Raw genomic sequence first — 72,089 nt, 5'->3', positions numbered from 1 at the left:
ACAGAACTTTAAAAAATGAAAGTTAAAGCAGTATTACAACTTTATGAGTTCACTATTGTCAATCAAGAGATTTATACTCATTTTCCTCTGATGTACTCAGGTGACCAAAGAGCACAATTTTTAAAAATTGAACAGATGGTGTTATGAGAAAAAACACACATAATGTACACATACACATACACACACACACACACACACACGTGTGTGTGTGTGTATATTTAATCTATGTATATTTAATTTAAATACTTTTAGAGAGATAGGGTGGATATCTATAAATATACATATACATGTATATTTAACCTATGTATATTTAATTCAAATACTTTTATTTTAAAATATTTATATATATGATTCTCCAATAGAAGTAGCAAATTTATTCTTGCTGTGATAAATGGTTTATGCTCTATTTGTTATTTTCATATTTATCTTGTTCAAGTAGATTGAACTAATTCTAACATTGTTACTAGCAACCCAGAAAAATGAGTCCAAAGTGTCATCCCATCTTTAATCATCAGATTTATTTTGTTACTTGTTAGTATTTTGTTGTTTTGTTAGTTATTAATAGTTAGATCATAATGAAACGAATATTTTATAAACATGCCATGGCATATATCCATGTTTTTTCCATGGAGATTGCTTTGGCATTTGATTCATTTTTCCATGGAGATTGTTTTGGCGTTTAATTTAAACTACCATCTTAATATGTGTTTCATTATTATAATTAAATATCTAGGGAAGGTAACTTTAGAAAAAAAATAAAGGTATTCAGCTCACAATTCTGGAGATTCAAGGGTATGGTGCTCTCATAGCCTTGACTCTGTTGAGAACCCCAGGATGTTCTGACTCACTCTTAACATGATGTAACTAATGGTCCCAAGAGAATCACCTTAATTCCTTGTAAGGGCAGGATCTTCAGAGACCTTATGACTTCCAACTAGGCCTCACGTCTTACAATTCTTAGTAGCACAATAAAGAACAAGCCTCTGATACATAAACCTTTGAGGGACAAACCACATACAAATCATATTAGCTATTCTAGTTTGGATCTTGAATGTCCTCAAAAGTCCATGTGTTCAATATTTGGTCCCCTAGCCCAAGGTGGAGGAACCTTTAGTAGTTGGGGCCTAATAAAACGAAATCAGGATGTTGAGGCTGTGGCTTTGACAGGATATTGGACATTAGCCATTTGTTGTCTCTGTCTGCTTTCCTTGTAGCTATGAGATGAACAGATTTACCACATGCTTCCACCATTAGGTACTGTGTTATACAATCCCAAAGAAATATTGGCTAATGACCATGGACTGAACTCTCTGAAACCAGGAGCCAAAATAAATATTTTTTCTCTTTTTAATTTGTTTTCCTCTGGTATTTATTATAGTAACAGAAGGTTAATTAACACAACAGCTTTTTTGGCACAAACTAAATGTTGTCAAACTATTCCAAATACCTTGGTCCATGTGCATTAACAAATATGAAACACAAAAATAATAATATAAATATATATCAATGCTTTCATGATATTTTATTTTTGCTGCCTACAATCATCTACAGGAAAAATACCTTAGTGGTTACCACATTTTGACTCACCTAAAAATCTGTAGAGTAAGCATTTGGAGATCTCCGGAGTCCATACAGTGATTGACAGTAATAATAATAATTTGAAAACTAAAAGATATCACCTTGCAAATGAAAATAATAATTCTTAAGTAAATGTAAATTTAGAAAAACACTGATCTGTTTAATATGAGAGTTTTTAGGTCACATATGAATATAATATTTTCTTATAAATCAAAAGTATAACTAGGACATAGGAGGCTTGTATTAAATATAAAGCAAAAAAATCAAAATTACACATCTCTTTTCCCATGTCCCTAACTCTCAGTTTCTAATGTGTGAGATTCCCAATATCAAATATAAAATATATCAAAGGCCATTGAAAAGGGTGAAAGGAGGTCTTACTTTAATTCTGGTAACGGAAGGTATGGCCTTTGGTCTACATCAAAGATCTCTTTTAATCAACATAAAATATCTGACTTTCTGTGAACTCTGAATACTCAGTTTTTTCTAATTGTCCCCCAGATTCAGAGATTCGCACTCTGTTCTCTTGATGTAGAATGTGGAGGGAAGATGACCCCTTAGAGGCTGAACTGGGTCTTCATCATACTATATAGTCTTTCTGTAAATACATTTGTATGTATCTTCTCTGAGCAAAAGCAGCATATTCTAAAATGCTTTACATTCCTCCTTACCTCAGAATACGGAACTACTGTACAGTTATTTTACGATGTTAATTATTTCTCACATAACCATTTAGTTCAGAAAAAGAATTTCCACAACAGTCAGAAGTATATAAGGAGATCGTGAGACTATCCTTTAGTATATTTCCAACCAATATGCTTTCACTTTTTTGATCCATATGTAATAATGATGAATGGGAACAAAATATTTATCTTTTAATAAAAATAGTAAATTTGTTGGTGCTTGAAAAACACGCTGTTCTACAAAAGAATGAACATGGCATAATATTTTACTTTTTTAGAATTATCTATGAATGTTTAATGTGTCTGACACTCATGGCTGGCTAGATTTTTTTCATGTGTAATAAACTGAAGAACATGGAAAAGAAAGGAGTAGTACATTGTTTAGAATTAGGTCCAGTAGATTCAGCAAAGAGTATAAACTCTCACAAAAGATAATTTTTTTCATCACACAAATGAAATATTGAGGTCACTCACTGATATAGAGTCAATAAACAAGTACTTCATCAGGAGTTACATATCCGGTTGCATCCTATTGATGAAAAATTACTCACATGATCAATTGCATGTGCAAGAGAACCTGGGAAATGTAGTCTATATTCAGAAAACGCAAACAAATAATTTTGACAGAATGCCTAACATAATTTAAAGAAACAACAAAATGATGAAATCACATGTATTGATATTTCGAGGCTCAGCTTAGAGAGAAGAGTAACAGAAATTTTAAGCAGATGGTAAATTAAATGAGCAAACTAAAAAAAATAAAAAAAACACTTCTGTGATTAAATAAAAATATTTGGATGCCAATATAGGCACCAGAATATAGTAGGCACTTGGAAACATTGTGAAAACACACATGCAGATACAACACACATTCTCCCTGCATTCTTGTGGGTTGTATTTTAGTGGAAGAAGATTTTTTTTATACCAACAGTGGTGGTCTGACTTTGCAAAAACTGAATAATTTCCTAACTTACTCCCAAGAAACCTATCTGAACCTCAGATTCCAAAAGTAGTTTTATAGTGTTAGAGTGGTGTGTACATTCAATTCAGTAACTTCTGGCAAAGCATTCAACTCCACATTTCCATTTCATTAATGCTGTTATTCCTTTTCCATTTTTCACACTTATGCACCTATTTTTGTAATATTTAGGTAGCCAAGATAAATTACCCCCCCAAGCAGATCACCTTAAAAAAAAAAACAGAAATGTTATTTTCTAAATCTCTTCCTTCTTCCCAACAAGCAATGAGCTATTTGTAGCACCTTACCCCACCCCTCAAATCTAATCTTGCACCAGATCTTGTTATTATTGGCATAAATCTACTTATTTAATTAATTTTACTAGTTCATTATAGTTATACATAGTGGTGTGGTTCATTTGGACATACTCAAATGCATATAAAATAATTTGCTCTATTTCAATTGCCACCACTTCCCTTTCTTCTCCTTTCCTCCCTTCACTGACCCTTTTGCTTTATTCTGCTGGTCTTCTTGGTATTTATTTATTGTTTTTAGTTGGTAAATTATAGTTATACAAAAAAATGGAATCCATTATGATATATTCACACATACATATGCATAATTTTGGTAAATGCTATTCCACTCTTCCTCCCCTTTCCCATCCCTCCTTCCTCCTCCTTTATCCTCTTCTACTCCATAGTTTTCACTTCTATTTTTGTGAGATTCCCTCAGGTAAGTTCTTTTTGCTTTGTGGCTTCTGCATGTGAGAGAAAGCATTCCACCCTTGACTTTCTGTATCTGGATGATTTCACTTAATATGACTTTCTCCAGTTCCAACAACTTGTCAGCAAATGGGATAATTGCATTATTTATGGCTGAGTAAAATTTTATTGTGATTATGTACATATACCACATCTATTTATTCATTTGTCTGCTGATGGCCACCTACACAGGGTCCATCACTTGGCTACTGCGAATTGTGTTGCTATAAACATTGCTATGCAAGTGTCCTTATAGTCTGCTGATTTTAGTTTTCTTGGGTAAATACCAAGGAGTGGGATAGCTGGGTCTTATGGTGGTTACCCTCATCATACTTTGAGGAAATCTCCAAACTGCTTTCCAAAGTTGTTTTACTAATTTACAGTCCCATCAACAATGCAAAAAATACCTTTTCTATACATCCTCACCAGCATTTAATGTTATTTCTCTTCTTGATGATTGTCATTTTAATAGGAATGAGATGAAATTAGTGTAATTTTGATTTGCGTTTCCCTAGTTAAAAAGGATGGTGAATATTTTTTCACATATTTATTGGCCATTTGTGTTTCTCCTTTCGAGAAAAGTCAGTTTACTTCATTTAACAATTTATTGATTGGGTTATTTGTTTTCCTGGTGTTTAGTATTTTTGATTCTTTGTGTATTATGGATGTTAATCCCCTGTTGAAATATTTTCCATTCTGTAGGCTCTCTCTTCATTTCTTTGTTGTGCAGCTGTTTAGTTTAACGTCATCCCTCTTATTAATTCTTGGTTTTATTTCTTGAGCGTTAGAAGTCGTCTTAATGAATTTGGTGTCTGTGCCGATATATTGGAGGGGGGACCCTATGTTTTCTCCTAACGTTGCAATACATTTTCTTCTGTGTGTTATATAATTTCAAGGATACTTATCAGGCACCGATATGAAATAATTTTTGTGCCAATATTGATCCTTTGGGAGTCAATTGTTTTCTTATATTTTATACTGTACTAAAAATAAAGTTATAGTTCATAAAAACAACATTATGACAACATGAAGGTTACATAATCTGCTTAGGTTGGTATAACAAAATTCTATAACTTGAGTGTCTTAAACAAGAGAAATTTAGTTCCTTGCAGTTCTGAAAGATAAAGGGTTCAAGATCAGGATCTAGTAGTATTTGAGTTTAGGTGAGTTTTCTCTGTCATGTAGACAACTACCTTCTTACTGTGCATTTACATGTCAGAGAAAAGAAATATAGAAAGAACTCTCTGGTGTCTCTTCCCATGAAGATATGTGTCCTATGACGTAAGGGCTCCATGTCTGACTTTATCTAACACTGTTTATTGCTTTATAGGCCCTATCTCCAAATATAGTCTTACTGAGAATATGGGCTTCAGTGCAAATTTGGGTGGAAATGATGCAATTCAGCCTAGAGCAAAAACTAAATAAAATGGTGCTTCATAACTCAAGTAAGCAACATACTGATTTTGATATGTTTAAAGGGATTAAACTTTCTCTTACATTTCTCCATTCTGATTGTTTGTTATAGGTATGTGAAGTAAAACATGTTTCATAACATAGTCTTCAATTGGAAATTGTTGTGTCAAAATAATTGATTAGGATGATTAGGGAAAGAAGATAAATAACAACAACAATAAAGAATCACTGTTTAATAGCTTTTCAAGAGCTGGTGAGGTCATTTTTGTGTGTATGGTATGTATACTATATGAATATATGTATGAACATGGTATAAAACTAGATTTATGTTAATTAACATGCGGGCATAGCCAATGTATTTTTACATGATTGTTTATATATTATAAAGAGGATATTTGTTTGAATGCAGTATGATTATATTTATATAAAAACAATAAATCAAAATCCATAAGTTTATGAACACGTATGTGTGTATGTATAAACATGCAGAATTTGGTGAACACATGAATGGACACTACATTTCTTAACATTCATCAAGTATGAGTACCCTTTGTAATTTTTTTAAAAAGTGCTGTTGCTTATTATTATTTACATTCTTTCCTCTTTTGTATCCTGTGAAAGAAACAAGTAAAACTGTAATATTTTAACCTAGTATTAGACTGCTTTTTACTTTATGTGTAAAAAATGATAGAAAAAAGTCAGAGGCATAGCTACTTGGGATTTGGAATGTAATGGGATAAAATATGTTTAAATCTTGTCTTTCTAATTTCCAATTTGATAAAATATTTTCTATTCTTGGGTAGTTTCTTCTCATTTTTCAATTTTAGCTTTCTGAACTTGGCAATATTTTCAATGTAATATTAATTTCTATAAACCTTAGATTTTATAAAATAAATCATCCATTCACCATAAATAGTATTATGCTATGCATTTCAAACTCAGTTTCACAATTTCAGTTGCCTGTGACTGCCAAGATCATACCACAATCAGGCTTGTTTTTGAGTTAGTGACGTGGCCTTAGGTTATAATATGCAACATGAAGATGTTGATTCCCAAATACTTAGAGATATGTTAGTCCTCAAGTTTTAAGTTGCTACTTTAATTGGAATAGAAAAAAATTACTTTCTGCCAGTTATGTTAATAATGCCTATGAGAAACTAAATTATCTGACTTCATATTTTAAATGTATTCTAATGATGGTTTATCATGCTTGTAGACTTAGGTTAGGCATCTTCCCAGCTGGCACACACCGTAATAAAGGGCTATTTGACTGACAACTGCTGGAGAATCGATATTTCTGTAATGTGAACTCACATACACACTCAAAAAACCCTTCCAAGATGTTCCTTTTCTGCAATTCAATATCTGTGGGACATCACAGGATCCAGCTTTACCCTTGGTTCCTGCCTTATACTTCAGGCCACATGCAGAAAACTTGGAATGGAACCACCGTTTGACCCAGCTATCCCACTCCTTGGTTTATAACCAAAGGACTTAAAATCAACATACTACAGTAACGCAGCCACATCAATGTTTATAGCAGCTCAATTCACAATAGTCAAACTATGGAACCAATCTAGGTGTCTTTCAACAGATGAATGGATAAAGAACATGTGTTATATAGAGACAATGAAATATTATTCAGCCTTAAAGAAAATGGCATTATGGCATTTGCAGGTAAATGATGGAGCTGGAGAATATAATGCTAAGGAAAACAAGCCAATCCCGGAAAACCAAAGGCCAAATGTTTTCTTTGATAAGCAAATGCTAATTCATAATATGTGGGGGCACTAGGGAAGAATAGAGTTACTTTGGATTAGGTACATGGGAGTGAAGGGAAGGGAGTGGGTCTGCGGGTAGGAAAGATAATAGAATGAATCTGACGTTATTACCCTATGTACATATATGACTACATGACCAGTGTAATTTTATATCATGTACAACTGGAAGAATGAGAAATTATACTCTATTAATGTATGATGTGTCAAAATGCATCCTACTGTCATGTATAACTAATTAGAACAAATTTTTAAAAACCAAGAAAAAAATCCAATTTTAACCAGTAAACATGAGCCAAGTTGACCTAGAGTTGCAATGGCAGTGGGAACTTAAAAGTCATCTGTCAGTCAAAAGTCAAGAGAAGGACCTGGGCAGTATTCTCTGGAAATTGTTTAGCATCCCCCAAAAAACTGGAGTGTAGGAGAGCCACATTATCTCTCTCCTCTCTCAGAGGACCCACTCTCTCCTATGAAAATATCCCCTTTCCCTTTCCCTATCCCTTCAATAAACTCATTGCTATTACTTTGAGTGACATATTTCTGACTTGATTGTAAGAATCAGGATTTGAAGGGGGGTGTACACATTGACTCAGTTTCTTGGAAGTTCCCAGTGTTATAACATAATCACAGAATGCTATGAATTAGATATAGTTTGATAGTGTTCCATAATGTTTAATGTGCTGAAAGCTTGGCTGGTGTTGGAACCTTGAAGAAGTGCAGCCTAGTGAGAGTGGGTTAGGTCATTGGAAGTACTACCCATAGAAGGGACTAGTATAGTTTTCTTGGACTCTGGTTAGTTTTTATGACAATGGATTATAATAAGGCAAAGTTGCCTCAGGTTCTTGCCCTCTTCTACACGCAGCTGTTGCTTTTCCTATTTATATACCGTATTGTGATGCAGCAAAGGGGATGATCACCAGAAACAGGCACATGGGGCTGCCCGCTCTTGCACTTTCAGCCTCCAAACACTTGAACTCAGTAAATATCTTGTTCATATGCTTTACCCAGTCTCACACATTTTGTTATAGCAACAGGAAGCAGACTAATGTGCACACTGTGTACCAATGCCAAATTCCTAGTCTTGATATTATTCTATATGCAAGATTAAACTTTTAGGAGAAACTGGGTAGGGTACATTACTTCACTCTGTACTACCTTTGCAACTTTTTGTGAATCTGTGACTATTTCAAATTAAAAAGCAAAAACATAAAAACACATAAACACCAACTAAAAACATGTTGAACAGGAGGATAAACTGACAGTAAATGAAGCTACTAAGGAGAAGGCATTAAGCTATATCAAAATACCTTGAGGTTTTATTCATATTTGTCTTCCTTGTTTCAAAATATGCATATATTATTAAAGAATTTTATGGTAAATGATAATACCATATGATTTTTGTTACTATGGCTCTGAAGTATAATTTAATGTCTGGTATTGTGATGCCTACTGCTTAATTTTTTTTTATTTTGTATGTTGATCATTCTCATTGTAAGGTGCCTTGGTGTGGTCTGCTGTAATTTTGTATATTTGGGGTCCTGTAGACTTCTTATAGGTGATTTTCCATTTCTTTCTTTAGACTTGGGAAATTTTTTGATATTATGTTATTGAAAATATTGTGTATTCCTTTGGTTTGTATCTCTGCTCCTTCATATTTCCTGATAAATCTTAAATTTGGTCTTTTCATGTTATTACATAGTTCTTATAAGTTCTATTCATGGTCTCTTACCATCTTCTGTGCATACTCAACTTTATTTTCAAGATTATATATTTTGTCTTCATTGCCTGAGGTTCTGTCTTCCAAATGGTCTAGTCTGTTGGTTATGCTTTCCTTTGAATTATCAATTTAGATTATTGGTTCCTTTGTTTTGAAGATTTCTGCTTTTTTTTTTTTTTCAGAACCTCTGCTTCCTTATTGATCTTTCACTTCCTATATTTTCTCTCTGATTTTACTCCTTACACCATCTTTTACTTCACACATCAGTTTAACTCTGTACATTCTAAATTCCTTCTCTGACATTTTTTTCTACTGTGTTGTCAATGGATTCTATTATTAGAGCATCTTGGTTTGTTTGGGGAACTTTGTTCTTTTGTTTATTCATGTTATTTGTGTGTTTTCCCATCTAGCAGTATGGATCTGAGGCAGTACAGTCTCTACCCTATAGACATAGAGTGTCCCTGAAGTTTTTCAGTACTTCACCTTTAAGGGGGAGGCCAATATTAACAACATGTAGTGGAAACAATATACAGGCTGAAACTTAATAGCTCCTACTAAAATGTCTACAGTTTTGTCACAATAAACAGAAATGATGTGTTCAATAATTTTTTACAATTCCAACAGTAAATTTGCTAAAAAGTTTACAATTTTAAATGGTGGATAAAGAGAATACAGAAGTGGTATAGAATGATATTATGAGGGAAGAGGAGAGAAGATAGAAGTAAAAATTTACAGAAAGAGTGAAAGAGGAATTGATAGAGATTGACTTTTAGCAGGAGAAAGGTGAGAAAAAATGCAGGGAAATAGATGAGTGAGAGGACAAATGTATAAGAACTAAAATAATAATAATAGTTAAAAAGAGAAAAAGTCCCAGTGCATTGGGAGGCTGAAGCAGGAGGATCTCAAGCTCAAAGTCAGTGTCAGCAAAAAGGTAAGGCACTAAGCAACTATCCTGTCTCTAAATAAAGTACAAAATATGGCTGGGGATGTGGCTAAGTGGCCAAGTGCCCCTGAGTTCAATCCCTAGAATCAAAAAAAAAAAAAAAAAAAAAAAAAAAGGAAGAAAAAGAAAAGAAAGAAAGAAACAGCAAAAATATAAGCATATACAACAAAACTGTAAAATGTTTTTCATGTATCTCAGTACTCCATAAACTGATGCATGAAAAATACTTGGTTTCAAATATGGTAGAGAAGTTAGGGAGGAAAAAAATATATCAATGGAAAATTGAACAATTGTTTTGATTGGTGTTCAAAAATTTCTCAGTTTCCCTTCTCCACTGGTAGGTTGGGGTGTCTGAAGCTTGATGGTAGCTCCTGTCTGGTGGGAGCCAGACTGGCTGGTGATTGAGGTGATAGAAAGGTGCCCTCACAACCTTTTCCACTCTTCAGATCTGATGTAGGCAGGACTATGCACGTCAGGATTCGCAGGACTAGGGCTTGCCTGGGTCTCCCCAGCCTCTCTCAGGGCAGAATGCCCCCAGTTTCTGATTTTTCATGGGATTGACAAGCCTAGACAGACCCACAAAGAACCAGTCACTATCTGATGGATCTGGGCTTCAGATACACCAGGTTCAGCCATGTTGCAGTCCCAAGATCTGGATACCATTCCAATGAGTGGAGAGACCATCAAGGATGCACTCACACAGAGGAGCAACCCCAAGAAGAAGCAGCAAGATGGCAGCCACTAGCACTCCCAGCAGGAAGTCCCAGGTGCAACCAAACCTGCAGGCTCCCAGCACTGGACCTCTATGCTCTGGCCAGTGTTCCCTGACACGTGGCTGCACCCTGAAATAGCAGTGGCAGCAAAACCACAGGCACCCTGGCCTTCCAGGGCCCAACCAGTGCTCTTATGCAATCAAGCCTGCAGGCACCCTAGGAATGGATGTCCAGGTGGTGGTGGAAGAAGCAGTAGTCTCTAATTGGTTTCTTAACTATATGTTCTTACAGATTTTATGGTTAAGAGGAACTATCCTTATCTCCCAGAGTTTCAGTACCTGGTCACACAAGTCCCTTTTCAAAGTAACTTGGGTTCCTCTTATCAATATTATTTTGGGCCTGCTTTTCTCCTACAGATAACAGGTAATTTGTTAAAGAATGTGACATGTCCTGTCCACTTAGGTCAGGTGGGGCTATAGATAAATTGCTTCTTGGAAAAGATATCATGTGGGGGAAAACAGAGTGGGTGCATTTTATAGAACTATTCTTTTTTTCTTTCTTTCTTTCTTTTGCGGTGCTGGGGATTGAACCCAGGGCCTTGTGCTTGTGAGGCAAGCACTCTACCAACTGAGCTATATCCCCAGCCCCAGACTATTCTCTTAACCTCATGTTCCCACCAACAACATCTCTCTATTCCCTATTAAGTCATATGCCACTTAATGCAATGAAAATTTATATAATCACCATTCAATCAAGATGCAGAACTAAATTATCACTGCCAATATGTCTTTCATTCCATCATAACTGGTGATCTGTATTCCCCTTACTGCCGGGATCTCTAACCCATGGTAATCAGTAATTTGTATTCCATCTCTATTTTTGAAATTTCAAAAATGTTACAGAAAAATGAAATCATTCATAATCCAATATTTTAGATTGATTTTTTTTCCCATTCGGTATAATGCTCTTGAGGTCAATTCAAGTTTTTCCATTTATCAGAAGTTAAGTCCTTTTTATTATTGAGTAGTAGCATATGGTATGGAATTACTATGGTTTATTTAACCATTCACGGATGGAGGCAAACTTGTTGTTTCCAGCTTTCATGTATCTGCTACTATGAAAACTCAGGTACAGGCCTTTGTATGAATATAAGTTTTAATTTTTCTGGGATAATGTCCAGAAGTACAATTACTAGTTACATGGTAAATATAGGTTTAGTTACTTTGTTTGTCTTACAAATAAATGACCAAATTCTTTTCTATAGTAACTGTAACAGTATACATTCCTACCAGCAACATATACAATATCAATTTCTTTGCTTCACCTAATTTTAATGGTGAGTTCTATCATTTTAAAAAATATCATTTCTATTGTGTAGTGGTATCTCATCATAATCTTAATTTACATTTTCTTACTGTCTAGTGGAATTGAACATCTTTCATATGCTTTTTAGCAACTTTTAATTTTTCTTTTTTCAATTTTCAAAAAAATTACTTACGTTTTACTGGTGAGTTTTGAGAGTCCTTTATATATTCTGAAAGTGATTTCTTATGAAATAGGTGGTTTGCAGACTTTCTCCCCCAGTCTACAGAATGTCTTTTTATCACCTCAGTAGAGCCCTTTGCTGCATAAAAAGAAAAAATAAATAAATAACTTGGACATAGTCCATGTTATAACTTGTTTTCTTTTATGGATCAAGTTTTTGTCAAATCTAAGAACACTTATTGTAACTTTTAATCCTGAAGAATTCCTCTTATGTTTTCTTCTAAACATTCTAAATTTTTGTATTTCACTTACAGTTTGTTAATTTTGGTCTGCACCCACTGATGCTTCTGGATTGCAAGTTTATAGGGTTCCAAATCTGAAATATACAAGGCAAAAAAAAACCCAGAGTAGTTACCATTGTGTCATTTCACCAACCAGTAGACAATCAATTTTCCCTCTATCCTTCAAAATATTTTTTTATGTTTGTTTTATATATAATGTTCAGAAGTTTAGTTATGAATAATGGAATAAATAATAAAAAGTGCACCAATTTTGCCTCTCTGAAAATAAACATCACACTTTATAGTTTAATATCTTATGTGCACTAAACTATTTTGCAAAGAAGATTTAGATCTCATGGAACTTATTTTCCACTAGAGAAGGATCAAATGTATTCAGATTATTTTTAAACAGCATAAGTGGGAGAAAAATATGTGTATGTCTGTCAGGAGAACAGAGAAAGTTGACTCAGTAAACAAATGCTAAAAGTTGAGGAACTATTTGTTTTGGAGATAACTATTTGTGTTTGAGTTAAGATACAAGCAACATTTCCCAAACTAGTGAAGCAAATATATATATATATATATATATATATATACCTATATACCTAACTTGATTGAAAATCTTGAAAGATAAATTGTAATTTGCTATAATTTATTTTAGAAAAAGTGCACCAGGATATAATGATAATGATATAGATAAAAACTATATCCTAAAATTCTTGAAATCTAACATAAAGATCATGTGTATGATTTTCTAAAAGCAAAATTGAATCATTAAAATATTTTGTTAAAATTTATGACAGGACAAATTTATTTCAGGTAGAATTATTTAGAAGGCAGGTAGAGAAAAAACTGAAAATGGACAAATATCTTTATAGGTAAGATTAGTTGCTAGAAATATAAATAATAATGGTGTTAAATATGGAACTAGAAATAGGGAATAAGTGTTTAGGGAGAGTGAATGTATGCTATACGTAAATTTAGCAATATTGATTAGTAAGTAGATTCCTTAGTTAAATGCGATTGATATCACCATTTGAGAGTAAGGATACAGAAAGAGAAATCTATTAATGCAAAGATGGTGAGTTCACCTTAGGGAATATTGAATAGGCATTCTTCCTCAGCCAGTGCTATAAAGAACTGAAATATAAAGTGTGCAGTGCAGAGAAGTCAGGACTTTGAAAACCTGCAAAAGAAACTATAGTAAAACACATTTTAAGCAGAACAAAAATGAGAAATCTTAGAATAAAGAAGAGTGAATTAGGACAGAGAAGAACTATGAAAGAATAGCCTTTTTGTATTTATGGGTATAAACATATTCACAAGGTAGTAAGTACCAGTTAGTAATGAAAGGAATTTACAAGTTCAGTAAGAAATATTTAGAAATATTTTTATTCATTTCAGCAAAATAAGTGGTTACTGGTGTGCCTCATAAATGTAGTTTCTCTGGTGGGGGCATGTTTGTGTTGTGAGAATTACTTTGAAAAGTATTAGGGATTAAGTAGACAATAATTTTTGACTTGATGAAAATTGACTGATGGAGAAATTTTTCCAATAATTTAAAGACAACATGATTAAAATCCATATTTTTGTTGTCTTAAATCATAGACAAAAAAAGTAAGTTAGCTTACATGCAGACATAAATAAGCTAATAAATAGCGAACGCCGATTCGTTCTGTAAAAGGCCATAAGAATAAAGGCCTTCAAGAGTGTTTACTGCTAATATGACTTTGAACAGTTCTCTTCATAATGATTGGCACATTAGCTGGGTACAGTGGAACACACCTGCAATCCCAGAGACTCAGGAGGCTGAGGTAGGAGGATCACAAGTTCAAGTCAGTCTTTGAAATTTCCTCAGAGTTTGTCTCACAATATTCTTTTTAAGGACTGTATATGTATCTTGCTGATAAGCGGATGATAATACATAATGGGGGGTGGGTAGGAGACAAGAATGGAGGAAGGAGGGACTGTATAGAGGGAAAAGAGGAGTGGGAGAGGTGGGTGGGGAAGAAACAACAATGAATCAAACACCATTACCCTATGTAAATGTATGATTACACAAACGGTATGCCTCTACTTCAGGTACAAACAGAGGAACAAGTTGTGCCCCATTTGTTTACAATAAAATAAATAAATAAAATTTAAAAAAACAAAATAGCTCAGCAGTAAAGCACCCTTGGGTTTAATCCTGGTACTAAAAAGAAAAAGAAAGAAAGAAAGAATAATTGACACAGAGCAAACACATATCATTCTTTATGGACAGAATGGAAAGATATTTTATCCCATTAAATTATGAAAAAGAAAAAATATTATATGTTTCCAGATAAGCAGGTAAGGATGATGGATGTGGCCAAGAAGTGAAGTGAAGTTTGTATCTACCCTCATTTTTCTTTGATAGAAATCATAGACACCTGTTAAAAGTGAGAGGTTTTGTTGTGGGATAAAGAGCAAGGAAAGGCATTACATTCCATAAAAATAAAAATGATAAAGAAAGAAAGGATTAAGAATCAGAAAAAAACAAACAAACAAACTGACTTGTTTACCCATTTGAGGAAACCAGCTGAAACTGAGAACATATAAATTTGTAAATAAAAGATTCCACAACATAGATTTGTCTTTCTTTTGTTTTTATGTTATAACCTATCTTAACAAAATTCTTTGAATAAATTATAACTCTGTAGAATTTTTTTCCCAGAAAATATCAAAAAGACTCATTTTTTTTTCATTTCCAAATATCCTTCCTTACATACCAGAAAGTTATCAAAAACATTAGAGTGCACATTAACGAGTAAAGTGTTTTAATTATAGCCACTTAATATTTGTTAAGCAAATGTGTCATTGAATAAATGGGTTCTTGACATTCTGAAATGGACATAAATCTTGTCCAGTAACAAAATGCAGGCTTTTTATCATGTTAATGGTTTCAAGTACAGTATAAGCCTCTATTTCATCTATGTCATCCCTTCCTACCATTCATCATTTTCCAGTATTCAATTATTTTATTCAGGACAGCAAGTTGCTACTGTAGTATTAAATTTATCAAAAGAGACAAATCTAGGAAGACATCTCATCCATCAGTCTGTCTCCTGATTAAATTACTTCTGAGATAATCCTATTTATAAACACCTGCAGAAGAGGAGATTCCACAACTTCCCTTGACGATAATTAAAATATTTAACGTTCTTTGCTGTAAGATGTCATCCTCAGATTTTCTTCAAATGCTGTATGTTCAACAGAGCCAGTTTTATATTGCTCTTTGTTTAAAAGATCTGCCCCAAAATTTTTATATAAAAATCTTGAGCTTACTCTTGCATATTCCTGATAACTCAGTCAAGAGCAATCACCTCTAAACCCTGAGTAATACAGTAACAAAATGGATGCATTTCGATATTTTTATTATTGACTTGTAATTGTTATTAGCAGAGTAAATTTTTCAGTAGTTTTGGATTTACTGAGTTCAGGTTTATGGAAAAATTGAACCGATACTATAGGGTTTTCTATATATGCTCCAAAACCATCTTTCTTACTCTTAACACCTCACTTCAAGTATGGTACACTTGCAACTATTAGTGAACCAATTTTGATTCATAGCTGTTGAATGTCTTTTCTTTATGTGGCTCTATTGCTGAGTTATATGATTTTCCTTTTCTCTGAACAATTTATTTTCGGGCAGGTCTACGGGTGATGAATTCCCTAAGATTTTGTTTGCCTATCTCTCTTTCATTTGTGATTGAAGGATAATTTTACAGAATATTGAATTTTAGTCTTGCGGATTTTTTTTCTTGCAGCACTTTAAATGTTCTACCTCAGTGTCTTTGTGCTTACATGGTTTCTGAAGAGAAGTCTGATAAAATTTTTCATCTTATTTATCTAGTGATAAGGCTTTTTATCCTTCTGGCCTCTTACAAGACTTTCTATTTGTCTTGGGTTTTCTGAAGTTTGAATATGATATGTCTTCAAATAATTGTTTTTGGTTTTGATTTGCTTAATGTTCTGTGAGTTTTCTAGATCTATGATTTGGTGTCTGTCATTAATTTTGTAAAATTCTGAGTCATTATTATTTCAGATATTTCTTCTGCATCTTTCCTTCTTCCCTTCTGATATTCTAACTATTCATCATTCATTTTGCAGGTGTAACATTTGTAATTGTTTTACAGTTCTTGGGTATTCTGGTCCATTGTTAAAATTCATGTTCTTTTTCCGGTTTATTCTACTGAAAAACCCACAGGAATTCTTCTGTTCTGTTATGGTATTGTTTCTTCAGAATGCTCAATTATTTTTTGTTCTTTCTTAGAGTTTCTATCTCTTCCTTACATTGTTCATAGGCCTGCATGTTGTCTACTTTTTCCTTCTAGAACCCTTAACTCATTAATAGTAGTTATTTAAATTCTACATTTGATAATTCCAAATCTGTTTCATATCCAAATCTTATCCTTTCAGTTATGTTTTTTGTTGCCTCCATACATGATGCATAATTTCTTTTTTAAGTGGAGTAGCAGATCATGGGGGTAAATAGGTCTTTGGTATGAGAATTTATGTCAGTCTGGGGAGGATCTATGACCTGTTTAATTAAGCTGTAAATGTAGGTGCCAGAGGCTTCCATTTCTTAAACTATCTTGTTGTTTTTCTCCCCCTGTTGTACTTCAGTTTCCTTATAAACTCCTTCTGAGTGTATCTTGTAGCTTTTTCAATTGCAATTCATTGTTCTTTTTACTAGAGCCCAAATAAACGACTAAATCTTATTTTTTTAGTCAACCAGAGGTTCTGTAGCTGAGACTTCACAAATGTTCCTTCAGCTTTTGTTGCTGTTGTTGTTGTTGTTTGATTTTCTTGCCTTAGATAACTCAGGGAGACTAGAAGTTGGTAGTTAAATCATTGCTAATTAGGCTTTGTTAAAGCAGTATGTCTAGGAAAGCAGGCCTTTGTCATAGAGAATGCTCTAGGCATAGTTCAAATTTGGTGCTTTACTGTGTCCCTTCCTGTAATAAGTACATTTTGTTAAATCCCAACCTTGAGAACCTGATAGAATTCCTGGAAACTCATGAAAGCGTAACTGTTTCTAAGACCGAACCACTAGGAGTTTCTTACTCTCAAGCTAATCTTCAGTCAAACTTCAGCAATGCATCAAAATTATCATTTTACTTCTCACAAGTTTCGTGCCCATGGCTTCTGCTGTACATAAACTTATTTCTAGGTGGAAATTTCTCTGTGTGTCTCACTGTCCAGATTTCAGAGAGACAGTTTGTTCTATGACCTCTGTCCTGCTATGATTTTAAAATTAGCTACTGCTTTTCAGTTTATTTAGTTTTTTTCTTGTGAATTGTAGAATGACAATGATCAAGCATTCAATGTGGAGGAGCTAAGAGAGAGAAGATGTCTTTTAATTTTAATTACAAAAAAAAAACATAAGCCAACTAACAAGTCCGTCAAATTAGTCATCTTTAGAAGTCATTTTAACTTAATTACCCTTTCCAATTTTTATCATATTCCTGATCATAGATTAAATCTCAAGAATATAATAATTTAATATTCTCTTCGCTGTATATTTACTTTGATATTGTATTTTTATAGTGAGAGGACATTTCTATATACTGAGCTTATCAAGAAACACTTTTTACTTGATGCTTTTTTTTTTGTTTTTTTACACTTGAAACTAAAATGACTTTATTCCACATAAAATATATTTTCAGTAGAAAATTATTACTCTTAGAAAAGTAATGCAATTTCTTAATTATATCATGAGACTTCCTATATAGAAGACTTACTTCTGAGATTTGACCAGCTGCTGGCTTATTTCCTTGAAAATAACTCTCATTTGATGTGGATGTTCATTTATTTCTACCTGTGCAAATTTTACTCTCTTCTTCTGATGTTAAATGTGTCAAAAACTATAGATTTGGAGTTTATATTTTAAGCAATAATAAAAATAGAATAAGATTTTTTTTTTAAAAAATGGAAATGGCGTTTGGACATTCCTACATAAAGATCATTTTATGTAAGAAGAAAAATTTAACACCTTATATTATTTAAAACAAAATATAACTTCATAATACAATTTATTCTGAAAGAGTCTGTATTACTAGTAATGACAGAAAACAATTATTACAAATACCTAGGAGATTTTGAGATATTTTAATAGTCTTTTCTACCCATTATTTGTAAGATTCCAGCACCTTTAAAAATGCAGTACTGTTCTCCCAGATAACAACAGGACTTAAGTTAAAATGGAAAAATAGAGGAGAACATAGGGTCACTTTTATCTCATTGAATAAGGTAGAAATAGACATATCACATGAGCAAACAGTCATTTATTAAATGCTAACACATAGCAACACTTTGAAAATGTCCCTTACCAAACTCATGTGTTGGAAAACTAATCCCCAACGCAGCTGCATTGGGAATGGAGCCATTGGGGGAGATTAAGCTGTGAGGACTCCACCTTCAAGAATGGATTAATGCCACTGTTAAAAGGACTTTCAGGAGTAGACTCACCCTCTCCAGCTCTTCTGCCATGTGAGGACATATTTTTGTCTCTCTCCTGCCTTTCTGGCTATGGCACATAAAAATTTAGTAAGAAGGCCCACATCAGATTCCAATAATCTGATTTTAGACTTATCAGATGTTTTCATAAATGTGACAGAATAAATTGATGTTCTTAGGAAATAACTCAGTCTCAAGTATTCAGTTATACTAGCATGGAATGGACTAAGACACACACATTTCTGAATGTGGTAACATATATTGATATCATGACACCTTGGAAAAATGATTTCATCATTTATTCAATCCTATATATTTTTAGGGTAAATATAAATTTATGTACACACTCAAGAATTTAGAAATTTTTCACAAGTTTAAAGGAAAGCGCCCATGGTCCAAACTCTTGATTTTTCAAAGGATTCTGATTCCCCCTGTGACTCTGTTCTCATATGCTCCACACTAGGTCCTATACATGATCTCTACTGCTCAGACATTTAAATTAGTCACATCGCTTTGGGGTTCCTTATTCTCCTGAGAAAAAGGTCATCTATGCCTTGAAAATGCAAAATCTTGTTTTCTCTCCACAGTTGGTTTGACTGGGATGTGAAGAAATTGAACAAGAATATCTCTGTTTTGAGTTATGCAGGCCACTTTTCAGTACTTTTAAATAAACCAGTGAGACTAAATCTTCAAAAGAGCTCCCCACTAATTTGGAGTTTCCAGCATCCATGCATTACATGTGGCTAAACAGACAAATACACTGAGGCTCTAACCATAAGTTTATAGAGATGCAAAAATACATCTCACATGATGGCATGCTTGCTGCTTAAGTTACTCTACTGAAATGTGAAACTTAGTTTACCCCACCTAGGCACAAGTACAGATAACTTATGCAACCATACATGGCTTAATATTCTTTCCCCAGATAGTCAGCTCAATTTCCTGCATTTAATATCTCTGGGTTGAACCAATACTGCTGTAGAGCAGGTAGCCAGTATAATTAGGCAGTAAGTATGAACCTTTATATGATTTATTTATAGTTGATATATTTTCTAACAAGATAGGCAGCATATTTTTGGAGCCATATTAGTATTTAATTCCTCTCTACCTTTCTTGAAAAATTGCGTTCCATGCTTCTAGAGCAGAAAAAAAAAATGCTGTTCTTTATCAATGCAGTGTATGGCCACAGAAAAAGAAAGGGATAAAAGCAACAGCATGCTTGGAAAGAAAGGAGTGCTCATCACTGGGAGAAAGGGGAAATGAAATGAAAATCAAATAGATAAAGATGATGGTCCTTCTTCCAAGAAGGAAGTAGTTGGTAACATCAGAAATACCAAACTGAGTGTACCAGTAGAAGCAAGAGAATATTATCATGGTTAAAGAATGAACATGCAATGAAGCAATGGAGACAATGTATTTAGAAGTACACCATACCTGGATATTGAGAGTATAAGCATCCTTGAAATCAGGATGGAATATTCAGATATAGCATACTTCTCTTTCTTTTACTTTTCCTTTCTGATTAGTTTCCCTTAAGCCTTTATGTTCTATAGTTGAATGCAAATTGTTTCAAAAGCTTTTTAACAATAAGCATAACATGACACCTGAAAAAATAAATGGGTTGAAAAATGCCACTTTGTGTGATTTTTAGTCTTTGTGAGATTTCAAGTAGTTTATAAAGGCCTCTTGTCTAATTTTTTGTCTTTGAAATTCATTTGTTTCCCAATTGATATCATAATGATTTTATACTTATGCCTACATAGATTTTCCTTAGGATTTCTAAGTATGTTTTTTTGTCTGATTGAGAACACTTGAAATATGAAATAGACTTCATAACACTTCCTCAAATAGGAAATAAACATACTTTTATCAGCTAGCTGAATGTAAAAGAAAAAAAAAACAATAAATTTTTAATTGAAATATTTAAACTATATGCATAACTAAGCTACCTTTGGGCAGTAATAAATTCCATACTGTGACCAGCACAATATTTACTCAGTTTCTCCAAACAGAGTTGAAGAGGGGATTGGAAAAAAGAGAAACAAATAAAAATAAAGAAAATAAGATCCAGTGTTTCAGCTCGCCTCTGATGGAGGAAAACTGACAATAAGCAGGCTCTGCACATTTATTATATATGTTTTTACATTAAGGGATTCATTCTGAGAAACTTACTTTAAAACAGAACTGAGGTCAAAAGTTTGAACAGTCCAATTACAATCATCAGCTTGCACCCACAATTCTCCACCCATGGGTGACTGGCACCTGAACATTAGGTCACAAACTGCTAAACTCCATGGCAGTCATGGAATTTCCTTTGAACATGACACCATCATACAAATAGGTGGTTTTCTTGGCACCTTTGCACCAAGAGAATCCCAAGGAACATGTCAGACTCTGTCTCTGGACAGTTCAAAGACACATAATTTACTTGTCACTCATGACTTCTCCCATTTTTTATTTTTTCTTTAAGTGCAAGTGATGGGCTATTTGAAGTTCTTGGATTTCTTTCTAGAACATACGGTATCTTGTTGTTAAACACAAAAGAGAATTAGTAGCAAACACAAACACACATTTCCAAAAATGTATCATACATAATGTTTTAACATATTCCAAAGATTAAAGCCATTTAAATCATTAAATATTTGTTCAACAAACCATGTAGGATCCACAAACATGGTGGCTGGAGACTTAAGGCCTCCCTGATGTTTGACTATCTGTTCAGTCTGATGCATCATGTTCTTCGGTTATACTCATGCTGACAGGTTGGCATTCTGGGTCCACAGAGTCTTCTTCATGTTCCTCTTCTTCCTTCTCAGCTTCTAGTTCCTGATGAGGGTCAAGGTCAACACATCCATTTTGAGCTGAAGTTGTTTGAACTTCCATGATGATGATGGATAGCACTTTCAAGTACCCAGAAGGGATGAGCTGCACATTTTAGAAAGATACAAGCATATACTCCATCCCACGTTATCACTGGATAACTATTCCACTATCATATTTCTAAATCTCTCCACCAGAACAGTCCTAACATGCCTACTGCAGTGGGAGTCATGTTTGATCAGAAGTAGTGTGACCTTCAGTGACACAATTTTTAAAATTTAAAACAAAAATAGCACAATTCAAACAATTTTGTGGTGTTCTATCTCCCTCTTTTTGTTTTTTAAATTGTAACTTAAGAGACAAGTGACCCTGCTTTACAATGACCTGGACTCAATCTGTTTTGTTTAACCTTATCCCTTACCAGTCCTGACTGATTGACATAGAAGCAACATTCTTCCCCAAGTAAGGGGCAGAGGTAATATGAGCCCCACAGAAGAAAAAAAAAAAAAAAAACTCATAATTTTGTGTGGGTGGGGCACCATATATCTTATGGTCTATTAAAAGAACTATTTTCCTTTTTTTAGATGCCCAGGATTTGGTTATAATTGTTTTTGCTAGGTGTGCAAGACCAAACTGGTCAAATTGACCTTGTTCATATCTATTAAGAGTCAGCTGAGTTCCCTCAGGGGGTCACTCTTGGGAACTTGTAAGAAGCCTCTTAGCTCCTTTAGTATCTTCTGTCAGGATGGGTCAGCATCTCCTTGATGATGTGGCTTCCCTTGGAAGCATCAGAGATGTCTCCTTCTCCAATGACCCTCCATTTTCACAGCATGTGCACTGGCCGACTTTCTGTTCTCCAGGGTCTCATGAATCCCCCTAACTGGGAGGTCATGTGGTCCAGAGTTCCAAGGCTTTTAGAGAAGTCCCCTTATTCCCTGGGTTCATGCTGACTCAGAGGGCAAGACCTAAATATTGACTATTTTCTTTCTTGTACCTTTTACTTCCTTATCTTTAATCTTCAAGACTTGGTCTTAAACATTCAGCAAGCCAGTTTCACCACTCTTAAAGTAATAGTACTGGGTTTTAACTTTAATGTCTATAACTTTATAGTCATTTACACTTTCTATTCAGTTGGGATCAGTATTAGTACTGAAAGTTAGCCTTACATTCTGTCCATCTATAGATAATGGCCTATTATCTCAAATTACCTCAGGTTTTCATATTGAAAATAGTACTTCTGTTAAGCACTAACAGGCACAGTTAAAGTTTAAAACTAAAATACAAAACGAAATTAATGAGAGTAAAAAAAGCATATTTAGTTTGTAGAATATCTCCAAACCAAATAACATAATTTTGTGATCTCAAATTTTTACCTCGCTATATATTATTTTTTTATTTTAGGATCACAGTAACTTTCATAACAAAAATTTATCTTTGAACATAACTTTAAATGAGCTTAAGTCTAGCCTACTTTGAAATTATCTTAACATGGGAAAAGGGGAGAGGCAGAGTCTTAACTCGGGTGGGATGGGGCTCTTGGCAAATCTTAGGTTAAGTGTTTTATTTCTGAACCTGATTTCTACCTCCTTTTTTTTTTAATTTAGTTTTATTGTAAACAAATGGGATACACGTTTTTTCTGTTTGTACATGGAGTAACAGCATACCATTTGCATAATCATACATTTACATAGGGTAATGATGTTTGATTCATTGTTATTTTTTCCTTCCCCCCACCCCTCCCACCCCTCTTTTCCCTCTATACAGTCCCTCCTTCCTCCATTCTTGCCATCCCACCCCCCATTATGTATCATCAGCCGCTTATTAGTGAGATCATTCATCCTTTGGTTTTTTGAGTTTGGCTTATCTCACTTAGCATGATATTCTCCAATTTCATCCATTTGCCTGCAAATGCCATAATTTTATTATTCTTTATAGCTGAGTAATATTCCATTGTATATTTATACCACAGTTTCTCTACCTCTTTTTTAAATATCATTTTATAAAGTTTATACATATTATTTTCTGAGTCTATATGAATGTTAGCTAACACAATATAACATTATATCTGAAACATGAATCAAATAAATGCTGAGAGCTTTTAACCCGCTTTTGTGGGAAAGTGGCAAGATCCTTTTATTTTTCACAGTATTAATCTTAAACAGGTAAGGCTCTCATTCTATTTTGAAAATACATTTAAATTTCTACCCCAGTGAAGAAAGTAACATGTAATCTTACATATATCTTAAACCAGTTACAGAACTTTAAATGATATAATTAAATCCCCAATTAAATTTGTTATTGTTATAAGTCTAAAATTACTATCAGAGACAATTTTAGTTTGGAGAACACCAGCTTGATAAGAAGCTTTTTAAAAATCTCATTCTTTAAAGGCTTGTATACCTGGAAGAAATGAATACATTTATTATACCAACAAGTTAGTAATAGCACCACAATTGCATTGATGCTTTATTTTAATTAAGTTTAGCTTTTAAAGAAAAATCTAGACTCTGTAATATAGCATAATATTCTAAAATAACAGTTGCTGTTTAACCAGAGTTGTGTAAACCCTAATTCCTTTAAAGCCAGATGTTCTAACATAGATTAAAATTTGGTTTATACCAATACATTAATATTTGACCTTAGGAAAAAGTCTTGAATAGCTTTTATTGGTTATGCTAATTATATACATGACCAATTTACACACACGTTTTTGATATTTATCCTTCACAAACCCTTTTGTAACTTGCTTAGACATTCTACAACTTTACTTTATCACACAAAGACTTTCTCACCCAGAAACACTTCCTTTTCCTTCTACTTTCCATACTAAAACACATTTCCACACCTAGAACCTTGTTATTTCTTTTTCCTAGCTATTGGCCTCTTTTTAAAATTTATATTCTGAAACAATCCTATCAAATTTCTCAATTCAGACAAATTATTCCATTTTAATAAGATGAAATGCTTTATGCTATTTACAGTACTCTAATTGCTCTAATTGAAGCAGAGCTGAAACTTTTGGACCCTTTGCATATAAAATTGCACCTGTTAGAACTTTAATGTTAGTAACATTGTTTTCAGTGAAGACACAGACAAGGCAATCTTCAACATCTTTCCATTTACAGATTTATGAAAACACATGCAATGTTAAATATATTTCATTATGGAATTTAAGAGATTCAGTGCTTGATTTTATGTTTAGCAGTTAGCACGTTAATTTTGTAAATTAATTGGATGTCTCTAACATAACACATTTAGATTAATTCCATTTATGTTAAATCTAATGTGATTACTTTTAAATGTGCAAACCAAGATATTAAACAAGCATAGTTAATAGTAGCAGCCATCTCTCTTGCTGAATAAAAATCCTAGAAGCAATGGATATTACATTCTAGACATTTTCTATAAATTAAGTCTATTAATTATTTGACCAACTAGCAAAACTTGTGAGTTAGTAATTTAAAGACATCTTTATTTTCATACATTTACCCAATTTAAACTGGACTTAGTTTTAAATTATATAAATTAAAAAATACATATTTGGATCATTTTTTAAATTTTAATTTTAATTTATGAGTGTCAGGGTCCTCTCTGCCTGATTCCACATGGAAGAGGAAAGGGTTAATTGCCAGAGGAAGATATTGGTTCTTTTTCTATCTATTACCCAAAAAAACTTATCTATTCAATAAACACACTAGAGCCAAAACTCTTTTTATGAGAGGGAACCTTAGGGGTTTGGCCATAACAGCTCTGGTCTCTTTACAACCACCAAGTTGTTCAACTCTCTTTATTTAGAGTATGCAGGTAAAAGCAGGGAAGGAACAGGACAAGTTTCTTCTGTGATAGACAGGATAGGGTAGAGTTAGGGGAACCATCCTCTTAGGGGAAAATTCCAGGCAACAGCAAACCACTTGTACACAGTGCCACATACTTCCTGTCACTTCCTAGAAGCCAGGCCTCTGGGTCACATGGCTTAACCTAGTCTGATTCTGCTAAATAAGGATGACTTCCCACATATGAGCACTCATTTATTTACATGGCAATTTTGATACCATGTAAAACACATATGCAGACAATACAAGATACCAGTGTGCACACATACACAAAACAGACAAAAAACAAAGATCATATAACTTTTTGCAAGTAGAGCTCCACAGGTAGAAAGCAATGTTAAAAATGTTTATTGTCGCCGCCCATGGCAATTTGTCACCGCCTGCAGCAACACTTTGCATGGGTATAGAGGATAGAGGAACTGAGGTTTGCTTGCTTTAAGAGGAGAGAGAGAGAGAGGCTTTGCTTAAGAGAGAGAGAGAGACTACACTTTCAGAAATCTTATCTTCTTAGTTTTGCTTCTTCTGCTTAAAGGTGCGTCCTGCATCCTATGAACTAAGGGTCCGTCTACCTAAGGTGCTTTACGGATGTGTCCCGCGTACTGCAATCTGTGATCTGCAACCTAAAGATGTGTTCTCAGTTCTCTGCTCTCCGCTCTGCGATCTGCCTTCCACCGCTGCCCCTACTCACTGTTTCTATCTGCTTGCCGCTTCTTCTTCTTCCTTTCTGCTAATGGCTTCTCTGTTTCTTTCTGCTAGCTGCTCCTCTTACTGTCACTCCTTACTCCTTGTCACTTTTCTCTGCCTGCTGCTGCTCCTTTCTCTACTACCTACTGTCCTCTTATATTCCCTCCAAGAGGCGGAGGGCGGAGCCACGCCAGTTGAGATCAGGCGAGGAGCCAGCTGCCCAATCACTGGCAGGCGCAAGCAGGAGCACTTGAGAACACCTGTACACACGTACCTTCAATGTGATCAAAACAGCTTCTGGCTGGCTGCCAGGCGCCATCTTCGGCGAGTTTGCATGGCATAGCCCCCAACAGTTTATTAAAGCTGCTGTTAGGTTTAACCTGTTAGAAATTAAAATAGAGCCAATCAGACTTTTACATTATGAGTTAATTAAAGGACAGGCCTGTACAGTTGGAAATATTATGTATAAAATTGACCAGCCACGAGGACACTGAAATAAATGTTTTCAGGTGGCCACTTGTCCTGATGACTATCAGATACACCCAAATACCACCATATTTATGTCTTTTTTAGAATTTTGTGAGACTTTCTAATGTATTTGAGAGTCCACCCCTGAAAATTGGCCTTCGAACAGATTGTAAAAACCTCCATAGTTAGATAAAACTGATTAGAAAAATCCATTAATTTAGGTATGCAAGATTAAATGTGAATTTACCACAAAATCATAAGGTCAAAAATATAGAATCTTAAAAACCAGGAGTCCTTGAAAGAAGAAAAAAATTTACATGGCCACAATTTCTAAAAGAGCATGCAAAACATCTTTACTGAATCAGAGTGCACTTTTGGCTTAGATTAGATTAAAGAACATGGGAGTCTGTGAAATCCTCAGAAAAGATTTTTAAGAAAAGGAAAACTTGTATATTTAAAATATTTCCATTTTTCTCTCCTGGTGCTGCAGGATTAGAGAGGGACTTGTTAACAAAAGAGATTATATTTTTTTAACAGCCCCCACTCTCTTAATAGGCTTGAATCCATAAAGCTGGGTGAGGAAGGAGGCCCCACTCCATCTGCCACTGCTGCTTCCCTGCACCTCTGCCTCAGCCAGCCGCCCATGCCTGGTGTGACCACAACTTTATGCTCCTTGTCATTCCCCCCGCCTTCCAAAAATGGCACCAGCTACACCTTCTTTGTGGGGCTGCCCCATCATTTCTTAAACATCATAACGTGGAGCAGTCTTTCTTCATGCTCTCTTTCTTTAGAATTAGAATGTTCCATTCTCTACACCAAGCTATATATCAACTCACTCTTCTCCTTCCTTTAAGGGATGCATGTCTCTTTTTGAGGAGTGCCCCACTCACTTTAACAAATTAGAATCCCCAGAAGCATTCAGCGTCCCTGTTCAGCCACCAAAAGTGGTGACTGGCATAAGGTTTACTCAATTTCTCCAAACCTGGCTGATGAGGGGATTGGAAAAAAGATGAACATGAAAATAGAGAAGGTGGGACCTGGTGGTTCAGCCCACCTCTGATGGAGGAAGACTGACAATGAGCAGTCTCTGCATGTTTATTATACAGATATTTACATCAAAGAGATTCATTATGAAAAAGTTCCTTTAAAACAGAATTGAGGTCAAAAGTTTGAACAATCCAATTACAATTATCAGCTTGTAACCACAATCCTCTACCGATGGGTGACCGGCACATGGACCTTAGGTCACAAACGGCTAAATTGGTGACAGCCACGGACTATCCTTTGAACACAGTACCGTCATACAAATGGGTGGTTTTCTTGGCACCTTTGCACCATCAGACTCTGTCTCTGGGCAGTTCAAAGACCCATAATTCATTCGCTGCTCCCAATAATTATTCATTTTTTAAATGATATGATACATACAATCTAAAGTTCTAATAATCACCAATAGAGTCATCTGAATTTATTTCCTCTACATACAGTTTGTTGATGTGTGTGAAACTTCATGTTTCAAAATTATTGCTTTTCAAATTAACTTATTAGCATTATTTTTTCAAGTTGATTGAACTAATATAAGAGAAAAAGGGAAATTTAACAGTTTCTCATGTATATGGAAATGTGCTGTTAAAAGAAATGCAAAATAGAATTAAAATACCCATTTACTGCCCATTGGAAAATGCATTTATCAGAACTAGAAATAAGAAATAAATGAGCAGTAAAAAAAAAAATGTTTTTAGTGTAAGTTTCATTAATTCAATTAAAAAAAATTCTTAGTTCTTCCAATACAGAGGTATTTGGGCAATAAACTCATTTTCACTAAAATTCACGTGATTTTAAGTTATAATGCAATTCTTGGAGCAATAAATTCTAATTTTATTTGGAGGCTAATTTTCTACAAGAGTACAATCATATATTACTAAGAGCATGGTTTGAGGTTTCTGAGTTTTATATATTAACAAAAGGAGTCATTGTGATAATCACATCATTTGTATGAGCATTAATTATGTTGTTATTTTATATTACATGATTAGGTCAATGGCATTTTCAGTTATATCATTGTGTCTTCATTTTTTTTCACCCAGATACTTATTTATAGGCCTGTATTCTTTGTCAATTGAGGTACTTGTTTTGTAAAGGTAGAATAGACTGCCCTTGTTTATTTAATGCCTTAACACTAATTTTATAAATAAAAACAAAAGGGGACACTTTCATTATTAAAACATACATATATATATATATATATGTATATATATATATATATATATATATATTCCAATGTAACTGTATTCAGCATCTTATCCAGCACAGTGCAAGGCACAAGAATCAAAACTTGCGGTTTCAAAATTGGAATGAATATATATTGCTTTAATTTAACACAAAAAGAAACACATCAAATTCAGTATTGCTTAGTTCCTCTTAGGGTTAGTAGATCAAAATAAATTTTTAGCTATCTTACAATTTATGGAACTTAGTTTTGTTTGTTTAGTTGATTTTTCTTTAATTTGTCCCAATGATCTTTATCCATTTAAGTGTGGTTTTACTGTTCTGTTAAATATTCAAATTCATGATTGTTTGGGGAGTTTCCTGGCAGCATTTTTCCCATTAAAATAAACATAATTCTCTCAGTGATTGGACTAAAAGCAAGCAGAAATCAGGTGGTTGTTTTTCTTCTTTTTCTCATTTTCCATGAATCACCGAAGTATCTGTAGTACTTAACTCTCCACTCTTTGATGATTCCATGAAGAGAATGTAGAGTTGTGGAAATCATTAGTGTCCTGAGCTCAAAAACCACACATGTGCACCTACAAACAGATGCATATGTATATCGTCACACAGATGACAAGAGAAGTCTAAGACAAATAGGAGGTACATATTGCCATTGAGCTAAAAAATATAAAAAGAAATTTAAAATAGTAATATGCTAACATGCTAAAGTACTCATTTCTTCATTCTACTTATGTGGAGAAGCCACAAGCAGTATTCTAAAGCAAGAATACTGCTGGGCACAGAATGTAACCAAGAAATAACAGATAGTCCTGGACATCAGGATGGCTTTATAAGTCTAAGGAAAATTCCCAGAGGTAAATGAATATTAACTGATCTTAGAGAATTTTGAAGAAATTTTAATTTTAATTCGTAAGTAATAGAAATCATATCTAAAATTTATATTACTCTTAAGTTGGGAGTGAAAGAAGTATTAACATTGAATTACACACAGATGTTGGACATTTTATTTTGTAGATACTATGAATACTCTTCTGAAAATCTTTTAAAAATAAAATTCTATCAAATCATTTCATCACTTCTTACTCCTCTGATATTATATATGTATATGTATTATATTCATGTATATATATTTTTCCATAAAACAAATTTAAGATTTAATGATCATCCATTTGATTACAAATATTTTTTCTATCTTCCAATATGTAAAAAAACAAGCAACTCTCTAAGTAATTGGGTATAATTTTCCCAATTTATGCAAAGACCCAAACATGTAATACTCTAAGAGTATATGCAGTTACTAAAATTCTGGTTTAAATACAGTGTGCAATCAAGAAATACCTGCTAACAAGCTAAAACAAAACAAAACAAAACAAAACAGAATAAAGAGTTGTATTTCTTGTCCATTATTTCTTTAGAGAGACTGGAATTGATTGAAAGAAAAGAAAAGCTAGGCAAACTGATTATATAATGCAATCCAGATATATAACTTTTAAACCCCTTTTTTTAAAATTGAGATTCTGAGAAAAGGAAACATGAGTTTTATTGTTTATAACATGTAAGTTAGTACAAGGAAAAAGCAAAATAATATTAGTTGTACAGAATCCTTATGCAGCCTGTCAGTATGCATCAAATTATATAGTCTTACCTCATTCTAAAAGATTTCCCAGATAAAGTCATACTTATCAATATTTTAGATATTAATATAGCTTTATGATTTGTTCTTATTTGTGATAAAAATCTGCAATTTTCCTTGACACTAAGGCACACTCAGCTCAATGTCTTGCCCTGCACTTTATGCGTATTTACAGTGTTGAAATCTTTGAGCTACCAATCACATATTATTGTGAAGAACTCATGCTTTTCTAAATTCTGTCAGTTAAAACTACATCAGTCTCAAGAAACTAAATGGAATGCTCTGCTGAAGGAATTATATCTTATGTGTTGTCATGATCTATCCTGACACTGGAGGACAAAATACTATTTTGTAAAGACTGGTTTCATTCATATCCTGTTACATAGATAAGAAAAATATTACAAAATATTATAGCATCAGATTTACTAGGAGCTTTGCAATATGGTGTTTGCTAGACCACTTAAAAAATACTTTCAATTATTCATTTTAGCTGTTGGAAAAAGTTTATTTATATTCAAATGGCAATTTGTTGGTCTAATGCCAAAAACTGATGCTGTAAAACAGGATGGAATCTACTTCAAAAGAGCACAATTGTTTTTATTATAAATATCGAATACTTGGTGAGAGTTATAAACAATGGTTTTTATTGATGCTTATTTAACTCCAAATATACACTCTGAGGAAATGCCAATGAACAGTTATGATCCAATTCTTTTCACAGACCAGGCTATATTAGCAAACTAAACATATTTCTCCCAAATTAAAAAAGTATAGTTCTAAAAAATTCAAAAGTGCTGGGTTCTGCCTCCCTTGCCTCTGCCAAAATCAAATATTTTGGCTGGAGCCATAATAGATTGTACTGTTAAGAACCTAATAAATCATCTAGCAAGGTGATCACTCTCACAGTACTTGGCAATAAAGTCACTCAGATAGATTCTTACCAAAAAAGAAATCCAAGACCAAGACTATTACATTCCATATTAATTTCTATTTTTGTTAAACATTAATCATAATTTAGTTTATGTCTGTTAAATTGGAAATATAATTTATCTTATGTCTGTTTTCTCTAAAACATATTTACATGTAAGAAAATCATTTCTGCAACATTTGTAGGTTAAATATTTTAATAGTTCAGTGATAAATACTACAGAAAATCATTCAGTAATGAAACTGTATTCTTTAAACTGATTAAAATATAATCATTGATTAGATGCTTGTACAGCATTGTAGTATATAAATAGGATTTCAAAATAATTATTAAACCAGTATATTAGTAGTTTTATAGTAATTCTTATCACATCAAGAAAGTTATTGAGAAACTTAATGTTATTTATAAATAACATCAAGTAAATATAACCTCTCAGAATAGAATAATTGTTTCCTTGATAAGCTGATTTTAGTCTATCTGTACATATAACATTTTATTTTTAATGGTAACAGTGGATTCTGGAAGCAGTGTGTGCCCACACCTTTATCCCTAGCAACTCAGGAGGCTGATATGTTTATGACATGCTATGTATAAATATATATAAATACATATATAAATATATATATCACTGAATTCGTATTAGAAATACATAATCATAATAAAGTGTTTAGTACACTCTGATATTATCGATATTTAGTATTTAATAATGTACCATTATTCATTAAAAATCTGTGTAGTGCTGCTGACAGATATTAGACAGTTTGTGTGTGTGTGTGTGTGTGTGTGTGTGTGTGGTCACTCTTAGTGAATAGGGTTTAAATACAAAAGGATTTCCCCTCAGATAGGGAAGATATAACATATATGTTCTAAATTTAAGTATCTTTATGTTTAACTGTATGGAATCTAGGTGGCTTGGAATAGTATATGTATTGCAGCATAGTAGATTTGAAAATGATGTAGGATAATATATAATGAAGTAGGCAATGATTTCATAGTATAGTATAATATAGTACATTAAAGTTTAGTATAGAAGAGTAGAACAGTACATTCTGTCCGGAGCAGGCAGGCCACGCCCCGCCTTGCCACATGTTGAGCTAAGATGGCGCCTGCCGAATACTGGCAGGGCGTGCCTCTCCTGCACACGTAACTGTCAGTCAATACTATGTGTGTATCAGGCTAGATTGCGTGGTGCTTTATGATTGGCTAAGTATGCTTCCTTACTTTCCTCTGATTGGCTTTTGTACTTAATATAAACTGGACTCACTTCCTTAATAAATGAGACTTGATCAGGCTTTTGTCTTATCTCCATTTCTCGTGTCTCTTGTCTCTCCCAATCCCCGCTCCCTCTTCCAGGTTCCCGTTGTAGTCCTGCGGGTGGGGACAGTATAGTATAATATAGTACATTAAAGTTTAGCATAGAAGAGTAGAACAGTACATTGAAAGTAACATTAAATTTTATTTCAGAATATATGTATGAAACAGATTATTACAGTTGTGCAATTATAACAGATTCTGAGCCTCAACTCCCTCATCAGTGGAATGAGAACTCAAAATAGTTCCTACATTCTAAATATTTCATATGTGAAAGGAATAACGTGATGTGTTTTGTAAAACATTTAATGTAATAGACATACAACAAATTTTCTTTTGTTATTTTATCTTTATATAATTGATTATATTCAGGTTACATTTTATGAAAAGATTTCCTCTGCCTGCTATATTCATTTAGATATTCTTTCAACTTTTGTTAGGGTTTTTTTTTTTTTTTTTTTTTTTTTTTAGTTTATAGATGGTTTCAGTTTCTATATATTCAATTCTGCCCAAATTTTCTTCTATGACTTCTGAATTTATGTCAGAGTTATAAATGTTTTCCTCATATAGTTTTATAAAAACACTCTATGGTTCTCTTTAGTTTTAAATTTGAAACCTTCAATTATTTAAACAATTTAAGAGTTAGGAATAATATCAGGCATGATGATGGGTTAATTGTAAAGCAATAAAATGTTATTTTATATTGTCTTGCCATCATAATGAAGCCAACTTTTTCTAAATAAAATATCATTTTCCTGAACTTTCTATTCTGCTTTGTTGATACTTTTACTCCTCCATAATCAGGCCATCAAAAATACCTTCCAATCCTACTTCTAAGACGTAGTTGTAATTCATTTTGTTCTCCTCTTACCACTCTGATACAAAGAAGGCCCTCTCCTCCCTTAAATTGACTGAAATAATAGCTTCCTCAATAGTGTTCTCCATTCCACTCTGGCCACACAGGCTTATTTTTCACAGTGAAAACTGCATGATTAACAAAAAAATAAATAAAAACAACAGATTCTGTTTAATTAACTTCAGTGGTATATGATTATAATTGAAAGATGATTCTAATTCTTCAACAAAAATGATAAGGCCTAAAGTTCTAATCCCCGATTTCCTCTTTATATTTATCTGGCCATATTGTTCTCATGGTTCAAAAAAAAAAAAAAAAAAATTGTGATTGTTCTTCAAACATACCAATGACTTTTATTTTCATATATTTTTATTAACTATGGAACATTCTTTCATTAGCCTTTCAATGGGCTCTTTCCTGGTTACAATTTTAGCTTCATTTCAAATGCCCTTTTGTAACTTATTCCTTCAAATCTAAATTAACTGTACATGAGACCAATTTTTCTTTAAATATCCAAGACTTTGACTTAATTTTCAAAATATTATCATTCTTTACTTATGACTACATACTCTTGTTTTAAGAATATCTCATTTTCCTACATTTCACTTAATCTTTTCAAACCACTATCCTGTTTACTCAGGAATTTCTGAAAATTTCAAATATTACTAAGTAATATCTGAACATTTTTTTCTCTTCTTTCTGGTGGTTCACTTTCCTTAACTGCTATTTGCTCATATTTCCAAAAGCAGGTTTAGACTATAGAGTATTATTAGCAGGAATAGATGGGATCCCACAATATTAACATAGGTCACTTTTTGAATTTTTTTTAGTTCTTCTAGAACATTGCAGTTGAACAAAGAGGTCAATAAAAAAGAATTTGACTTGGATGTAGAGAATAGATAGGAGGATTAGGCATCATATAAATGTTCCTTCATTCACCCTTGGACAAGGTGGGAGATTTACTTTTTAGCTTAGTTTTAGCTATTGTTTTTCAGACAAGCTAAGCCTAAAGGCCTAAGCCAGGGCAAATGTCTCTACTTTTTAAAACTTGAATGGAGTACTGTCTTTCAGTATATTACCCAGCACATTCTTGGAATATAAAGGATGCTACATTTAGCCAGATTTTAGTTATAACTTAAAAATAACACATTTGTCTTCAGTGTTAAAGTATTTTTCTAATTTCTTTTTATCTTTATTATTTTTTATAGAGAATATGTATTCCACCAATAATTATGGGATAATCAGTGGATGATTTTTTTTTTTTTTTGGAGGAAAGAGATATATATGACCTAGTTTACTCTGAAGAAACCATAAATACAGTGTATTTTTAAATTCTTGTTTAATGAATATCAGCAGATCATTTCACAATTAAAAAATTATAAACCAAATCAAGGTTTGTATGAGCCATAAAAAGCTACCAGAGAAAGAAGTATATAGATTGATGGAAAAGAGATTCCAAAAGGACTGGGAGCTGAATAATAAACACATAGATAAAAATATATGGCAACATGACATTTAAAACTGAGACCATGACTGCATTTTTAATCAGAGTTATAAGTTGTGGATGCAAAATTAGTACAAGGACTCAAGTACACAACCGAAAATGTCCCTTATATTTTATATGGTGCGTATGTAGCAGGCTGGACATTATGCACAAAACTTAGGTGATAGGAAAAGTGAGAATAAGGTACCAATGTGACAGAGCCAGAGAGAAAGTAAATGTGAAAATTTCCTTGCCATATCAATCACTATAACTGAAAAAAACAGTAACTTTGTCATGGTTTTGATAGCAAAAGAAATAACACACATGTTATTTACTAGCATTATATAATATGTCTATATTTACTATTTTATATATTACCAGCAATATTATTTTTAAAAGTAATAATGTTAAATTTTACCTGAGTTCTGTTCACCTGCAAAAAAGAGAAAGTTTTAAAAATTCCCTCTTCGTGTTGCAAAGAAGCTTATCTCCCAATAGGACTAAGGACTTAGCTGAGAATCACTGATGCGATCTTTGTTTACCAGTGGAATTTCTTCATACAATTATGAAAGCTGAGAATTTTTCAGGACAGCCAATGTTATAGTTCCAGATGGAGTCTGAAGGCATGAGGACCAGGAGTACTGTCAGAGCATTGATCCCAGTTAAAGGACAGTAGAGAACGAAGGTGCTCACTCAAACAGGCAGAGAAAGTGAATTCTCCTGTCCTCTGCCTTAGACGTTCAGGCCTTTAACAGATTACCTGGTATCCACCCACATCAGGAGGGCAATCTGCCTTACTCAGTACACCGATTCAAATGCTAATATCATCCAGAAGCTATCTTACAGACACACTTGGAAATCATGTGTACAAAATCCACCAAATTGTGCTTTGTCCATGTACAAATATACCACAATGAATCCATATATATATGTATATATAATAAATTAATTTTATATACATAAATGATAATGTACTATTTAAATAAGAATAATAATGACGATAGAAGAGGAGATCAGTAGAGTAGATCAAGTCAATATTCTTAAAATAATGCATTGAAAATATCTGGATGGCTTTAGGTTTCAATGTGCATTTCTGAAGTGCTTTACCTTTTTAATACTAACTTCAAATATATTGGTACCTCACTCAAAATAATATTACCTTGTTTCTGCAAGTTGTGAAACATAAACACATATGAATATTATTTAATGATTCTTACCGATACACAGTGACCCAATGCCTGGGGCACTTGGCATGTATTGGGTATCAAGTGTCCTCTATGAAATTTTGCTTCTCAGGGCTGGGGATATAGCTCAGTTCATAGAGTGCTTGCCTGTCAAGCACAAGGCCCTGGGTTCAATCCCCAGCATCACAAAAAAAAAAAAAAAAGAAAGAAACAAAAATCCCTAGCTGTAGACTTCTTAATTAGTTGTTCACTTAAGGAAAAAGAAAGGTGAGAACAATATTTCATCAAAGTCGAATTTTAATTAGTTCCCACTTTAAACTTTTTCATTCTTTATTGATATTCAAATGACAAAATCTTGCTTTGATTTTTAAAAATACCACAACCCATAGCATTATTTTATGAAACCACAGCATTTAAAATAGTAAGTTAGAGCAAAGGTCATAGTATATTAAATATATTAAAATATAAAAATACATGAAATGGAATATATGGTCATATTAAGTACATAAATAAGAATTTTCAGCACAATTCCACTTCTGTGTGCATTATGTACATTAATATAGATAGATTTATGTGGAAGAGAATATTAACTGATTATTTCTATGAAGAGTGATTTTAAAATTTGCTTATGCACTCTTTGTGCTTTTATATGTATCCCTAATTTTCTTCAATCAATACCTCTTTAATCTGTGAAAATATAGAAGAAATGCTATTATTGTTAATTTTAAAACTAATTTCTATAGTTTTTATAACTATGATTGCTTTATTTTTGTTGATTTATTTAATTTTTATTCCTATATAGTGCTTGGTGATGGAACCAGGACTTCTCATGTACTAGGCTAGTTATCTTTCACAAAATCACATCCCACACTCACTGAGGCAATCAATTCTCTAAATCACTTTTAATCCATTTCATGTAACTTTGATTCAATTATTTTGTGGTGACAAAGAAATCAGCTATGGAATGTTGAAAATTGTCAATCATTTCTTGTGTAGGAGATGGGTGGTAAAATTTTACTTATGGATTACTTGGAGATTTACATGAGGTATGAAATATCATGTGAGTCCTTAAAAGACTTCCAGGAGATTTAAGAAGACTCCTAGATCAAACTGAGTAACTATAACAAGCAATGTTGTGGGATTCTCTACTCAGTCATGTATGTAGTGTATGTATGTGTATGAGTGTTTATAGATGACTAATATTTATACATCATGTATATGTATTTGATATATACATATCTATTATACATACAACAAAATGATGCTTCTTCAGAGGTATAAAAATAACAGAAGCACAGATACTACCTCCAAAAAATATACTAACTTACTGGTTCTGCTTAAAGGAACTATTCAACATTTGTATTGATGTAAATGGGTGGGTCATCAAGACATCTGTGTGCATCAATATCAGGTGAACTTCCATTGAGACAAAACAAACAAAAACTACATGGAATGGATGTAAGGCAAAAATCTCAAATAAATAAATATTAGGACTAGAACAAGACCACCACTGAAGGGTAGGGAACTCTCCTGAGATGAGAACAGAAAAATAAGATATACTCATGATTAAAAAGAATGCAGAGACAAATACTTTCTAGTACATACCATGTGGTGACACTCACAATCCCCCTGACCAGAGGATGAGATGAGTTGCTATAGGACATTAAGAGAGCAGTGGAGACTTCTGAATGGAAGGACACTCACTTGCGAGAGCAGACTCAGCAATGACATGAAGACTGCAGTGGAAGATTGGTAGGGACAGGAGTGGAGCCTCTGTGACAATGGAAAAAGTGTTACATGCCAGCAGCAATGTCAGCATAAACCATGAGGCAGAACTTGTTAACAGCTGGTGAAAACCTAGAGGCAAATGAAGGCAGAGGGACTTCAAGGATAGCATTGAATTTTAATTGCTGTCAAGAAAAAAAAAAAATGTGGATTTTTTTTTTTTTTTTTTAGTTTCTCATAGAAGCAAGTTAATAAATAAATTTGGGTTTTGAAATCTCACCAGTTCCAAATTATTACTACTAATATTAATATTTTCCACATTTTGAGATTCAAATCAAATGTTTACTGGAGTGGTATGAAATGAGATAGGGCAAGAGGAAAGTGGTCACAGGTAAATGTCCTAAGATTCAGACTAGAACAAGAGTAAGTTGAGTTAATTCAGTATCGTGAGTGACAGCATTTGCCAGTAAAGATTTTAGCACACTCTAATTTTCATCAGCACCATGAAATGTGATAGAAAGGAGAGGCTTATTTCTCTCTTTTTGAAAGAAGAAAAGTTAAGCATTGAGTGATAATAGAGTAGGATTCTATTGCACCAAGTAGAGAAGTACAAAGGCTTTGTTTTTCAGAGAACATAAGCAAAGAAGCAAATAGACAAACTATCTCAAATAGAATTATCCCAGTCTAGTCAAGAATTTAAAGCTATGAGATGTAGGGAACTATGACTGTAAGAAGGGTGAAGGAAGCATTAGGATCTTTCTCTAGATACAGAAAATAGGACCTATATTATCATCAATTGCTTGTATTTGGACAGTGACATGGACTGAACAAAGAGCATCATATGCTTAAGGGTATCATCAAAGACAAGGACAGATCAAGATTTTGTAGGTCATGGGGCTTGTGGAAATTACATAGGGAAAAACTCAAGAAAAAAAATCATGAATACAAACTTAGGTACTAAAATACACATGTATTTAGAATAAGAAAAATAAATTTCATCAAATTACACATTTTAAATAACTGGCAAACATCACAGCATATATACCAAAATAAAATGACATTGAATTTATCAGTTTTCCTATCATATCTCTATAATGTTTTTCTTTTCAATATTTGGGTATATATTCTATGATATATACATATTCTCCTTATATGTAAACTCTTTTGTAATATTATTTTCTGATGAGAGAAAATAAAGAACATTTAGCCTTTCTCTAAAATTATTTATCAAGATTTATTTTGCCATTGGTAGCTTGAAAGTTTGTGTCATCTTTGGAACTTTTTTGGTAATATATATACTTAAAAGATTATCATCAAAGTTGAGAAAATTCTATCAAGACATAAGATCTTCTAGTATTTTGATATCTTTTTTGGTAGTAATTAATTCTAAGTAGTCTTAAATTGATACCATTAATAAGTCTATTTATTATGGATATCTGAGGAATCATAGCATATAAGGCTTATAAGTCTATATGTTAGTATTTCATGGGAATCAATAATAACTTAAAACTTTAATGTGGTCATGTGATGCACTCTTTAACATTAACTGTTTTATCATTTTATCACCCTAACTTTATCAAATTGCCTAAGAATTAATGTTTTACTTCAATTTGAATTACTCTTGGTTAATTATTACTTATTGTATGAGCTAACACATTTTTTATAAATTCTTTTGATGTGTGTGTTAATTTCCTAGGACTGCTGTAACAAAATATCACAACTTAATAACTTAAAACACAGAAATGTATTCTCTCATAGCTCTGGAGGCCAGAAGTCCAAGTAAGATTTTGCAGGTCTATACTCTCTACAGAGACTTTAGAAGGGAAGACATTGCATGTATCTTTGAGCTTCTGGTGCTTTCCTGCTTCCTTAACCTGTAATCACATCACTCCAGTTCTCCCTCTGCCTTCTTGGTGTCTGTTTTCTCATCTGTGTCTCTTATAATAGTACTTGTCATTGGATTTAGGGTCCCCTGGATCACCCCAGATTATCTCAATAATGTAAGATCATTAATTTAGTTACATCTGGAAAAACATTTTCTCCAAATTAGATTACATTCACAGGTTTTGGGGATTAAGATGTGGGCATAAATTTTGGAAGGTCACAGTTTGGTTCACAACATTATCAGAACAATTTCTATTAATTACCTTGCTCATTTTATTTTAGTCATCATGTATTACTAATTTTTAATTTAATTTTATCTTTTTTATCAATAAAAGCTAGAAAAAAGAATGACTCCTTCTGTGAAGCATCTATTATCACAATAATGCTCGTAATAAGCCCGCTACAAAATTTAATTTGGGTAGATCATATATCTCTAGAAATTTGTCGGTGTCTTTGAGATTTTCTATTTTATTGGATTATAAATTTTCAAAATAGTTTCTAATTATCTTCTGTATTTCAGTAGTGTCCATTGTGATATTTCCTTTTTTATCATAAATTTTAGGAATTCGAGTTTTCTTTCTTTTTCTCTTCATTAGTATGGCTAGGGGTTTATCAGTGTTATTTATTTTTTCAAAGAACCAACTTTTTTTTTGTCAATATTTTGAACTGCTTCTTTTTTTCAATTTAATTTATTTCAGCTCTGATTTAAATTATTTTCTGTCTTCTACTGCTTTGGGTGTTGATTGGTTCCTCTTCTTCTAGGGTTTTGAGATGTAATGCTACATCATTTATTCACTGACTTTTTAAATTCTTTTAGTGAATGAACTCAATCCAATAAACTTTCCACTAGGCACCACTTTCATATTGTCCCAAAGATTTTGATATGTTAATCAGTGCTCTCATTTACCTCTAAGCATTTTTTTTCATTTCATGAATGATTTCTTTTGTTATTCATTATCATTCAATAGCATATTTATTCTCCAGGTGTTGAAGTAATTTCTTTTTTTATTTTGTCATTGATTTCTAATTTCATTCCATTATTATCTGATAGAATAAAGAGTAGTATATCTATTTTTTTTGGTATTTTCTAAAAGTTGCTTTGTGGCATAAGATATGCTATATTTTAGAGAAGGATTCATGTGCTGCTGAGAATAAAGTGAATTCATTCATTGATGAATGAAATATTCTATATATATGTATATATGTATTAAGTTTGACTTATTGATTGTATTATTTAGTTCTATAGTTTCTTTCTGTTTAGAAAATCCATCCAGTAGTGAAATAGGTGTGTTAAGGTCACCCAGTATTATTGTGCTATGTTCTACTTAATTCTTGAAATTGAGAAGGGTTTGTTTGATGTACCTAGAAGCTCCATTGTTTGGGGCATAAATATTTACAATGTTATGTCTTATTGATGTATAATTCCCTTAAGCAGTATGAAATGTTCTTTTTTGCCTCTTCTGACTAACTTTGGCTTGAAGTTCAGTTTATCTCATATGAGGATGGAAATCCCAGCTTGTTTACATGGTCCCTGTTAGTGATATGTTTTTTCCCATCACATCACCTTCAGTCTGTGGATGTCTTTCCCTATGAGGTGAGTCTCTTAGAGAAAGCATATTGTTGTGTTTTAGAGGTCTTACAAAATTTAAACAGATCAATTCAAGCAATAAAATAGAGGACACCATGAAAAGCCGATCAAAGAAGAAAATCCCAGGACCAGATGGATTCTCAGTCAATGTCTACAAGACCTTTAAAGAAGAATTAACACCAATACTCCTCAAACTATTCCATTAAATAGAAAATGAAGGAATACTTTCTAATTCATTCTACGAGGCTAATATCACCCTCATACCAAAACCAGACAAAGACAAATCAAGGGAAGAAAATTTCAGACCGATATTCCTGATGAACATAGCTGCAAAAATTCTCAATAAAATTCTTGCAAATCATATACAAAAACATATTTAAAAGATAATATACCATGATTAAGTGGGGTTCATCCCAGGGAAGCAAGCTTGTTTCAATATGCTGAAAACAATAAATTTAATTCATCACCTCAATAGACTCAAAGACAAGAATCATATGATCATCTCAATAGATGCAGAAAAAGCAATTGACAAACTACAGCACCCTTTCGTGTTCAGAACACTAGAAAAACTGGGGAAAGTATGAAAGTACCTCAACATTGTAAAAGCTGTCTATGCTAAATCCAAGGCCAACATAATTCTAAATGTAGAAAAATTGAAAGCACTCTCTCTAAAAACTGGAACAAGACAAGGATGCTCTTTTTCACCACTTCTATTCAAAGTTATCACTGAACTGCAGCCAGAAAATTAGAAAAGAAAAAAAAATTAAGTGGATATGAAAAGGAATATCACTATTTGCTGATGACATGATTCTATATTTAGAAGATCAAAAAAATTTCACCAGAAAAATTCTAAAATGTATTGATGAACTTAGAAAAGTAGCAGGATATAAAATCAATATCCATCAATCAAACACGTTCCTATAAATCAGTAATGAATCTACTGAAAGCAAATTAGGCAAAGAACCATTCACAATAGCCTCAAAAAAATTAAATACTTGGAAATCAATCTAACAAAAGAAGCAGAAGACCTCTACAATGGAAAGTACAGAACACTAAAGAAAGAAATTGAGGAAGACTTAGAAGATGGAATGATCTCCCATGCTTCAGGATAGGCAGAATTAATATTGTCAAAATGGCCACATGACCAAAAGTGTTACACAGATTTAATGCAATTCCTATTAAAATCCCATTGAAATTATTCACATAAATAGAAAAAGCAATCATGAAATTCATTTGGAATTTTCGAAGCAATCTTTAGCAAGAAGACAAGAGACATCACATTTAGCAAGAGACATCACAATACCAGACCTTAAACTATACTACAGAACTATAGTAACAAAAATGGGATGGTATTGGCACCAAAATAGAAATGTAGACCAATGGTAAAGGACAGAAGAAACATAGAGATAAACCCAAATAAATATAGTTTTCTCATTCTAGACAAAGACAACAAAAACATACATTTGAAAAATATAGCCTCCTACACAAATGGTGCCAGGAAAACTGGAAATCCATATGCAGCAAAATGAATTAAACCTCTATCTCTCACCCTGCACAAAACTCAACTCAAAGTGAATCAGAAACTAAGGCACTAGAACAGAGACCCTGCACCTAATAGAAAGAAAAGTAGACCCAAATCTTCATCATGTTGACTTAGAACCTGTCTTCCTTAACAAGATTCCTAAAGTGCAAGAAATAAAATCAAGAATCAACAAATGGGATGGATTCAAACTAAAAAGCTTCTTCAAAGCAAAGGAAACAATCAATAATGTGAAGAGACAGCCTACAGAATGGAAGAAATTCTTTACCAAACACACCGCAGATAAAGCACTAATCTCCAGGATATATAAGGAACTCAAAAGACTTAACACCAATAAAACAAATAACCCAATCAATAAATGGGCTAAGGAACTGAACAGACACTTCACAGAAGAAATACAATCAATCAGCAAATATATGAAACAATGTCCATCTCTAGCAATTAGAGAGATACAAATCAAAACGACTCAAAGATTTCATCTCACTCCAATCAGAATGGCAATTATCAAGAATGCCTGCAACAGTAAGTGTTTGCAAGGATGTGGGGGAAAAGGTACACTCATACATTGCTGGTGGGACTGAAAATTGGTGCAACCACTCTGGATAACAGAATAAAGATTCCTCAGAAAACTGGCATGGAACCACCATTTGACCCAGCTATTCCACTCTTTGGTTTATACTCAAAGGACTTAAAATCAACATACTACAGTGATGTAGCCACATCAGCTGTTTATTGCAGTGATGCAGCTGTTCATTGCCGCTCAATTCACAATAGCCAATCTATGAAACCACCATAAATGTCCTTCAACAGATGAACAGATAAAGAAAAAATGTGGTACATATATATTCTCTTTTTATACATATGGCATATATAGCATAATGAAATATTACTCAGCCTTAAAGAAGAATGAAATTATGGCATTTGCAGGTAAATAGATGAGCTGGAGAATATCAGGCTAAGTAAAATAAGCCAATCTCAAAGAACCAAAACCTGGAAATTTTTTTTTCTGATATGTTGATGTTAATTCACAATGGCATGGTGGGGAATTTGCTAGGGAAAAATAGAGGTACTATGGATTAGGCAGAGGGAATTGAGGGAGGGGAAGGGGTATGAGGGTAGGAAGGATAGTAGACTAAATCAGACATTATTAGTCTATGCACATATATAATTACGTGACCAGTGTGATTCTACATGTATAACCAGAATAATGAGAATTTATACTCCCTTTATGTATGTTGTGTCAAAATTCATTCTACTGTCATGTATAAAAAGTAAAATGCAGCATGAACAGGATGCAAAAGAATGAGTGTGAACATGGTAGAATAAATCTTTATGTACAAGAAAATAAATTTAGTTTGGGTACAACAACCACCATTTACTATTTCTCAAGAATTTCCTGGATAGCTATTTATTTTTGCTAATCTGTGAGCAGTTCTGCAGATCTTCACTTAGTACACTGTACTGAGAAATTCTGATACAAAACGGGTCTGTATTCAGTTGACTGATCAGCAGGATGCTGACTGCTCTGTAATGTCCTGTAATAGGTGTAAATCTATTTCCTCTGTTTGTCCAAGACTTCTATCTTGTCTTTCAACAGGCTCTATGGGCATGTTCTCATGGCAATGGTAGAGATAAAGTAAATCACAGAAGTATTTAAAGTCTCTTGAAGCTTAGAGCCAGAACTGATCACAGCAACTCACAAGTCTTGTCTGGTTTCAAAAGGTTGACTGACCCTGCAAGTCACATTGAAAAGACATGGAAATGGTTATGAAATATCAGAGCCTCCATGTTGTCCATCACATTCCAACTGAGTATCTACCACTCCTAACGTAGCTTATTGGAATCATTTCCAATTTTATTATAATCAGAATTAAAATAGAGTATTCAGCTTTATCAACGTTTTAAGCAAACACATTACTACTTATTTATGAATGAATTTCTGGTTCTGCAAAAATCTATTTCAGAGTTTTTTGTTGTAATCACCTTAGGAGGCTTGAACAGTTTTATTAATAATTTATTTATTTATTTTTAGAAACAGTATCTCATTATGTGTTTGTCCAGTTTGGCCTTGAACTCCTGGGTAAAGAAATCCTTCTGCCTCAGTCTCCCACGTAGGTGGGACTACAGGGGTGCCCGTACATCTTTACAAAGAGCATTTTGTTACACTTTACCATAAAGACCAATCAAAGCTGTTCTGTCTTAAATATTCTACAGATGAGTTAACTTCCAGAAGATAATGCATAGGATCACAATATACTGAAGTAGTAAATAACGAAGGCACTGTGAGGGAATTTTCTCCATTAAGAAAAACAATGTGATCTCCATTTGACATAAATTTGTGCCACATTCCATCACAATGTTACAAGATGAGTCAGCACAGTAAGTGGTAGTAATGCCCCTAACTCAGTTCTAAATAAATTCATACAAATGTGACTGAAAAAACAGACATCGGCTACTCGATTTAATCATACCCCCAATCAGCTCTGTTAACACCAAAACCATCCAACAGGAGACCAAGTAATGGAGGGGATTTTGAGAAGGTAGAGGCAGGGACCTCTCAATTGCATTTAAAAATACCTTAGCAAAAGTTTAGTAAACATAAGAATAGTTGAGCATATCCTGAGGCTAGTAAAGGGTGCGTTGAGGGCCCTTCACTTGAGATTCATTAGCTTCTGTAAAATACCTATGATGGTAATTTACAGGTGATAGTCTAGTGTCACCCATTGTTAGCTACTAAAGGGAATATTTCTGAATTTCCTGAATATTTTTGATTTTTAGGATATGATAAATTCTTTTACTGTAATAGTACAAGGACAGTATTTCTTATAAGAAATCATTCACAATACCTTTAGTTATTATTATATTAACCAATATTTCATTATCAATTAAATTATACAAATGTCCTATATGTGTCTGATCTTTGGAGATTGGCAATTCATAGTTAGATAGTGACTATATGTGTTTAACTTTATGTAATCTATATTTTCTAAATAAAAACATGTACAGTTTTATTGTTATATACTTTAAATACCTTAAATTTTATCTATTACAAGTACATAATTCATTGATTTTCTAAATTAATTTGTAGAGTTGGTGAAATATCATTAAAATTCAGCTTAGAACAGTTTTATTATCCAGTCAATAATTTCTCTTGACTGACTGCAGGAAATCTGTGCTTAGGCTCCAATAAACACTGTTCTTTTAGTTTTTATAAATTTGCCTTTTTCTGGATATCTCAAATTAAATATTGATAACTTTTTGTGTCTAGTCTGTTTAACTAATTGTGACGTTTTCAAAACATCTCCATGCTATAACACATTTCATTCATTTGTTGGTGAATGGTACTTCACTATATGGTTATGGCTATACTACTCTTTGTATATTATTCATCAATTGAAGAATATTTTAATTTTTTTTTCAGTTTTAGTTATTATGAATAATGCTGCAATGAGCATTCACTTTCAATTATTTATGTGTACACATGTTGTATCTTAGGTAAATTCCCAAATGTGAAATCACTGGTTAGGCTCATTGAGACCCTTTGAGTGGTGGCCACAAGACTTCTGACTTTCACATCTATCTGATCTACTTTGAAGTGGCAGATAGATGAGTATAGTTGGGTGTATGGAAGGAACTCTATGCAAGAACACAATACACTTCAAGTTATTCTACATGAAGCTTGGTAGTTTTCTTAAATAAGCTCTTCTTAGTTTCTTCAATGTTATTGGTGGATTTTCAGAGTATTACAAAGATATATAAGTGTGTATGTGTGTGTGTGTGTGTGTGTGTGTGTGATACATCATTTTGATGTAGTAAATGTAAAAAATAATGTGAAGATGGTAGTGTCCTTCCAACACATGATGTATATAAACTATGAAATACTGATGTGGAGACCAAGAAATAATAACTATTTGAATCAAGATCAGTAAGACTGCCCTAAAAAATATACTGGCAAAGGTTAGGTGTCACTGAGAATCAGTTAGCCATGGTGGAAATCTTAGAATGATTTCCCAGTAATAAGGAAGGGAAAGGAAGGGAAGAAAGAAGGAAAGAAGGAGGGAGGGAGGGAAAAACCATAAAGGAGGTAAAATCATCTGAGTTGAAATATGTTTATGAAAGCATTAGATTAAATGAGATTTAATATAATTAACATGTGGAAAGAGATTTATAGTATGAATCATGACATGAATTTCAAAAACCAACAAGCCAAATCAACAAATAAAAATGTTCATCCAGAGTTCAGAACATTTATTCCTGAGTAAACATGTAAAGCATGCCCTTCTATAAGGATATAATTATGGTAGGACAGGTCAGCACGTAGTGAGGAATTTAGGGAAGGGAAGGTCTGATGAGGATAAGGAAAGTTTAGGATAAAAGTTAATCACGGGCATCATCAGAGATATAACTTCTAAAATTGTGTACACAAAGACATTATGGTTCTGAACAGGAAAATTTGTTTGCAAAATTTAAACAAAAAATATGCTATAAAATAGGAGTCGTAGAGGGAAATACAAAAATAAGCACCAAGGGAGATGAATGAAATTGACAGTCAAAAATTAGGAAAGATTTCATGGTGGAGATGTGTAAGAATATGTACAGCTATCAGACTGAGCATGAAAGATGTCATTTCCATATTTGATTGCCAAATGGAGATAACAGCAATACACATGTTCTTCAACTTCTTCTCTAGGCTCCCAAATTTCTTTTATCTGAATTTTCTTTTCTAAATTCTAGCCATTTTTATGTCTTTATTCAAATAACCTCTCTTCAAAGTTTTAATGTGCTAACCTAAAAGACTCTGACCCACCTTGCCTTTTCTCTCCTGTTTAGTCTTATCTCCCATTACTTGCTACAGAAACCTTGTGAATCACCATAATTCACCACAAACTTTCACTTTCCCTTCCCACACACTATGTCCACTATAGAGAGTTTTTGACCTTTACTCATCCCTGATTCTCTAGCCTTTGGAAACCTTTCAATATTTCAAAATAGCTATATGTTTTGATAAGTTCTGTTTGTGAAAATCTCATTGGTATTTTAAATAGTGAAGGAAATGTGGCTGATTTTCTGCACTGAAATGGATAATGAAATTCATCTAGATTGTTTAAAGAAAAGTTATATCCATATTTAGCTTTAAAATGTAATACAAAACAAGGGCTAGGGCTGTAGCTCAGTGGCAGAGTGCTTACCTAGCATGCGTGAGGTACTGGGTTCAATCCTTAGCATCACACAAAAATAAATAAATAAAAAGAAAGAAAACTCGCCATTCAGCTGCAGGAGCTACAGATTTTTAAAAAATGTAATACAAAACAAATTAAATAAAGATTCCTTAGATCAGTTACGAGCCCAAAACATATCCAACAAAATCTGTTATTATTTTTGAATGCCAATCACTGTGTTAAGCACTGAGTAATAAATGAGACATACAGTTGTTTTGTCATAGAATTTATATTCTAATTTAAAAAGCCATAATAACATAAACAAATCTAATAAAATATACTATAATTTTAATTTGTGAGCTACAATATGAAGAAATAAAAGAAAGTAATGATAATAATACAGGATAATATGATCGAAATTCACACTCAGGGCATATCAAAGTGCACTTTGAATGATCAGCTCAATTTCATTAGCTTAAGTCTCATGAAAGAAAATATTTGAACCAAGGCATTTATAATAAAAAGTAGTTAGCCACATTAAAATTGATGATACAGGTAGGGATGAGATACACTTTAAGAGTAGTTTTTTAGAATTTACAAAGGCCCTGACTAAGGAGCAAAATTAGCCCATGTGAGTCTCAGAAAAAAAGATGATATGCTACCAAAACACTGTGGGGGAAAATTAGCAGGACATGAATTCAGAAGACAGGTGGATACCCATCTTACATGATGTGCTCAGTGTGGTAAAAATGTATGGGAAGAAACGGCATGCTTTTAAAAAGTCATTTTTCCGACATCATGAAAATAATTTTTTCATAATTTTTGACAATTTCCCCATCTTCAAGTCCTCCCATGACGTTGTAACCTTATTTATTTATTTATTTTGGTACTGGGGATTGGACCCAAGGGCACGTAACTACTGAGTCACATCCCCACCCTTTTATATTTTTATTTAGAAACAGGGTCTCAGTAAGTTGCTTAGGGCCTTGCTAAATTGCTGAGGCTGTCTTTGAACTTGTAATCTTTCTGCCTTAGCCTCCTGAACCACTGGGATTACAGGCATGTGCCTAGCTGTAATTCATTTTTGATTTCTACTTTTCTATCAGTTAGCAGATGATTCTTTTGTAACTGACAACTGCATCACTCATTTTTGTGTTCTTGAAACACCTAATTTGGTATCTTTGTCTAGTATTAATAATTATTTTTTTAACATGCTATGTACCCTGGAACAATTTACAATGCAACAAATAAAATTCATCTGGAGTCAATTTTTGTTGAATTAACTGGCATGATTTATTCTTTTTAGTCATCCAACGAATGGTTTTCTTGAAGTTATTTTTGATTCTTTGTTTTTACTAAAGAATTTTTGACATTAAACTATGTGTAAGTGACACTGGTAAAAAATATTGAAATAGATAACTTTACCTCATCAAACTTCATTAGCATACTCACTTTTGACATTAAAGCAATTCTAATGAAGTTAATAAATCCAAATGGAAACCTGCATGTTGCAACTCCTATAAAGTTAATTAAAGGAAACTCAGAGTAGTCAATACCACAGATGCAATATATCAGATCTGAGGAAGTTCAAGGAGTTTGGATTATTGAATTCCAAGAATGTGATTGCATTTCAGGAGTGATATAAATCAATAACGTGGGAAAGAAACTTTACAGCCCTTGTTGCTTTTACTTTTCAATTTTCTTGTCCCAGACCTGATGGTATGTTGATGAAGAGTACTACTGTACACTTGAAAGAACACTAAATTACTAGTTGAAAGTTTCCACTAAAAGGTAAATCAAGACAGTAGAGTTATATATAAGAGACATTAAGTTAAATACAAACAATAAAAGTACAAAAATTTAAGAGAATAAGCATTTTTTCCCCTAAAGTATTGCAAATATGATTGACATATACAAAGATCTTTAAGAGTAGATTTCACCTCCTTTGGTCTCACTGTATCCTGTCTTATTTCCTGAAGGTTTATAAAACTTTGCTTTTTGGGTCAGTGTGAATAAGGCAAAATGAATCACTTTTAAAAAATAAAGGGGGATTATGTGACTCTTGTATCCAGCACCACAAGAAAAAAAAAAAAAAAAAAAAAAGACCCTTGTCCTTTCTTTGTGTTAAAGAGAAAATTGTTTTTGCACAATAGCACATAGTTTCTCAAAAGAATACAAGAGGAAAAGAAGCTACCTTTAGTTTTGGTGATAACCTCCCTTTGTGGAAAAATTTCATAATGTTAGGCCACCATCAGTCACAAACAAAATATAACACAATAACAACTTACTGTAAGAATTTGAAGAATGCGCAAAAGGAATTGCTAGTGGCAAATATGTATTTCTATATGTTTCTTTACCAGTAAATGAAGTAAATAACATTCCTCTCTAAATTGTGAAAATCTGCCACAATGTCAAATGCTCTAAGGAAACATGTCTTTATTTCTAAATATTTACTTTTCTCTAAATCTCATGTAGTCAAGCTTTTCCTTCCTATTTACCAGTTTACCTTTGTTTTGTTAACTTTAATATATAAACATACTTATATAATTATAGGGTTGGAAAGACTTCATATTCTTCAAATGTCTGTTCTTTTGAGAGGTTTTCTTACTCCTTCAGAAATCTGATGAAAACTGTTACCCTCTTCTCAGAATAATGCACCAAGTCCTTGACTCACAAACTTCCATATACAATTTCAAAGGATTTAGGACCTTTGATTTTGTTCATTTCCCTGTCTAACATACAAAGTAAACCAGTTTTCGACGATGTTCCTAAAGATTTTAAGAAAAGGTCTTTAATAAAATTACTCCGTAATGCATTCCAAATGAGTCGAAACCTTTCTTAATCAGTCCCATATCTCAGAAGAGATCAGAACTTATAAGTCAATAAAGACAAAAATCAAGTGTCTTCCTTCTCACTGCTCCTGAGTTAAATGGAATAAGTATAATGAAGAAAAAGTGCCTAAAATTAAAAATCACCAAAACAAGATTTTTTTGCCACTTTCAGGTAAATGAAATTTTCCCTCTGAGCTATGACAAATTGATTTACATGGAAATTACTTGTAAAATGTTTCATTTTTTAATTGAATTTTATATTGTGATGATTCATAAAACTAGCATATGTATTCATGCAGTATCTTTCTCAACAGATCTAAACATCTGCTTTGTGTCATCCTAACATCTAACCAAATTTCCCCGAATTTTTATTTTTTTCTGCACAAAATATGAAAGGAATGTGAACCTGCTCACCATACATTCACTACTTGTATTTACTCTTAGAGGCCTTTTCAGCAATGGAAACAAATTATCAATGGATAATTATTTGTTTACTACCAGGCCTACTAAATATCATTTACTAGATTTTTACCCTATGTTAATTATAATAACTTCTCTGTCTCTTTCCCAATCTCTTAATTTTTTTAACTGCTGGTTTCAAAAGTTACAAATTACTCTGTATATATCCAACATTGTCCTGGAAAGGACAATAAGAAAAGACTTAACTACTTTTACTATGATTTGCAAGTATACAAGTATATTATGCAATGTTGCATAAATAGTGAATGAATGTATGTCATTACCATATGCCATTGGGATCATATGTAACTTCATTCCTTGAAGATAAATGAATGATGTTTATTTATTAAACTGATTTCTACCATTTTATCTGCATTCCATGTGATTCTACCTAAATCCTATTTTTAAACATATAGTTTTAAAAAAAATTTTAAATTTGTTCTAATTAGTTATACATGACAGTAGAATGCATTTGTACATATTGATAAATCGTACATAAATGGGGTATAATTTATCATTTTTCTGATTATACATATTGTAGGATCACATCAGTCATGCAGTCATATGTACATGAGGTAATAATGTCTGTTTCACAATATATAGTTTTGAATATTGTGTAATTAATTATAGAAAAATTTAATTCTATGCTAGACACCTGCAAATAAACTAGATGATGCATAGTGTTCTCGTCAGCTTTGCATGATACCACCTAAAGCATGCATTGACAAAAACAATGTGGAGGAAAAAAGTCTATTTTGGTTCATGGTTTCAGAGCTTCAGTTCACATTCAACTAAATCCATAGCTCTGGGACTAAGGTAAGATAGAACATCAGCAGAAGGGTGTGAAGAGGATAACAACTCAGGACATGGCAAACAGGAAGCAAAGAGAGCTTCATTCGCCAAGAACTAAATATAAACCCTAAAGGCATGCCCCTAGTGACCTAGCTCCTCCAGCCACAACTTACCTCCCTGCAATTACCACCCAGTTCATCTATATCAGTGGTATGGTCCACTGGTTAGGTGAAAACGATCATGACTTAATCATTCCCCCCTGGATGTTCTTGCATTGCCTCATACCTGTGCTTCTGAAACACTTCATACCTAAACCCATAGAGAATGTAACATACAGAGGTTGAAAATTCATTCACATATATATATATATATATATACATATATATATATATATAATGTATATATAAAACTGTTTTTAAAGAAAGTGAGCAAATACACCACTGGGTCATATCTTCAAATATGCCACAATTTTAATTTTTAATTAATGTCTTAATTTAATTTTTAATGACTACTTGCAGTTTCTTTGGATATTTTAATTACCTATGTGTATAAAAAGTAAAAATGAAAGCTAATGTATAAAGATAATGAGGAAAATTCTCATTTTAAACTGTAAAGTGCAGGAATTTTAATTTTAAATGAATGATTAGTAATCATGTTTAATTTCTTAGATCTTGAATCTACTAAAATGATATCTAAAAGAATGAAATGACATTTAAATTCACAAGGAAAAGGATAGGGTGCAGGTCACTAGAGGTATAGGTATTTGTTTTTCCTTTTATGAAGAATTAAAAGCAAAATGTGCTGTTTTCTGGAAGAATAACATTTACCAAAGAGTTATATAAAATGGTTAAAAATTAAATATACAAACTTTGTGAACAGAGATCACAAAATGGCTGCATGTCTCTTCATAACTCTCCAAGTGGAACCCCAGGGCCATTGATGGCGAGAGCCCATGCATGCCCTCAACTGAATTTTTGAACTGGATTAAATTACAAGAACCACAGTGTCCTAAAAACTCACTTGGGCTTGTTTCCCCTGCATTGCTTAGTAGTAACAACCAATAGACTCTAGACCCATAAATTGACTGTTCACTTCTGTCAGTCATAATCTGTGCTAAAAAGCTGGTACAACTGTGGTTTCTGCCTTTCAGAACCCTGCCCTTCTCTTTGCTCCCTCAGAGCAAAATCCAGTTGCCACAAAACACTGTGTTTCCTGGTATCACACTTAGATGACTCTAAATAAATCCCTTCTACTCAAATCTATTTATTTTGCTTCAATTTTGTTGACATCTTATTTGGAAGAAAGCACAGAGATTTCCCTGAATAGTAAGGACACGTCCAAACGGGTAATGCTGCCTGGGAGTGTCTAGGAAAATTAGACATTTGGAAGACTCGTACCAAAGACCTACATCTACCTTCTTGAACTCACTATCTATTTAATACTTAAGACTTTTTCAGAAGATGTCAATGGTAAAATTGATATGATTTTGAAAAAATTTACAGAATGCACTGTGGCAACATCTGGAAGTCATGAATAATTCAATGAATAAATATTTTTTCAAAATAAAGCATGAGTAAAGGATCTATTCTGCTTGAAATATAGAACATTGAATTTTAAAGTAGAGAATAAGTAATGCTTTTTATATGGTTTTAGGGTTCACACTGCAAGCAATCATTTAAAAAGTATAAGACAGAGCTAAGGATTAATATGAAAGAATATTGATAATTTTCTTCTCAGAGCTGGATTTATCTAATATATATCAAGAAAAACAACATTTCCCAACAGAATAAATAGCCAAAGTAGATATGACATTATATTAAATCTGATATTAAAGAAATATATAAAATGTAAAACAATATCCTATTGCTTATTAAGTATTTGTGGGTTCAAAAAATAATTTTCATTAAAAGTACTTATTTTAAATATAATAGATTATTACTATCATTTTAAAATGAATTATTATATAAAGTTAAATATTCATCAGTTTTAATATGATAGTTATCAATATATGTATTCCCACATTACCAAAATTTTATTAGTGACTTCAGTAACTTTCAGTAGTGTAAACAAGACATGAAATCCAAAGTTTGAGAGCTATTAGATTAGAACAACTAAGTAATATGCATCCAGGGGTACATGGAAACTAAGTTTATTCTATTACATCAAAACTCATATTTTTTCTTACACCACCAAAGTATTCACCACAACCTTCTACTACTGCTAAGATTTTCTTGGATTCATGCATTCATCAACAGAAGAATCTGGTGCATGCACATAAGTGGGTAACAGTGTCCTTGAAGCTGTGTGTGTGCTGTGTGCATCTATATTCCATTTGTGGATGAGAGAGAATTCATAGTTGTCTTTGTGTGTTTTAACAAAGGTTAATGTCAACTCTCCATTTGCCTGCAGCTTGTTCTTAAAAATCAAAAGAGTATATGCAGTTTGTTTTAAGGCCAATGAATTTAAATATTTTTCTCAGTTTTACTATTGGTCTTTATCTTTCATAAGCAGTACAGAAAATGAGAAGTTTTAAGATATACCTTAGAAATTGAATTGTGTTTCCTTCATTTATGCATGCTATTATAATTAGAGTGTACACTTAAAGATATTGATTGATGAATATATTCTCTTGATTACCTTATCACATGTGTTAAGAAATTTTTGGTACTCACAAATATTTTAAAAATTTTCTGCTAATAAGATATAGCACAAACATTTTAAAAAGAATGACAAATAAGGTAGTATTGACCTCCACAACTGGATACTTCAGTTCTTTCCTTTCTGAAAATGTTATGCCTTTATGCATATCTGTATGTCTAGCACCTCAATTAAGTATATCTCTCTTGATTACTTTCTCTTTCTCAGATCTAGGAGTCTTCAAGCCTTGCTAATCCAAAACCTAAGGACAAACAAAAATGCATATGATAAAATTATCATAGTGTAAGTTAATTCTTTGTGTACCAAAGCCTCTCTGATCTAGGCTTGCCCTCCTTGATCAAAGTCATCTATTAAAGTGTTTTTATTTACTCAGAATAATAATTATTCTTTATCATAAAAAATAGGATTTTAAAATAAGATTTTCCACTTACAGGTGGAAACAGGAACCAATAAAAATGATGAAATCAACTAGCAAAAGCAGAGAAGGTGGGACAAATGTGTCTAAGGGTAGGAATATATGGCTCAATGTTTTCAAATATTTAGGGAAAATTAAATAAGATGAATTTTTAAAAATATGACAACAAAGAAAAGCATTCTTAATATCACATGATATTATCCATTATCTAAGTCAATGTATAACAAAAAAATAAATAAATAAGGAAAGAAAATTATAGTGTAACACCTGCATGGATGATAATTGCATTAGAAAATGACTGTGTACTACATATTTACAAGAAAATATTTATAAAACCAAGTAGACTAAATATATTAAAAAAGAGTGTAAAACACTACATGCACTATGATTATACTGTAAAAAATGTCAACATAAAAATAATTATTGGGAAGTAAGAGCAGAAAATATTTCAATATGGGCTCATTGATCAGATTGTCTATATTTGAAACAAGCTTATTAGAATTTTCTTTACTTTTGTAAGTTTTTTTTCCCCTTAATTCCCTAAACCTTAGCTTCCTCACTTGTGAATTGGGGATACTGATAAAAGTGCCTCCTTCTGCATGTGGAGAAAACTGAGTGTGATAATCCAATGGTTGGTACTTGGCTGGACTCGGTAACAGACCATTAGTGAAAGAAAAATACAGAAAAACAAATGAATTAGATACTTTTGAAAGATTGATTATAATTTTTTTAAAGAGATACTTGATACTATAGACAATCTCCATTTTTTTTTTTTTTTCCTGCAGTGCTGGGTATCAAACCCAAGGCCTTGTGCTTGCAAGGCAAGCTATCTCCCCAGCCTCACAATCTCCATTTTTTTCACCCAGGGAGTTTCTCTGCAAATGACAGGACTACTTACCCAACAGATTTGTTATAAAAATCAAATGGGAATAAAACCATAAATAGTACTTGCACCTATTTAAGACTCGCATATATTTTTAAAGTTTAGATCTCCTATTTATTATTATTATAATAAATAATATTATGATGATAGTCTGCATTCATTTGAGCTTTTATAACTTAATGTAACACAATGATCTTAAAATATTAATTCAAAATAGAAAAAATACCCAAGGAAGAAAAGATCTGCATGGATTACCCTGTTGCTTAAAGATAGTCCCATTCTTCTTTTTCTCAATTTTGTGAATCCAAAATTATAATGTAATTATTGCATTATGGACTGTTCTGCTGTAACATTTAAGCTTATTTTGAGTATAGGTTAAAATATTTGGTAATATCTACCTGTTCACCTGGGAGTTCACAGACCATTTAATTTCATTCCTTGACATTTTTACATTATATTTTCATTTCAATGTTTATGGGTTCTGTGATAGGAAATAAATGCACACTGTTGTGCAAATGAGAATGAATCCTCAAGAAAAAGTGTAATCTAGGAGATATATAATCTTAATGTGAAGCAATATCAGCTTCTTACAATTCATATGCTTTACTTGAATAATAACAATAAAAAGAATGAAATGAGAAATGTCAAAGATAACGTTATGTTTACTCATCACTACATATAATATACCAGATATTTCAGAATCTGGGGAGTATATCTAAGGTTTAAATAGAGGAAAATAATGCAAAATATAAATATATCTATGAGTGCACAAAGTAGAATAAGTTACTGGAGTATGATATATTTCACATGCTTTAGACTACTTACTATAAACATACAGATTCAACTATCTCAAGTATACAAATAAATGTCACTAGGTCAGAGTCTGAGTTGTAATGTATGCCTTTAGAAATTCTAGGGCAGAGTCAAACATATACACTAATGTGGTGCTACAATTGCTAAAATATCATAGTAGTTATTATGAAAAAATAACATAATCTATAATAACACAAAGTACTGTTCACCTTCATAAAACAACAAGAACCTAGAGGTATGTATTATATGGTGCTTAAGAGCATTGACCCAGAGCAGCATCTTTGGATTTAACTCTGTCATTTATTAGTTGTGCCTTTAGATAAATGTTCTCATCTCTTTCTCCTTGGTTTTCTCATTAGTAAAATAATAAAAATTATAATTACTTATACTAGTAATGCACATCTATCATTAATATGAAATGAGCAAATGCTCATGCCGACCAAGAAACAGTTGCTAGCACATTATGTAAGCATGCAATAAACATTACCTATTTATCGTATGTGTGTGTGTGTGTGTGTGTCTACAAGCCCTAAAGCTTCTAAATTTTTCTGGGTGATGATTTCAGTGATGTATCTATAATCATTCCTTGATAAAATGTCTCCATAATATTTTATATATGATCAAATTTCTCAACTGCCAAAATTAATGTAGGTTTGGCTGGGGTATCTCCAGTTGGTTATGTGAATATTTTATAACATGTTGATGAATTTACATTTTTTTCAATTATAACAGTAAATATATAATACCATTAGTAGATAAAGGATCATCTTTCATTTGATGTTTGTCAAAAAATATGGTAGGAAATAAGACAGTATAAAGAGTTTACATAATCAATAGAATATAGCAAAAATGTTATATTCTGACTATTAGGCAAAAACTTTATCTTGGAGAGAAATTTCTTTCTTTTCCACTAATTTAGTAGTTGTGTGACGTGGGACTAGTTATTTTATTTCTCTAAATCTCAGTCTTTTGTCCCAAAGAATATTTGAGAAAATGGAATATTTCTCATAAGTTCGTGAAAATTTGAAGAGATAGCAGTATGCAGACACTGAAGCTGTTAATAGCAACATTCAGTTATTTAAATTATTATTCAAACTCCAAATTCAGTCCCATTCATTTCCTCACTTTTCCTCAAGATTGATGTTCTTGGTTATAGCTTCAAAATTTTGAACACCACTTTTTTTCACCATGTCCACTCTAACATCCTGGTTCAAGCTTCCAACAATTTTAGGTAGGACTACTTGCAAACTTCCTGAGAGGCCACGGTTTCACTCCTGAACACATACCCTGTACATGGTATTCTCCACACTCTAGCCAAAGAATACTTTTGCAATGTTAAATCATGCAATCATTCCACACCTATACTCACAACTATTTTTATTTTGTTTTTGTTTTCCTCACAGCATTTAGTATATCATCCAAACTCTTTATTTTCGGTTGTCCTTCTTACTTATGCCAAACCATCTACCATCTAACTTTATCTTCTTGATGTTTTTAAAAATAAGTAAATTTGTATTTCATGATCTTTGCACTTACTTACTTCAGTATTTTAGTTTTTTTTTTTTTTTTTTTTTTTTTAAAGCTCTGTTCAAAAATATCCACTCTCTATTTCTTTACTGGTCTCTATCAATCTATCTGTATGTCACTGCATGGTATATAGTTACAGTACTTGCCAAATAATACAATAAGTACTGTATCAATTAATTCAGAGCTGTTATAATTATTATAAAAATGAGATCCAGAATATACATAATTCTTTTCCTGATTCCAAAGTTATAGTTGCTAATAATTTTTCAGATTTCATAAAATAAAGTATTTATAAAAACTATATTAAGAATCACATCTCAATACTACATTCTAAGAGTATTATTAAGCCTTTTGACATACTCTTCATACTAGTTTTAATACATTTAAGAAAAATGAGAAACAGTTTGAGTCAAATCTGCATCTGTAAAATAGAAATCTTTATAGCTATTTGAAACAAAAAAGTTTCATAGAAGGAATTAAATGCTTACAAAATCATTGAATAATAAATACAGAAAGTTACAGGAGATCATTGCTAGTTTCCATTTGTTGTTTACTTCCAAGGTGTTAGGCAGTTGTCAATGGGTATTCACAGCTACTTATATAAAAGAGGTAGATGACTAATAGGGAAACAGCCAGAACCACTGTGAAACTTTCCTATCTACCCAATGAATTCTTGTCCACTAATGTTGGTGAAAAGATAATATGCCCCAAAGTTTTTCTCCCTCAGTCTTCTCCATCTCTGTAAATGTCGACTCTTACTCCTAGTGGTTTATACCAATAATTCTGGTGATATTAATATTTAATCTCTCTACTTCCAAAATTTCAATATTACGTGAAGTATTGTTTGTTATAATTCTAAAATTATATTAAATATCCTTTCCTGTTTCCAACTTTATATGCACCAAAACATTTCACCCTTTAATTGCTTCAACAGTCTATATTCTTGCCTGGCTTTTATTTGTTCTTCATATGGGAGTTGGAATCATTTATAGTAAATTAAGTAGGGGACACTTCCTTAATATCATGTAATATTAAAATAATACTTGTGAAGTCAAGATGCAGCAATTGCCTATGTAAAGTAATAAAAGTTTTCAAGGAAGATAACAAATGCAGTTTTACTCTAAGTGTAGACTGGATAAAGGTAATGATCAAGCAATTATTTGATTAGAAATATTTTTTAAATAAGGAATAAAAAGAGTTATTTCTTCTAATAAGTTTGTCTTACTGATGATAAATTTTCCAATGCTCTCTATTCTTAACTACATTAAGCATATTAGAGTGAAATCATGATTCAGTGACTAATTCATGAAGTAAAACACAAATAGTCTAAAACTAAAGGAAAAAAGAGCAACAGCAGGAAATGGTAAAAAGAAAAAAAAAATCAAGATCCAGATGTAAGCTTTCTGTTCAATTGAATTAAATGCTAGAGGAAGTCTAAAATTTCATGTGGTGATTCTAAACCTGAACACTTCTTCATGCTAATAAATTCTCACCAGTCTTTATTTGCTCAATGTTGGAAATCTGCTTTGATAACTCAGCACTCACACACACATACACACACACACACACACACACACATACACACAATCATCTTTGAAGTTCTAAAACCTAAGACAAATTTAAGAAAAAATTAATACCATGGGCTTAGTCCCTCAGGGGAAAATGAAAGAAAAAGAGAGAGAGAAAGAAAGGAAGAAAGAAAGAAAGAGAGAGAAAGGAAAGAAGGCGTTGGGGAGGGACGGAAGAAAGAAAGAAAACTTGATTACCAGAATACACTCAATTTTTTTCTCAATAATCATTTACATTGTATTTACATTATTATTGTATTTACATTGAATATTTCTTCCTTAATCACTTGAGGAATATTAACACTCTGAGTAATGTGTAGCTTTTAATAATACCTCCTATATAACACATAAAAAAACAAAGAGACATAAAAAAGTATGTTGCTAAAAACATGCTGAACTAAATATAATTCAATTATAATTTTATTTTCCTTGTGTCTTGTCTTTTTGCATTTTCTTTTTTATTTTTAAGATGCAGTCCTATAAAGCCATCTGCTGATTTCTCTATTAAAAATCAAACCCTGTTATTTTTTCCTCAATCCTTTGGCTTTAATGTATTAGTTAAAGAAACTAGACACTTGACTTTAACATCTTAAATAAAACCAACCATGACCCAGGTACAGATTCACCTTTTCATTGTCGCCAATTTTTTTTTTTTTTTTTAACTAAGAACATTTGTTCACAGATAATGATAGAAAACTGACAAATGTTAACTGACAAGCACATGGTACTTATTTAACAAGATCTACAACCAATCATAGATCATATACCCTTTTTTGCAGTTATAAAATTCAATACAAAGACACCTAAAACAACATTAAAAAGTAGGAAGTAAATATATTTTCTTGTGAGGACTTATTTTTTTTTTAAAGTAAAGATTTTCTCAAAATAAAATTCAATGATATTCTTGTGTTTACCTTCGTACCCAACAGACAATATCTTTGTTCACCGGGAACAATTGCTATTTTAATTCATCAGTTTGGTTGATAATTTCTTCAGCAATTGTGACTAACCATGGCAACCAACAAATATCCACTCAACCTAATCTAGTAGCAGATCAATCACCTGCCAAGAGAGGTTATGTCACTGAATGTTTATTTTTTTCTCTCTAATGAAAAACAAATAAATTAAGCTAAAACAATACTTTTAAAAACCTCTATACTCAGATACTCATCTACTTTAGTAAGCTGCAAGCAGTTAAACACTAACAGAATCTAATAGTTCAAGAGTAATTAGTACTAAAAAATAATATATATATGTATATATATATATATATATAGATATAATATATATATGAGAACAGCAAGAAAATGATTTGCCAGTGGCATGTAATTTACACACTTCTGAAACATCTGTCCTCTCCCAGTTCTACTTTTTCCAAATTAATCCACATTTTCTGCTTTAAAAAATTTCAGATTGATTATTTCAGGCCAAAGGTGAAGTATATTTTATTCAGAAGACGTTTAAAACTATATTCAGCAACCTGAATAGAAATATATATGAGCAAATTTTATCCAAAAGAGAAGGAAGAGGGAATAAATATTCTCTTTCCTAATTACAGAAAAAAATGCTCTACCTATAAATGGACCACAATATATTTTCATTTGCTTTCTAAGACATGATATATATATTTATATAATATTTAATGATTATATATGATATGTATCATATAATGATATAATAATCATACATATAATATAATAATGAAACAATAATCATATATATCATGTAAGCATATACATATATACATATGATTTTATATATATAATATAATGTGTTTATATGTATATATATATATATTGTCTATAACTAAGTCAGATACTAGGGAATTGAACTCTGAATCTCATACATGAGCCCTATCAATGAGCAACACCCCTATAACCTAGAGATAGCATTTTAAGTCACCTACAAATAATATTAGAAACAGAATTTGGTCAACTAAAAGTAAAACTTCTAAATAATTATGAGGCAATTCTGCAATCTATAAATAAAATTATTAAATATATGTGAACAGTACTTAATTTACACTATACCCTAAGTCAATGAAATACTGCTTTGGGAAGATAGTTATTCACCCATTGCCTTCTGAAAAAAAATTATAGAATATAAGCCTTCTGGACTATCATAAAAATGTCACTGCTTAAATAACAGAAGTTAATTTTCTTCATTCTGGGGACTGGAAGTCCCAGATCAGAGTATCAGCATTATCAGTTTCTGGGGATACCATCATGTACACATCAACTGGGTGGGGAGAACTCTGAGAACTCGCTGGTGTATGTTCTTATAAGACCACTAATTCTATGGGATCATAGCCCCACGGATTGAAATTAATTAACCTTAATCTTTTTCTTTCTACGTTCCATGTCTAAATGTAGTCAAACTGAGAGGTTTTTTTGCAAAAAACTCCAAGTAACACTTTCATATTTCTTATACAATTCTTCACTCTAAAAGTAAATTATAGTATTAATTAAATATAAAAGTTTGTTTATATAAAATAAATGAGGTAATTAAACATTTTTATTAAACCCATAAATACATGGTATATATTTAACATGCAATTTTTTGGGGGAGTGGCACAAATATTCAGTTCCATAAAAGGTATGTTGTGAGTTATGAAAAAGGATGGGGAGGCAGAATCTAAGAGTTCTCCTTTAAATATCAAAGTGGTGCATATTTTCAAATGTAAATATAATACATTCAGTTACTAACAACAGGAGAAAGTAGAAACTAACATGTAAGCTTTGAATATGGAAACATTTTTACTTTTAACAAACCTTGTCTGCCAATGTTATTATAACATATGTACAATGGAATGAATTCAGCAAAAAATACTTTTCCACTTAAACATAAGGATGCAGCACTTGGAATTTTTAAATTCTTTACTACTTGTTTAAGTATCATAAGTCACCAAAATAAAATCACAACAAAGCAAAAAAAAATGGGGTTTTAATTTATTATACAGCAATATTAGCAGGAGCTTCAATTCATGTGAAGGTTAAATACAGGTTATTATGAGCCACGCTGGTGCTGTTTTATGAGTAAAACGACCTTTGCCCTTCACATTTCCAGATGTTACTATTTACTGTTTAATAGTCAAAACAGATCTCCAACCCCTACTGAGAACTGGCAGGAATTCATAGTACAGTAGAGCAAGCTATTTATTTAACATATCAACAGTGTTTGGGTGTGTCCCCAGTCAGTATATTCTCATAAATCATTATTATTTACATGTTTACTATGTTTTTTTTAAATTAATGGCTTGTGTGACTCTTTTTTCTTTCCCCCATTTCACTATCGAGTAAATAGTTTCAACTCTATTAGCTGAAAATACAATTTCAGTCACTTCTTTCAAAAAAGATTAAGAAAAAAGTTAACATTAAGTTTTCTACCTTTCTGTGTATCTGGAGAAAAGTTCTGATCATTCCCAAAATGTAGATGTAAAATCTAATCTGAAAGTGGTGCTAAGTATGTGTGATATAGGACATATAACTTTATTTAGAAAAATGCTTTTGAATAAAAGTATTATCACTAACATTTTTATTTAAGAAATTCATTCTTAAAAATAGCATGGAGCTTAAAATCAAGATATTTTAAATTTGTTTGGAAAGACAGTCATATAGGAATTGGATTTGTTTAATTCTTCCTATTTATAAATGGAAAAATTTGTACTTCTCTAACATGTAGCAGAATCCTCCATTCTCAGTAAACTTGGATTGATGTGTCAAAATCAGGGAGGTAAAAAAGAAATAAATCACCACCACATATTAATCTATCATATGGTTTAAAACATAACCCAAGGAAAAAATATTCTTACTCATTCCCATATGTATAATTTATATTTATATACAGTGTATATATTCACAGAGTAGTTTTGAATGTTAAATATATACCATGTATTTATGGGTTTAATAAAAATGTTTAATTACCTCATTTATTTTATATAAACAAACTTTTATATTTAATTAATACTATAATTTACTTTTAGGGTGAAGAATTGTATAAGAAATATGAAAGTGTTACTTGGAGTTTTTTGCAAAGTGAAAATATTGGTTTACACTTTACAATTAACCATGTTCCATATTTAATGGTTTCCTCCTGATGTTTTCCTCTTCTTTCTTTTCTGTTCTTCTTCTCCTACATCTATTGAATACATACTCTGTGGGTTTATAGCAAACCCGTAATGTGGGATCTCTTATTAAATATCACCACATGTACAACCCCTAAAAGTACAGATGCGTTTGCTCTCTTAGTGAGGCAGTCAAACTTTAGAGAGAGACTAGGTGAATTTTAGCTATTCTAATAGATACCAGTTTTTAATGTACTCAACTGGTGAGCAATATTGTCTCATCAGAATCAACAGCATGACCCCTAAGATATTCAAATTTTACAAAATCTATGAATAAATTATTTCAGGGAAAAAAGAAAAATGGGTGTTACTGTGGTTTCATAGTAGAACCTAGCATGAGCTCTAGGTGCATGTGGTCATGTCAATGGTGAACTCTATCAATATCAGCATCATCTGAGCCACTGTCAGAAACATACATTCCTGCCCCTCTCCCCTGGGTCTGCTGTATCAGAACCTAGCTGCAGCCTGACAATCTGTGTTTCAGCAAATTTCCCAACCGATTCTCCCTAGATTTTAGAACAAATGTCTCTGTGTGTTCAAGTCTTCCTAACTGACTGGAATTCAAAAATGAAAATACTGATTTGTTAGAAAAGATTAATTTGAAAGAATTTTCTATACCTAATCTGAGGGAAAATACCTTATAATTAAGTACAAATAAGTGCAGAAAAATTGATTTGATATTTTATACATTCCTTGAAGAGAGAAAGATACTTGTTCTCAATAATTCTTAGATATTGTTTATGTCCTTAAATTGAAGAATCTTGGGGTGAGAACAGAAAGGATCAACAACATATGAAAATGGAAGGAGTGAAGACAGTATGAAATGACAATAACTGAAGAGCAATATGCCACCACAGAGCCTGTGCATTCTAGCTACTTAGGTTCTTAACCATGCCAAAGTTTTGCTTAGGGACCATTTTGCCTATTCTCTCTCTCTCTCTTTCTCTCTCTCTCTCTCTCTCTCTCTCTCTCTCTCTCTCTCTCTCTCTCTCTTTTAATTTATTTTTATTGTAAACAAATGGGATACATGTTGTTTCTCTGTTTGTACATGGAGTAAAGGCATACCATTTGTGTAATCATACATTTACAAAGGGTAATGTTGTTTGATTCATTCTATTATCTTTTCCCTTCCCCCCACCCCTCCCACCCCTCTTTTCCCTCTATACAGTCCCTCCTTCCTCCATTCTTGCCTCCCCCCACCATTATGTGTCATCATCCACTTATCAGCGAGATCATTCTTCCTTTGGTTTTTTGAGATTGGCTTATCTCACTTAGCATGATATTCTCCAATTTCATCCATTTGCCTGCAAATGCCATAATTTTATTATTCTTTATGGCTGAGTAGTATTCCATTGTATAAATATACCACAGTTTCTTTATCCATTCATCAATTGAAGGGCATCTATGTTGGTTCCACAATCTGGCTATTGTGAATTGAGCAGCTATGAACATTGATGTGGCTGCATCTTTGTAGTATGCTGATTTTAAGTCCTTTGAGTATAGGCAAGGAGTGGGATAGCTGGGTCAAATGGTGGTTCCATTCCAAGCTTTATGAGGAATCTCCACAGTGCTTTCTCCATCCACACCTGGGGATTCCCCATTTTCCAAACCCACATTGTCCTCCATTCTACAAGGCAAATTTAAGAAGGATAATGGAAGATCATATTTTGAAAAAATTTTGTCATGTGAACCTAGAAGTTACATATGTTAGTTTTAGTCACATTTCAGTCAAGAACTTAGTAAGGTTGCCTTAGCCAGCTACAATGGAAACTGAGAAATGAAATCATTGTATTTTCAAATCAAAGAAGAAGAAATAGATTGTAGACCAGCTTGCCAAGGAATGCCACATAATCTCCATCCAGTAATCCTATTCTGCAGTTCTTTATGAATTAATCATACTATGTGTTTCTTTTTACTGATGATTCAATCATGCTAGTTTGTTTACTCCTATATGTTGTTATTCTAGATTAAAAGTTCATATTTTCTCAAAATTTCTATGGTCTATGTTCCTGAACCTCACAAGTCAAGTAATATAATTGTTAATACCAAATCTGTGTGAATGGAAGCGTGTCGACTCCACAATCTCAAGGAAATTTTTTTCTACCTATCCACAGTCCAAACTAAAACAGACATAATTTCTTTTTATTTCGTATTGAGGGCATACTTTTTTTTTCTCATTGACATTTACACTGAGTACAAAAGCATTTTGAAAGCATAGGCTTCATGCCAGAATCTGTTTTCCATATTTCCACATCTTAGTTGCCCTGTCCCTCATGACCATTAGCACTATCAACAGTGTTGATTACCACTATCAACCAATGCCAAGCATCCTCTCAATTCCAGTAGTCACTTCTTGTCCTAGTTCTCAATTTACATTTTGCTTTTTCACAAATATCAGCCAAACTTTTGATCACTTTTGTAAAGCATGCCCCCTAGCACATCTGCTCTCAGTTCTCACTGTTCTAGCCCTCTTTGTTTTTAGACTCTCGATATTTCACTTGTAATCCTAAGAATTTCAGTATCTGTTTGTAATGATGTTTCCAATATGCTGTTCAATATTATAAGTATTATGTCATAAGACAGTTTGCAAAGCACTTTATCCTCCACCAGGGTCTGATATATGCCCCCCATTAATCTTTTCCCAATCAATAAATGGGCTAAGAAACTGAACACATACTTCACCAAAAAAGAAATATAATCAAACAACAAATATTTGAAAAAATGTTCAATATCCTAGTAATTAGAGAAATACAAATCAAAACTACTCTAAGATTCATCTCACTACAATCAGAATGACAATTATCAAGAATACAAGCAACAATGAATGTTGGTGAGGATGTGGGGAGGTAAGGATGTGGGGAAAAAGGTATATTCAAACATTGCTGGTGGGACTGCAGATTGGTGCAGCCACTATGGAAAGCAATATGGAGATTTCTCAGAAAACTTGGAATGGAACCACCTTTTGACCCAGCTACCCAGCTCCTCAGTTTACACTCTAAGGATTTAAAATCATCATACTACAATGACAGCCACATTGATGTTCAAAGCACTTCAACTCACAATATCTAAATTATGGAACCAACCTAGGTGTCCTTCAACAGATGAATGGATAAACTATACCTTCTTGATTATTACGATAGATGTACTGTTTTAATCAACCAAAAATTGAATACATACATCCCAGATACTCCAGAGCTTGGAATCCTGTCTCATAACCACTAGTAACATTTGGGTATTGAGCACTTAAAATGCAACTAGTCAGAATTGTTATATGACATGAATCTGGATTTTGAAAACAGTACAAATGGAAGGTAAGATAACTCTTTGATGCATGTATTAAGTACATAATAGGACAATAACATTTCAGAATATTGGGTTAAATGAAAAATATTAAAACTTATGTCATCACTTTATTTTTACTTTTATTTGTAATGCTTATTACTTAGCATTAATGAGATAGTGCCCTTGTTGTTGAAGTATGTGAGGCCACTGAAATGTAAAATGGTAAGTGGGGGCTACTTTTGATAATGAAAGTAAAATCTTAGTGTTGGGTGGAGACAAAAATGGGGGTTGCAAGATGAATGGGTTAAACCTCTGCCTTGGTCCTCTTTCCACATGATATTAGAAATGGGTCTGTATGAGCACAGAGGTATATGATGATTTGGTCCAAGTGTTAAAGTTATTAGGAACTATGTATGAAATATATAGTCAGGTGTAGTGGCATATACCTGTAATTCCAGTTGCTTGGGGGACTGAAACAGGAGGATCATGAATTCAAAGTCAGTCTCAGCAAAAGTGAGGTGATAAACAACTCAGTGAGAACCTGTCTCTAAATAAAGTACAGAATAGGGCTGGGGATGTGGCTCAGTGGTTGAGTGCCCCTGAGTTAAAGCTCCAGTACCAAAATAAATAAATAAATAAATAAATAAATAAATAATTACAGATCTGGCCCAGCCAATAGTCAGTTTCTATTCTGGGTCCACTGATATGCCTAGGAGATTAAATTAATAAGAAAAGGGCATACATATACATTGTAGACATTCACAACACATACATAAAAAAAATAATGTATTTTATAGCAATTTTTTTTCATTTTTGGAACTTCTAAAATGGAATCTTTTGAGTTTAAAAAAAGAAAATTAATTTACCTCAACTTTTTAATGTAATTATTGGTAAGATTACAGCTGAAAATTATGCATTTTAAACAATAAACAGTTTAAATTTTCAAATAAAAAGCTTTGTTATTATAAAATGATACTATTCCTGTTCCTATAGGTCAGTCTATATTACTGCCTTTGTAAGAGAAAGAAATTCAATAGCAGTAGGAAAGGATCAACTGGTTTATAAAAAGCATAATCCCAGTAGTGCATTGTTAAGTTATATGTATTATGTGTGACTTTGCCTCTTTATCTTACAGAAAAATATCTTTAGAGTTTTATGTTTCCCATAAATATTTACTTAACCTTATTTATTTATTGGATACTAGAGATTGAACCCGGGGTGCTTAACCACTCAGCAACATTCCCAGTCTTTTTTATTTTAATTTTTATTTTGACACAAGCTCTTGCTAAGCTTCTTAGGGTGTCCTTAGTTGCTAAGGCTGCCTTTGAGCTTGCAAACCTCCTGCCTCATCCTCATGAGATGCTGGGATTAGAAGTGTACACCAATATGCCCAGTTTTACTTCTATTTTCAGGTGTAGCACTATTCAAACGGCAATATGTGTTTTCAAAACATTTTGCAGAATTTTCAGATACGGTTTTTTGAAAGCATATTTTTAAAAATGTATAATGTGAAATTTTTTTGAAATCATACAGCATCTTTTCTAATTTTTACTTTGTTTATAAAAGTACACTTTGTATAGATAATAATTCACCTACTTAACATATGTTATTAAAATAGAACAATACTTGACATTCAACAAATATGCAGTGATGGAACAGTGTGTGTGTGTGTGTGTTTGTGTGTGTGTGTGTGTGTGTGTGAGAGAGAGAGAGAGAGAGAGAGAGAAAGAGAGAAAGAGAGAGATTTTGTGCAGATCCTACTGGCTGGCTAATTCAATTTCCACCCCCATGAATGTTCTGCCTCTCTCTTTCTTCTACCAAGAGTAGAGGCTTGACATTAGTTAAGTTCCACTGTCCCTGCATCCACTGCACATGGAGAGGTTCATATGACATATTTTTGAACAATAAGTTTTACATGAGAGTCTGCAAAGTGTACCCATGGGAAAATGCTTTCTTATAAAATGGATATTTATAGCTAGAAACAACCTTCTCCTTTATTTTTATCTCAAATGTGGATGTTTTTACTGGACCCACTGTGATTCTATTAGGGTTTTGGGCAGAAATTAACACAGATTAAGTACCAGATTATTAAGGTCCTATGTTACTCTGTCACTTCCTCTTCTACTGAAAAGATAAAAAAAAAAAAAAAAAAAAAGAAAATAATTTGTTGAAGTCACTGCCAGTCAGGATTTCCTTCGTAAAGACAAAGAAAAATAATTAATGTATTTCATAAGCCTTATGGTAGGTCTTTCGCTTAAATATAGTGTCTGCATCAATTTATTTTTATATTGTATTGTCGCCTTTAATCAATTCTCTGATATCAGCTTCCCTCTGCAAACAGCCCAAAGGCAATGATTGTAAGACATCAAAAGCCACAAATGTTGATTATTTTTATGTATTAAGCAATATGTGTAAGCTTCAAACCCCTTATCTAAAAATATTTGTGGTAGAAAGTTAAATCCATTAGCATGTTTATAGAAAAAAATTAACAGATTTTGAACAAAGATCTTTTTCCTCTAATTTAAAATCCTTCAGAGGGTGTGATTTTTATTTTTAGAAGAAAAATAATGCCAAGAGGAATTTAACTCAATGTTTCAATATTTTTATCACTCATTTCTCTTCTCTAGTATTGGAAAAGAAATGCAATGAGAAATGAAAATTGAGCAATGTTCTAGTAGCTATTAATGTTCATGATTTCAGTCATAATTGTATTTTAGTTTTTGTCAAGGGTTTCCTCATTTGTATTTCTCTAAGGCATGATGGCTAAGGTGCCATTTGACATATAATTTGAAGTATTTAAATAATAACTTGTAGGCAGTGACACTTTCTGTTCTGTGTACAGTTGCCAGATGAGGGGTTTCCCCCAAAATGGATTTCCCAGACCTCCTCTCTGCCAATGTATTATAAAATAGCTCCCTCCAGGTATTTCAGCAGATTCAGGAAACAATTTTGCTGCCATTAGCTTTACCATGTTGGGTCAGAGGCGCTTCATAAACCCTTGCATGGTCATTTTAATTTTACGGTTTTTATTGAGAGAAAGTCATAAAGTAGTCTAAACCATAAAAAATCAAAGACTAACATTCCTGTGCTTTTACAAAGGCATAGTTTCCATTATTTGAATGTTTCAAGGTCTGAACAAATTTATTGAATATATCATAACCCCTTTTAAATTTCTGCATCATTAAGACAAGGCAAGAACAATGAAAAATGCCCACTGAATCTGTATAGGAAATTACCTGAGCAAATAGTGGAGAAAAAATAGTATTCTTAAGGTTATTTTCTTTTATATTAAGAAAGTTAGTTATGGACTATATGTTATATTAACATGCCAATAACATATGATTTATTCTTTACCAGGAAATAATTTTTCATTAATTAAATCTTCCATTTATAGTGAAGAGAAATTGAATTCCAGAACACTAATAAGGTAAAATATTTTCTTTATTATAAGTAACCATAACTATATTAACAGTGACATTTTCTTCTATATTCAAGTTAGATCTCTAATTAGAAGGATAACTATAATATATTCTGAATTGATGGCATACTATCAGTTGATGTACACAATTACATTCATATAGTTAAATAGATTCACTTAGTTATCCCAATTACTATAATCCTTCCAGAAAAAAATTAGCTCTTAAAGTCTCAATTTGAAATATTTCATATATAAACAGAGTAAATAAGTATAATATTAGAAAATATAATATGAATACTTGTGAATTCATCAAATAGCATATGATAGCACACTTTGTAACTTTTAAGTGTTATCTTCATCCCTTAACTTTTCAACTAAAATCCCTTATCATTTTATTTCTTATCTTCATATTTTAAATAAAAATAACACAGTATAACTTTGTTTTTGACCACAGTAAATACTGGATCATACAATATGTATTTTTGTCATATTTGTTAGTTTTATACATTATGTTTCCCAGTGTGTCTATAGTTATCTCTTTATTATTATAATTTTGTATGTCTTTTCTGTTTTTTCCTGATTACTCTTGTGAGTAATTTTCCGAACCTTTTGAAGATGAAATTTCCAACTTTTCAATCTTCTTTTACTTATTGATTTAAATTATATCATTCTTGTTCTTTGTCAATTTACTCCTTTATGTTTAGCATATTTTATCCTATTTTGTTTATAACATGTAAGTTGGGATCCCCAGTTATTACTTTTGTCTTTTCTTTTTAATATGTGCATTAAATACTATAAAAGTTTCCATGAATTTTTTTTGTTTTATTGTATAAAATTTGATGTTACATTTTTAAGATCATATAGTTGCATCTTACTCTGCATATTGTAGATATAAGATCTTGACTTAGCACTTCAAGGATATTCTCCTTTTCTATGTCCTCTGTGTTGCAGTTGATAAGCCAACTGTCAGTCTGACTTTTTTTATGGGCAATAGTGTTGTTTTGTGTTTTCCAAAATGCTACTAAGTTGTTCTTGACTTCAATGCTATAAAGTTTCTCTTTGCTTGATCATGCTTAGGATGTTTTGCTGAGCTTTATGAGTCTGAGGATTCATGGGAACACCATAACATCTTTGAGCTCATGTTTCTTCCAAAAGGTGTATATTACTTTGGCCAGCTGCCTGGGCAACTCAATTGCTAGGCTAAT

This window comes from Sciurus carolinensis, chromosome 4 (assembly GCF_902686445.1).
Source record: "Sciurus carolinensis chromosome 4, mSciCar1.2, whole genome shotgun sequence".
Lineage (NCBI taxonomy): Eukaryota > Metazoa > Chordata > Mammalia > Rodentia > Sciuridae > Sciurus > Sciurus carolinensis.
This window is presented reverse-complemented; position numbering follows the sequence as displayed.